Here is a 62577-nt window from a genome sequence, read left to right as displayed (position 1 = left end):
CATGATGCTACTGAAAATTATATGAGAGAGGAACATATGCTTTTACATATCTCACTAATATCTAGTTTCCTCCCTATGTGTTCAAAATCTTGAAGTTTTGCTTGTTTGCCTTCCTATACCAGTTGATTCTTGCTCCCATAAATTGTTTGCTCACAAAATACCTATGCACAGGAAGTGGGTTAGGCTTGAATGTGCTAGTAATATGCTTCATGATGCTCCCGTTATATTTCTATTTATTACTTTTATGCGAGCATCATTGAAATCATCATACCTAGCTAAAAGGCATTAAAGAAAAGCGCTTGTTGGGAGACAACCCAATATATTTACCTACTTTTTTTGTGTTCACATGATTAAGCTATTGTATTAATCATGTTTTATATCTATTGTTTCAAAATTTCCAAGTAAATCTTTGGGATAGTGCGGATGATAGTTGACTTGATTATGTGCAAAAACAGAAACTTTTACGCCCAGTGCTGGAATTAATGTGATTCACTAGAAGGTGATAAAAATATGAATTTTTTACATGATTGATATACAAAATTCCTACTTGGTTCTAATTTTCAGAAGTTTTGGAGTAACATAAGTATGGTCATTGTTCATATCATTACAGACTGTTCTGTTTTTGACAAATTCTATTTTCAATGCATACTTTCCTTGTTTTCTAGTTTCTATGGCTTATATTTGTCAATATAAATTATAGAAATGATAGGGTATAGTAGGCATTGTGTGAGAAAAATTATGAATCTTGTCTTGACAGTACCAAAGTGAATGATTTGCTCTTTATCATACTAACCTATCTCACGAAGTTCCGTTAAGTTTTATGTGATTGAAGTTTTCAAGTTTTGGGTGCGATATCGATATCAGGAGAATAAGGAGTGGCAATACTCTAAGCTTGGGGATGCCCAAGGCACCCTAAGGTAATATTCAAGGAAGACCCAAGCGTCCAAGCTTGGAGATGCCCCGGAAGGCATCCCCTCTTTCGTCTTCAACATTATCGGTAACCTCACTTGGAGATATATTTTTATTCATCACATGATATGTGTTTTGCTTGGAGCATCATTTTCCTTCATTAGGATTTGCTTGCTTTTATTTAGAACAATGTTTTGTATCTTTTATTTAAATAAATGTTTTGCAAGTCTATATGTTGTTGTTTGAAAATAGAAAGTTTTCTATCATTGTCTGGATTCTTCAGACAAGTCAGTATGTGATAAAATTTTGTAATTTTTACGCGGTAAGTTGTGATAAACTTTATATAGTGTGGTAATTTTTGGAGTTAATGAAGTATGAATCTTCTTCTATCGTTTACAGACCGTTCTATTTAGACAGATTGTTGTTATGTTTGCTTGTTTAATGATTTTATTTGAGGATAGGAGTATTAAATATGCAGAAGTATTTAGTATGCAATATCAAATAATAATTTTAATGATTCTCTATAGTAGAGAATGATAAGGTGTTGCATTGATTTATACTAACTTATCTCACAAGTTCTTGTTGAGTTTTGTGTGGATGAAGTTCTTAAGATTTAAGGAAACCATGATATGAGAGGAATTAAGGAGACACAAGAGCTCAAGCTTGGGGATGCCCAAGGCATTCCAAGTTAATATTCAAATAAGTCTCAAGCATCTAAGCTTGGGGATGCCTCGGTAGGCATCCCACCTTTCTTCATCAACAATTACCGGTTAGTATCGGTTGAGCCTAAGTTTTTTGCTTCTTCGCATGAGATGTGCTATTCTTGGAATGTCATTTTATTTTTATTTTTTGCTGCTTGAATAAAATATTTAGATCTGAATTTTTTTTAATGAGAGAGAGTCCTGATATAGCTACTTAATTATCTAACTACTCATTTGATCTTCACTTATATCTTTTTAGAGTACTTTGTCATTTACTTTTGTGCTTCCCTTATTTCCTATGAGTAAATTGTTGAATGAGTTGAATATCCTAAAGTTGAAATTACATGTGCTTCATATGCTTGTATCATGCCTAGTAGTTGTTTCACATTGGGTTTAGAAAGCAAAATCTATTGAAGATTGACAATCTCAATATTGGTCATACAAGCAATTCATGAATGATTAGTGTAACGAAGAGAACTTTCACATATAAATATAATAATATATTATCTTGGACATCTTTTATGATTGTGTATACCCATTAATTATTTTCAAACTTGAGCAAATTAGTTGAAGTTGGACAAGGAAGACAACTTAATGAGTTATGTTAGGGTATATTTGTATAGAAATTATATTGTTATGGATCCTCCAACATGTGGTGCTTGCTTAGGATCTTTTGCTAGCCAAAATTTCGTACTAAGTAGAGATACTAGTTGTGGATCCAAAAACCCTTAAACCCAGTTTTTGACATGAGTGTCCACCATATCTACCTATGGATTGAATAAGATCCTTCAAGTAAGTTGTCATGTGTGCAAAAAGCAATAAAAATTGATCCTAAAATATGTATGATCTTTTATTGCAAGGGAAAATAAGTGTTGTATGAACTTATGATGATAAACGAATAAAAGCGATGGACTGCATAATAAAGGTTGTCATGGCAAGGGGCAATATAATGTGACATTACTTTGCATCAAGGGCTTGCACATCCAAAAATAAAAAGCGCATGATAACCTCTACTTCCCTATGTGAAGGGCCTATCTATTAATTTATGTATTTACTTTTATGCAAGAGTCAATAGTATTCCTTCTCATTTCAACCTCAATTATTCTCTAGTTGGCAAGCATCATGTGGTGGGAAAGATTGATATGCCCATTTTGCATCATGATTTCCTACTATTATTTATAGTGTTTTTAATCAATATGACACTTTGTGGAGAAATTCTAATTCCTTTTCTCTCTTAATATGCAAGATTCACATGAAGAGGGAGATTGCCGGTAGCTAGAATTCTGGACCTGGAAAAGCTGCGTCAGAGATACCTATTATGCAAACTCCAAATGAGTTGAAATTTTCTGGAGATTTATTTTGGAAATAAAAATACCGGAGCAAAGAAGTACCAAAGGGGCCACCCAGGTGCCCACAAGGCACCAGGGCACACCCACCCGCCCCCCAAGCGTGCCCTGGTGGCTTGTGGGACCCCTAGCCAGCCTCAGGTGCCCATCTTCTAGTATATAAGCCCATTTACCCTAGAAAAATAAAGAGAGAACTTTCGGGGCAGAGCGCCACCGTCTCGAGGCGGAACTTGGGCAGGAGCACTTTTGCTCTCTGGTGGAGCGATTCCGCTGGGGATATGTAACACCCACTATGCGGCTATATCTCCCACGTGTCGAGGCACGACTTAGAGGCATAACCGCATTGTGGTTTTGTCGCAAGAGGGGTAATCTTCACACAATCGCATGTACTGAATAAGAAAGGGATAAAGAGTTGGCTTACAATCGCCACTTCACACAACACATAAAAAATTCATACATCATCCAAATACACTCAAAGGTCCGACTACGGAACCAAAATAAAAGAAGACAACCCCAAATGCTAGATCCCCGATTGTCCCAACTGGGATCCACTACTGATCATTCAGAAAAGACACAAAACAACGATCAAGATCTTCATCGAGCTCCCACTTGAGCTCGGCTGCGTCACCTGCACTGGTATCATCGGCCTTGGCATTCTCCGGTGGAGGTGTTTGTTCATTTAACAGAGGAAAATAGCGGCAGCAGCAGGCATCGCAGGAGCCAACGGGCGCGGTCGCCTACGGACGACGGGGACGGTCGAAGATGCAGCAGCAGAAGCAAAACAGCAGCAACAACGAAGAAGCCGGCGACGGCGGGAGCAGATCGGGCGTCGTGGTGCTGCGCTTCATGGAGAGCACAGGCGAGGCAGAGGGAATCCAGGGGTCATCGGCGTCGACCGGTGCTCCGGGAAGGTCAAGGAGGCAGGGGCTCATAGACGGGGCCTTGCTGGAGGACGACCGGTGACGAAGGTTAGCCGGGGTGGTCGCCAGCGGCGTCGGCGCGGTGGCGAGCTGGCGCAACGGCGGAGGAGCCGGCAGCGAGGCGCGCATGTGAGGGAGCTGCTCGGCGGCGCTCGATTCCGACGGGATCGAGGGAGGAGCGGGCGGCGGCCTCCAGGGCACGCGGCTGCGCAGGCTCCAAGCGGAGGAGGAGAGGTCGGGTCGAGGCGCAGGGGTCCTCGACGAGGAGAAGCAGGAGGAGAGGCGCCGCGGGAGGAACTGGCGCGGGGAGCTCCTCTCCTGTGCGCAAGCGAGGAGAGGGAGAGAGATGGGGAACGGACGCGGCTCTCTCTTGCGTGCGTTGGTGGTGGCGCCTATCGGGAGGGAGATGGGGATCGAGGAGAACGAGGGATCGGGCGTCGCTAGGGTTAGAGCTGGTGGGGGTCGGCTGGGCCTATGGGCCAGCGCGGGAGGCCCGGTCCAGTGGCTGTAGTTGGGCTTAAATGGGTTTCCCCCTCCGTTCTCTACTAAATTTTCTTTAATATATTCTCCAAGGAGAAAAAAATAGCAAGAAAAGCCCAGGGAGATATGAGAGGAGTATGAGAGATATGAAAATATCACCATGACCCTGGAATTATGCAGGACTTTAATAAATTGACTTGGCAATTTTAATCGATAGAAAAATAATAATTCAAGTTTGGATTTAATTCAAACTTGAACCATTTTTGAACCCAACCAAATCAACTAAGAAAAGATGAGATTAGGCTGAGAGGTAAGTGGCATGGTCCAAAAATTATAGGAAAAGAATGAACATTAAATTGGTGCAGGAAATAGAATACCACAATTTAAATGGATTAACGAAGAAGGAGAAGAAGATGATCAAGCACGGTTGTGGGTGTAGAAGAAGATGAAGTTGAGAAATAGACAATGCAGGGGTTGATGCACTGTGCAAAGAGACTCCAGTTTAGGCAAGAGGAAAAATGAAGAACAAGGTTGGTCTCCGAACGGTCAGCAAAAGCAAGGGGGGACGCGGCAGCTACGAGCGGATGCAAGTTTTAAAAACAATGACGGCAATGAGTGCTGATGCAATGCAAATGATGACATGATGAATGCAAACAAAAAAATAAATAACACAACTGACACGCAAGATATGGAAGGCATCTGGAGCATCGGCCTCGGGGCGTTACAGGATACTTCCCTCCGGGAGGGGGAAATCGAAGCCATCGTCATCACCAACCACCCTCTCATCATGGGAGGATCAATCTTCATCAACATCTTCACCAACACCATCTCATCTCAAACCCTAGTTCATCTCTTGTATTCAATCTTTGTATCAAAACCATAGATTGGTACCTCTGGGTTGCTAGTAGTGTTGATTACATCTTGTAGTTGATGCTAGTTGGTTTATTTGGTGGAAGATTATATGTTCAGATCCATTATGCTATTCAATACCCCTCTGATCTTGAACATGAATATGATTTGTGAGTTGTTGCTTTTGTTCTTGAGGACATGGGAGAAGTCTTGTCATAAGTAATCATGTGAATTTGGTATTCGTTCGATATTTTGACGATGTGTATGTTGTGATTTCCTTAGTTGTGTTATGTGAACGTAGACTACATGTCACTTCACCATCTTTGGGCGTAAGGGAATGCATTGTGGAGTGATATAAGCTTAAACCCTAGTTTTTACCTTTGAGGTTTCGCTATTATCGGATTGAATACTTGTTGGATTTGTGAACACTAGATGTATGTCTTGCATATGAATACCTGTGGTGACAATGGGGTATTATATTGCTTCACTTGATGTATGTTTTGGCACTCAACTTGTGGATTCCCGAGGTTACATTGGGGTAATCTATGCATAGGGGTTGATGCGGGTTTTGTCCTTCTTTCTCCGGTGGAAAAATTGGGGCACTATTTGAAGTTCTTTGTGTTGGATTGAATATTATGAATCTGAAGTTGTTTGATGCATATCGATTAATCAACTCACAGATACCTGTGGTGACATTGGAGTATTTGGGTGACATTAGAGTTGGTTGATGTGTGTCATATGGTGTTATTTTAGTATGAACTAGGGTTGTTTGTGGCACTTATAGGGATGACTCAATAGATTGATCGAAAAAGATAACTTTGAGGTGGTTTCGTACCCTACAACAATTTCATCTTATGTTCTCCGCTAGATAAGAACTTTGGAGTGATTTTTTGTCGCATGTTGGGGGATTGTTATATGATTCAACTATGTTAGCACTATTGAGAGATTGCACTAGTGAGAGTATGAACCCTAGGCCTTGTCTTCAAGTATTGCAATATCGTTTGTGCTCCGTTTTATCACTTGCTACCTTGCTATTTTTTATTTTCATATTACAAAAGCCTATATCTACTATCCATACTACACTTGTATCACCATCTCTTCACCAAACTAGTGTACCTATCCAATTTGCCATTATATTGGGTGTGTTGGGGACACAAGAAATTTCTTGTATTTGGTTGCAGGGTTGTTTGAGAGAGACCATCTTCATCCTACGCCTCCCACAGATTGATAAACCTTAGGTCATCCACTTGAGGGAAAATTGCTACTGTCCTACAAAACTCTGCGCTTGGAGGCCCAACACGAGTCAATAAGAATAAAGTTGCGTAGTAGACATCACGCACCTTGCCGGCAAAGCCGCGCTCCCTGTATTTGAGCTCAACACATACAATACAATCAAAGCAGGAGTAGTGTTTTACGCTTCATAGCGGCCTAAACCTGGGTAAAACCTCGTGCGTTCTGCTAGTTCTGCTCTTTGTGCTTGTTGATCTCCCCAGTCGAACCGCAAAGGGGTCTTTGCCGGCCACATAGATTGTCGTACGCACGACAACCCGAACCTCGGTAAACACCGTGTCTCTTGTTGGTCCTGTTACCATGAAGCCAAGATCCACAACACGAGACCCCCTACCCAATATCCATTGGATTCAACCCCGACAACAGGGATCAACATCGAGGGTCTGGCCTCGTCCTCCTGCTTTACCGTCTCCTTCTTCAGCTCAGCCTCACGCTTCTAGTAGTACTTCAGCTCGTTCTGGGCACACTGTAGATTCTCCCACGTGAACCTCACCATCGTCGCTTCATCACTATTGCCGGGAACAATGAGAATCCCTGGCTTCTTCCTTTTCTCTTGGATCAGTCATATGGCGAGATTCTCGGCCCGACGAACTCCGCCTGCTCCCGTTTCGATCTCTGGGAAGTTCATCTCGTGCCTCAGCCGGCCAAAACGCCACACTGCGACGTCATTTGCACGTGCGGCCTCGTCGGCGGTCTCGAAGGTGTCGAGCCAGTAGCGATGACCGTCGCACTAGAACTCGACAATGAAGTTGTCGGAGGGTCGCGCCCACTCCCCTTTGACTTGCTCTTCGACGACACGACAGTTGCATGGGTGCGGCATCGACATGGGCAACGGTGTCGGCGAGAGATGACCGGAAGAGGTGCAATAGGGTGTTGCGGAGGCCGTGCGATAGCGGAGTCGGGCGGTGCTGCTTCCGAATAGGGCGACACAGCGGCGGTGGCAATGGAGGAGCAACGTTGAGGAGGTCGATTCGGCCGATTTGAGGTCGTGCAACGACGAGAAATTGGCAGATCCGCGACGGGGATGGGATGGACGGATCCGGCGGCGGCGGAGTATGCTGGGTGACTTTCGACAGCGGCGGCGTGCGAGGTGTAGCCCGACAGTCGTCGGGGGTGGGAGAATGAAGTTTCAGGAGGCAGTTGGTTGTTTGCGCAGCCGGCTGCGGTTTTACTCGAAAGCGTCTGGGATGCGAATTTGCATAACCAAGTGTCCTATTTTACATCTATATCAAACATGAGTATTTTTTTATATCTATATCATGTGTTGGAACACCGTTTTTTGGCCCAAGTGAAGTAAAATTCAATTATCTATATGTCTACATCATATGAGTTATGTTCTGACTTGTCTCTTTTTACCAACCCGTCCTAATTACGCACCCCCTAAATTCAACGTGGTATCCTGGCGGACAACACATAAAATTTTTATAACTCATCCGTAAATAGAGTGGATTTTCTCCCGGGAGGTCCCCTGTATAGATCACTTTGGATGGCCCCTTGCATGTAGCTATTTGCAGCTTTTGGCCGCCCTACCCATCCCATCTCCCACCCCTTTTCCTCTGGCATTCAATTTTCAATCTTCTATATATTTTGAACAACAAGTTTAAATTATTTTCTCTTTTCAGGTTCATGTTGCTTGTGACGAGGGCTTTCAAATAAGATCTATTTTGAATATGTCTGACAAGTTCTTAAACCCATTAAGTTTCAACTGCTGAAACTTGGTATGCGAAATCGACAAAATCGCAAGTTTCACAAATTGAAACATAAAACTTGGTGTGCCCTTGTGCGAAATTCAGCGACTTTGCGGATCCCGAGGTAAATCAGATGGTCGAGCAAATTTCAACTACTAAAATTTGATAGAAACAATTATAAGTTAACAAGTTTCAAAAGTAAAACTTAAACCCTAAATACTAAACACTAAACCCGTAAGCTCCAAGCCCAAAACAATAAAACTCTAAAAGCATATAAAAATTGGTAAAAATTAATGATACAACTATCAAGTTTCAATATTTCAAACTTAGTTTTTTAAAAAGTTCTCAAAATGTATTCAAAACTCATCACGACGAACATAAATATGCAAATGAACTTAATTTGAATTTTAGGTTTAAAAGATATACTCCATCCGTCCCAAAATGTAACTACATTTGGGACGGAGGGAGTAGTAAATTAAAATTAGGAAATAAAATGAAAAAGACATGAGAGATGGAATAGATGTCGCATCGAACTCAATGGCAAAAGCATGCATGTATGGAGCCATTTCTTTGTTGCGCGAAAAAAAATGCATGAAGCCATTTAAAATTAACTAACGGCTAAACAACCAAAGAAAAAAAGCATGTAGGCATGTGGATTTTCAATGGAATGGACGGCTGAGAGATGCACGGAGAATCTCTTTTCTCCGTAAATATAGGATTACTCTTTAGCTATTTCCTGAGTTGCCTTGCCCGTTGAGGAGCGGTGCAGGCAGCTCTTCTCCTCGGCCCTCCTTCCCATCGCAGGAAAAAACGACCATACAAAACTCCGCCTCCTTCAGCCTTCTCCGTTCAAACCGCCCATCACCGGAAAACGCATTTTCTAGATCCTAACCCTCGATCGCTATGCGATCGCGGTCGCGGTCGTGCTCGGAGATGTCCATATCGCTATCGGCATCACCGTCGCCGGCGGAGCGGGAGGCGCTGCGCTTGCCGCGTTCACCGCCGGCGGCCGCGCCGCCGCCGCTGGTTGGGGCTCTTATTGAGTCGCTGTCATTCCGGAGCTGTGGGTTCGGCCGCGCCGCGTCCTCGGCGTTCGAGAAGGAGGACCTCCGCCTCCGGGTCGCGCTTCCGCAGCGCCTCCGCGACGCTCTGCACGCCGCGCTGAAGGCGAGGGACCCGTCGGCAGGCGCCTTCGCGTTGGAGGAAGCCCCGGGGGTCGGCACCGCGGCCAACCCCTGGTTCGCCCTTGCGCCCGAGGACGCTCCCGAGAACCCCCTGGTCGCGTTCGTCAACCCGCGTAGCGGCGGTCGCCTCGGCCCCGTCCTCAAGTCTCGCCTCCAGGAGCTCATTGGCGAAGACCAGGTCAAACCTCTGTCCCTCTCTCAGATGCTGCAGTAGTGTATGACTGTTTCGTGTTGCGTGGCGCTGCCTGTGAGAGGGCCATTTTATTTTATTTTAGGGATATGGAAACATGCGCACCACTACGTGTTGAGATGTTGGTCGTCCGGTGCTACGTGGAGCTGCGGTCGCGGTGCCGCGAATCCAGGCAGGCATGGTCACGTCAGGTCTGCTTCGGCGTAGCGTGGAACTCCACGACCACAACGTAACGTACTCAGGGCATGTACAATTATGTACAGTCAGCCGTCTGTAACTCTGACCACGTAGAAAAATAGATGACGTGGGGAAGAGAGAAACACAAAACTGATAAGGTCTGTCTGCAAAAATAACGACGGTCTTTTCTCATGCTAATCGCTGCTTATAGACGGCATATTTCCCATTGTACCGAGGCCGTCGCATATCGTGCGCCCGGATAGATCTCCTGCTCTAGGAATACAACTTTTCCCCCTTCCCGTGATTTTCCTTCTTCCTCGAACGAGCAGATTGAGCACGCTTTCTTCTCCATGACTTGTCAGTCCTCCAATTCTCTTTCTCCATCACGCCTCTCAATCGAACCAGGATGTGTTCGGCCTGTCTCCTGGTGCCATAGTGTGTCCTTTTTCAGCTCTTGAGATTGGGGCGCCAATTGACGCGAGTCTCTACGCCGTCAGTCGCCGGAGCCTCAGCAATCACCACGGCCGAGCACGCGGCCGCCGTTCCCCACACCACGCGGTCGTTTCATTGACTCAAGATCTCCTGACGCACAAGAAGCCATGGAACTATGCGGCTGCTGCCTCCGAATATGTTTAATTAGGCAAGTCTGATCAGGTCTGATGCAAACACATGGCAGCCCACAAGGAGATCATCTCAGTTGATTAGCTTTGATTTACAGGCCGTCAGTCGCCCTGTTGTACGTGCTGTCTACAATGTGGTGTATTAGGTGACATGGACAGACGGTACAGACGCTGGCCGACTGAACCAATGTACATCCGGGTGCTCCAGTCCGGGGCTTGGGAGGCTGCTCTTGGGTTCGGGATCCCGCTCTACGCCCATCTCTTCTCCTCCCCAGTCTCCCACCCCGAACAACTCTCTCCTCAACTCGTTCCCTTCTCCCCCGGTGCGCGTCGCCTCGCGCTTGCCGTCCACGCCCACGCCCACACTGTCAGGCTCGGACTCACGGAATTCCTCCTCGTGAACAACTCGCTCATCCGCGTCCACGCGGGTCTGCTCGGCCGCCTATCCGACGTGCACCTTCTTCTGCACTCCTCGGGTACTGGGGATCACGCTCATTACCTCGCACGCGAGGGCGGGGCGAGTCGCCGGTGCTCAGTCACTGTTCGACGGAATGCCTGCAAGGAATGTTGTGTGCCCTGGTGAATGGGTACGTGCAGGCGGGTGACGGGAGGGAGGCGCTGGGGTGTTCTCTCAAATGCAGGCCAAAGGTCCATAGAGATAAATCTTTGGCCTGGAGCAATTTTAGATGAGTTGCCCCGGAAGTTGATTTTTTTTTTTTGGAGAAGGAGGATCACCCCCGGCTTCTGAGCGTATCATCAATTTTAGAGAGTTTGTCTTTATCCAGCAGCAATTTTAGATGAGTTGCCCCGGAAGTTGATGCATGGGCGTATCATCAACATCATATTGCAGGACAGCAAGGGGAATATTTGGGTCGAGGGGTGGTGAAGTAGCCCATCTTGATGAGCTTGCAGGATTAGGCGTTGGAGGATGTCCGCTACCAGGATAAAAACATAGGGGCAGAGGGGGTCTCCCTGGCGGAGCCCATTTTTGCAGCTGATCCAATTGCCCGGCACCCCATTGGGCATGATAGCTGTTTTTCCTGAGGATAGTAGCGAGTTAATCCTAGCAACCCATTTGGGTGGGAAGCCCATGTGGATTAAGAGTTGTAGGAGGGGTTTCCCAAGCGATGGAATTGAAAGCTTTGCGGAAATCAAGTTTGAAGATCATCGTCGTGGCTATACGAGAATGGCAACAATTGAGCAGGTCAGCCGCATAGATAAAGTTTTCCGCAATGAAGCGGCCATTTATGAACCCTGTTTGGTCGTCCTGAATAAGGAGCGGTATCAGGGGTTCCAGTCTATTTGTGAGGAGCTTGGCAATGGCTTTTGGAGGGCAATTCTAAGGGGGGATGGGCCGGAAATCATTTTGCTGATCTGGCTACACTATCTTTCAGATGGAGGACCATGAAGGCGGTATTGAAACGATCAACACCTGGGTCTAGATTATGGAAAGCGCGGAAGAAAGGAATGATGGTCTGTTTCGTGGAGTGCCAATATTTTTCGGTAGAAGCAAGGGCCGAAACTGTCAGGTCCAGGGCTGGCATTTGGATTCATTTGGAGAAAAGCATCGTAGATTTCCTAATCAGAGAAGGGGTCATCAAGTGCTCGGAGCTGGGCCAGGGCCTCAGGGGTTTGGAGTAGAGATCTGACAAGGAGAAGTTCCAGCCATGAACTATGGTGGTCCGTATCAGATATCGGTAAAAGGAGTTTATAACAGAGGTCTTTTCATTGTGCGACGGTCTGGTGCAGTGCTTGACGGCGCTTGAGCAACGGCAGCTGACCCTGCCCCCACTGCCAGATTCCACCACGGCTGCAGCTGCCAGCCATGACTCCACCTCCGTGTCCCAAGCCCTCCTCCCCAGCGGCGACTCGCCCCTGGTGATTCCCCTCGCCAAAAGCACCTCTGGTGTCCCCTTATCCAGCGAGGGAATCGCCACCATCGCCGCCGGCGGAGCTCCACCCGCCGGGCAGATTGCCCACCCCCATCATCCCCTCACTTTCCTGCCTTCACCGTCTACTTCCCCTCGCAACACAACCCTGTGCAGACAGCTGCCAACCACCATCAGCGGCCAACACCTTTTAGCAACTCCAGCCATCTCCTTGCTCGCCACAGTCAACCCCTAACATCAATCTGGGCCACTTGGCACCCTCACCCTACACCCCAAATCCCGTCCCAATCTGTTCAAAAAAAAAAAAATCCGCCGCAATTTTGCTGCCCACCTACCAGCAACAGCCCTACCAGCAACAGCCCTACCATCAGCAGCAGCAGCAACCGTAGATTTTCGCAGCCACCTCTACCGCCTTCGCGCCTCCACCTGCCAAACGATTTCATATGCCGATTTGACCGCTCCCCCTCCACAACCCATCTAGGATCCACCCCGCCCATCACCTCCCTTCCGCCCCTACCTAACAATCACCTCGGATCAGGTTCTGGTTCAGGCATGCCTTACTTCCACAAGCTCGACTTCCCAACGCATGATGGTTCGCTCGATTCTCTTGGTTGGCTCAATAGGTATGAGCAGTTTTTTCGTGGACATTGCACGGACGAGGCTGACAAAGTCTAGCCTGCAGCCTACCACCTCTCCAGTGACACTTAGGGCATGTACAATGGTGGCATATGGATACATATGCCCCATGACAAGAAGTAATTTGAGGCATCTACATTAATTTTTTTCTCTCCAATGCAAGCTATCACTAGTGGGCCTCATTAAGAAATAGAAAATAAAAACTCTAGTACACATGCATCTCTACTTTTCACTCAACCTTTTTAGCTTTTGTCACCGGACCACATTTTTTCTCTTCAAGCACCCGCCTCCTGGAGAGGATCCCGCTTCCCTATCCGAACCTACTTTACGTCATATCCGATCCTACATGGCATGCGAGGCATCACCTTGAGGCTATGCATTGTACATGCCCTTAATTCTGGTACTTACAGCTCGAGCGGGATTTTGGCATGCCAAAATGGGAGCAATTCAAGGAAGCTTGCCGCGTTCAGTTTGGGCCGTCACTCCACACCAATCCCTTGGGCGAGTAGGCACAACTGCCATTCACTTCCTCGACTAGTGCTCATGTGCCACAACAATGAGCCATTAACACCGTCCCAACAACTGTTTCTGTGCACAGTAGGTCTGCCCTATGGTCTTCGCATTGACATCAAGCTTCAGCTTCCATCTGACCTCCACACCGCCTTCTCCCTCGCCAAGGCCTATGAGCAGCAGCGTTCCCTCCAACAACGTCACCGCACCAGCCTTCTGGTCCTACAGGGCACTTTTGCCCCTCCGATCTTCCTGCGGTCTATACATCTACAATACCTTCCCCACCAGCGCCACTAGCACATGTTTTGTCGTCAACCACTCCGGAGCCAACCCCGCCACGGCAGGTTCGGCGCCTCAATCCAGCAGAGTTTAGCAGAACGTAGTCCCCAAGGCCTTTGCTTTATCTGCGACGAGATTTATGTTTGGGGTCACCGGTGCGCGCGGCTCTTCTACAACCTACAACTTGCGGACAAGCTGTTTTTCAAGGAAGAGAGAGGTGTTATGTGGACCAGCCCATCAAACATGGAGTCTTATCCCTTAATTAGAGTCCTAGTTGATAAAGCATCTTTGTTAGTGAAGTGTCCAGTGGAGTCTTATATCACTTAATTAGAGTCCTAGTTGATTAAGCATCTTTGTTAGGAAAGAGTCCAGTCAGTTTAGAGATTGTATTAGAGTTTGAATAGATTTACGGGCTTGTTTGCCAAGTCTTGTCTATTATCTAAAGGGACCGGCCCCTCAATAAAGCAGAGAAGAATATTGTCGTTTACTTTTATCTACTTTTCAGTAATTAGGCTTAGGTCAGTAGTAGATTCTTCCATATATGCAGCCATGCTGTTATTATCGTCAATAGATGTTCATGTTCATTTCTGATAAAAAATAATATATACTACAGAGGTATATTAACCTTGCGGATATAACAATATTAATCTGCATTAGGGTGATCCAGTGTACAAATATGAACCTTGTTGATGGACTTAGCTGGAAAAGATCCTTGTCCATTGTTACAGTGATACCATGCTTACACGATTATGGCACTGCTAGCAAGTAATGAACTGCGGAAGTTCGGTAGATGTTGAACCATTGTTCAGGGAGCTGCTGGCGCAAGAAGATGGTGAACAAGTATGTAGAGGAAACAACTGAATAGTTGAAACATAAGAGAAATCGGAAACTTAATATGCTTATTCTGGCACAAATTTATCGTTTTCGTTGGGTAAGAGAAACAGTGTACACACACGCGTGCACAATAGGTACATAGAGTACCCCATATATATATGTACCCCATGCACGCACGCACACACACAGTGTTTGCGCATGGGTTACTAAAATATGTCCAAGGTTTTTCTCTGCCGAGGAAAATGGGAAATGTTAGTTCTCACGACTGACACAACTGCATTGATGATTCTGATGACAGATACAGAACACTGCAATAGCCTTTCACTTTACGCTCTGAATTGCATAAAAGCCTTTTCATTTTGTATGAATCTGAATTGGCTTTATTGTGCACAGTAGAGTTTTATTTACTGTGGCTTGACCTCCATCCTTAAGAATCTATTGTTTTCTATTGGGGGGGGGGGGGGGGGGGGGGGGGGGGAAGCAGTGGCGGAGCTACCATAAAAAGGTTGGGCGGGCCAGACACTGCAAAGTGTGCTACCAAACTGCAATGTTATGGGCTGGGCTTCCTATAAAATGTTTTTTCCCTTCAGTCCTGGGCGGGCCATGGCCTATCTGGCCTTGCTGTAGCTCCACCGGTGGGTGCAAGTATCTCAGTATAGTGGCAGGATATAACCTAAATTAGAAAACTCTCACCTTTCTGCTTCCTGTATATGTTCTGCTCTGTTGCTGGAACTTGGATCAGCACTCTTTGTACTTATATTCTGGTTGAGTCTGGGAATATTGATCAACATGCCATATCTTCAATTTTTTTGAACTGCTGCATCTTGAAAGGCAGAAATATACCTTTCCAAAAAGACAGAAATACTAAGCAGTTTTGTTACTGACGCCAGCTTTTATGACTCCAGGTTTTCGATATTACGGTCGTTAAGCCATCTGCATTTGTGGAATATGGATTGGGTTGTTTGGAGCAACTTGCTGATTCTGGGGATCATAGTGCAAGATCAGTTCGCAATAACCTGAGAGTCATGGTAACTTAACAACTAAACACCATTACATCAGTTGTGTGGCATATAACTCGTAGTTTTTTTGTCAGATTTAAGGTCAAATTAGCCTTGATTCAATGGGGCCTTACCTTTTAGGAAGGAAGGAGTATTATACTATTCGATTCTTAAGTATTTTGAGTTGAAAAGAAGAAATAATCTGACTAAAATTATGACGGGAAGTATATTGTTTCACTGTTCCATGCAATGCCGTACACAGTAGTCAGCAATACCCTTCTCATTTTCCCCAATGATTTCTGAATACTTACTGTGCTTAACGTACCTAGGTAGCAGGAGGTGATGGTACAGTAGGTTGGGTGCTGGGATGCTTAGGAGAACTATATGTGCAGAACCGGGGACCGGTTCCTCCAGTTGCTGTCATACCCCTTGGAACAGGAAATGATCTTTCCAGGAGTTTTGGTTGGGTAAAAGATGTCTTTCTTTTGTTCTTACAGTCTTCCTGTGATACTTACTCGGAATTTTCATCACTTAACTGTTATTTTCAGGGTGGTTCATTTCCTTTCTCATGGAAAGCAGCTGCTAAACGATCTCTCTACAAGGCTATTTTGGGCACAGTTTCATGTTTAGACAGGTCACTCTTGTTTATTTAATAGTGAAGTTTTTAAGATCTTCTACATTGGTAGGAACTTGTACCCTACCAGGCCTGGGGCGTAAGCAGTAAGGGAAGGAGGGAGCTGGGTGAGGTAATGAGCGGCCGCGCCGGCGGTTGGGCACCGTCGCGGAAGAGGAGGGAGATGGCGGCGGCGGCTAGGGTTCCGGCTCCTCTGGGAGCCGGGCAATAGAGATAATAATCTTCTTATTGCTTAATTCCAAAAAGAGTCTTACAGCCTATATTTATAACCTAGATAACTTGCAGAAGAATTAACCTAAGATAACTTGCATAAGAATTAACCTAAGATAACTTGTGGGCTAAGATTGCCCGGTGGGCCTAGCTAAACCGGCCATAACACTTCTCCCCGCCTGCACAAACAGCTCGTCCTCGAGCTGTAAGGTGGGGAAGTGCTTGCGGAACTCCTGGAGGTGATCAACCAGCGTCAAACACCTTCTCGACAGCTGGGGCGGCCAGGTCGGCGGCGACGGTGTCCTCCGGAATGTAGTCTGCAACCTCCAGGTAGAAGAGTCGCGGGCAGGCATGGCCGGGCGTGTAGGGCTCGTCGTAGTTGAAGCACAACCCTTGGCGGCGACGCTCGAGTAGCTCGGCTGATGTGAGCCGGCGGAACGGCCGCGCTGCGGTCGCGACGAGGGGTGCCGCAGAAGCCTGCGCAGGCCGACCCTGTGCGGAATCCGGCCCGGGTAGCAACCCAGCGGTCCGGGACGGTGATTCCTGCTAGATGGCCACCGCGGGCGTAGTACATGGCCGACTGGAGATCCTGGGGTCCCCGAAGCTCCACGTCCACGCGGATGTGATCCGGAAGTCCACCGACAAAGAGGTCGGCCCGCTGCTGCGCTGTTACACCCGACGCATGGCATGCCAGGGCCTGGAAACGGTCGGCGTAGTCTTGCACCGTGGAGGTGAAGGGAAGGCGGCCGAGCTCTGCCTGGCGGCTCCCACGAACCGGAGGCCCAAAGCGAAGGAGGCAAAGCTCGCGGAAGCGCTCCCAAGGGGGCATGGCGCCCTCGTCCTGCTCGAGGGCGTAATACCAGGTCTGTGCCGCGCCGCGGAGGTGGTACGAGGCGAGCCAGGTACGCTCCGATGCGAGGATGCGCTGCCCGCGAAAGAACTGGTCGCATTGGTTGAGCCAGTTGAGGGGGTCCTCCGTGCCATCATAGGTGGCGAAGTCGATCTTGGCGAACCGCGGCGGTGTCTGGGTCGGAGCGCCGTGTCGAGCTGGCTCGGAGGTGCGGAGCAGCGAGGCGGGTGGCGCCTAGTCGGAGTACTCCGGGTAGGGACCGGCAGAACCAGATGCCCCCCCGAACTGCGGGAACGGAGTCTGCTGTTCGGGGGCCGTGGTGTAGACTGGCAAAGACGAAGGCCCAGCCACCCACGCTGGAAGTGGCGACGGGGAGGACGGTAACCGGACCTGATGAATCGGGAGGCCGGTCGGCAAGGGTGCCCCTGAGCTAGGCAGGGGCGGTCCCGGTGGTTGTAGCGTCGGTGGCGGGGGATGGGCTGGGGCGTCGGTGGCCGCGGGGGGGGGGGGGGGGGGGGGGGGGGGGGGGGGGGGGGGGGGGGGGGGGGGGGGGGGGGGGGGGTGGCGGCAAGCACCACAGAGGGGCCGCGGCCGGCGTGGTCCCGCTGGGGTGTCCCACCAGGAACGGCAGCAGGGGCTGCCCGGTGCAAGTCGGCGCGGAGAACGGTTGCAGCTGTCCGGTGGCCGCCGCCTGCGGCATCTGCTGGAGCGGCCAAGGGCCCGAAGACGGCGTCGGCGCCAGGGGCCAGAGGGGCGCCGTGGCAGCCGGAGGGCCGCCCGGTGGAGCCGCTTGGAGCGGCAGCATCAGAGGGGCGCCGTACGGGGAGACGCCCTGGGCCGGCCACGGCGTGTGGCCGTAGGCGGCAGCGGCCGCCGTCGGCAGGGGCATGTAGGGCCCGGCCGCGTACTGCTGTTGCTGCAGGTGGAGGCTCTGGACGGCGGTGACGAGGTCCCGCAGGGTGGCCGTGACTTGCTCCGGGGTGAAGACGGCAGACGGCGGTGGCGCAGGAGGAATCGTGGAGGACGGCGTGGCCAGGGTTGCGGTGGAGACGGGGGCCGCCAGCGCGGTTGACCCATAACAAATAAGGACGGGGGCCGCCAGACGGGGGCCACTACCCATAACAAATAAGGACTAACATTGTCCTTGAAATGTACACTTCTCTTTCCAAATGTGTGGGTTTCAGACATGAATACGATCTCCGGTACACAGTTGACCATCACATTTTGATACTTGTATATTAGCAGAAGTTATAAAAATATATAACTGCTTGAAGTACTTTTGACGATAAATCTACTAATTTCACATGAAAAACGAAGTTACAAAATTGTGATTGCATCCATTCCTGAATGACATCTATTTGGGAAATGAGGTAGTTACTGTCATGTGGGGTGCCCACTACTAGTCCTTGGATTATACTCCCTCTGTAAAGAAATATAAGAGTGTTTAGATCACTACTTTAGTGATCTAAACACTTATATTTATTTACGGAGGGAGTACCAATTGTGATACATTGTAAGTGATTAATGTTAGCCTAAACTGCGAGTGCTCAGGGTTGAGCTGCGAGTGCTCGGGACTAGGAAAGGATCGTCGTGTGGACTAGCACGAGAGAGACACTGGATCTTGGTGAGTGAAGCTTGAATGCCATTTTCTTGCTAATGAAGAAGATACATGTCCTTTTATAGGACTAGTTACGTACTGGTTAGCACAAAAGTTTGCTAGTAGTACTTGTGTGAACATGGAATCAAAAATCCTAGCCGCACTACCCTGACTACTATCCTGAGTTGTATCCTATCCTGACGTGCTGCAGGTTATCCTATGCAGCCTATTTTTGACTTTGTTGCTCTTTGTTCACACTAGCTGTGCAGGAGACAGGGTTTAGTCCACAGTTAATCCAAACAGTCTTCATGGAATTTCCCATGTTAGTAAGATCCTAGTGATTTATCCTACGACATGATCATAGCTAACACCCTCTTTAAAAAGAGAGAATCACATCTAGTGACTTTTAGTAGTGGTGAACACTCTAGCCAGATTGATTTCATCCTCTCGAGAAGAAAAGACAGGCGTGCGTGTTTAGACTGTAAGGTGATACATGGAGAGAGTGTTGTCCCTCAGCATAAGCTTGTGGTTGCTGACTTCCGCTTCCGGATTCGTCTCCAGCGGGATAGGCGTGCCAGAGTCACTAGAACGTAGTGGAAGCTCAAGGGGGAGGTAGCTCAGACGTTCAAGGAGAGGGCCATTAAGGAGGGCCCTTGGGAGGAAGGAGGGGATGCGAACAATATGTGGATGAAGATGGCAACTTGCATTCTAAGGTGGCCTCAGAGTAGTTTGGAGTGTCCAGGGGAGGTAGAAGCGAAGCTAAAGATACTTGGTGGTGGAATCATGATGTCCAGAAGGCTATTAAGGAGAAGAAATATTGTTTCAGACGCCTATACCTAGATAGGAGTGCAGACAACATAGAGAACTACAAGATGGCAAAGAAGGCCGCTATGCGAGCTGTGAGTGAAGCAAGGAGTCGGACATATGAGGACCTCTACTAGCGCTTAGGCATGAAGGAAGGCGAAAGGGACATCTATAAGATGGCCAAGATCCGAGAGAGGAAGACGAGGGATGTTGACCAAGTCAAATGCATCAAGGACGGAGCAGACCAGCGCCTGGTGAAGGACGAGGAGATTAAGCATAGATGGCGGGAGTACTTCGACAAGTTGTTCAATGGGGAAAAAATGAAAGCTCTACCATTGAACTGGACGACTCCTTTGATAATACCAACTCTACCATTGAACTGGACGATTCCTTTGATGATACCAGCTCTATCATTGAACTGGACGACTCCTTTGATGATACCAGCAGGCGTTTTGTGCGGCGAATCCAGGAGTCTTGAGGTCAAGTAGGCTTTAAAAAGGATGAAAGGAGGCAAGGCGATGGGTCCTGATTGTATCCCCATTGAGGTGTGGAGAGGCCTTAGGGACATAGCGATAGTATGGCTAACCAAGCTTTTCAACCTCATTTTTCGGGCAGACAAGATGCTGGAATAATGGAGACGGAGAATATTAGTACCAATCTTCAAGGACAAGGGGACGTTCAGAGTTGTACTAATTACCATGGAATTAAGCTGATGAGCCATACAATGAAGCTATGGGAGAGTCACTGACGCTTAAGAAGAATGACAAGTGTGACCAAAAATCAGTTTTGGTTTCATGCCTGGGAGGTCGACCATGGAAGCCATTTTTTTGGTACGACAACTTATGGAGAGATACAGGGAGCAAAAGAAGGACCTGCATATGTGTTCATTGACTTAGAGAAGGCCTATGATAAGATACCGCGGAAGGTCATGTGGTGGGCCTTGGAGAAACACAAAGTCCCAACAAAGTTCATTACCCTCATCAAGGACATGCGTGATAATGTTGTGACAAGTGTTCGAACAAGTGATGGCGACACTGCTGAGTTTCCAATTAAAATAGGACTGCACCAGGGGTTAGCTTTGAGCCCTTATCTTTTTGCTTTGGCGACGGATGAGGTCACAAGGGATATACAAGGAGATATCCCGTGGTGTATGCTCTTTGCGGATGATGTGGTGCTAGTCGATGATAGTTAGACAGGGGTCAATAGGAAGTCTGAGCTTTGAAGACAAACCTTGGAATCGAAAGGTTTTAGACTTAGTAGAACTAAAACCGAGTACATGAGGTGCGGTTTCAGTACTACTAGGCACCAGGAGGAGGAGGTTAGCCTTGATGGGCAGGTGGTGCCTCGGAAGGACACCTTTTGATATTTGGGGTCAATGCTGCAGAAGGATGGGGATATTGATGAAGATGTGAATCATCGAATCAAAACCGGATGGATGAAGTGACGCGAAGCTTCTGGCATTATCTGTGACGAGAGTGCCACACAAGCTAAAAGGCAAGTTCTATAGGATGGTGATTCGGATTGCAGTGTGGGCCAACTAAAAGGCGGCATTTTCAACAATTAAGTGTGGCGGAGATGAGCATGTTGAGATGGATGTGTGGCCACACGAGGAAGGACCGAGTCCGGAATGATTATATACGAGATAGAGTTGGGGTAGCACTGATTGAATAGAAGCTTGTCCAACATCGTCTGAGGTGGTTTGGGTATATTCAGCGCAGGCCTCCAAAAGCTCCAGTGCATAGCGGACGGCTAAAGCGTGCTGATAATGTCAAGAGAGGTTGGGGTAGACCGAACCTGACATGGGAGGAGTCCGTAAAGAGAGATCTGAAGGACTGGAGTATCACCAAAGAACTAGCCATGGACAGGGGTGTGTGGAAACTTGCTATCCAGGTGCGAGAACCATCAGTTGGTCAAGATCTTATGGGTTTCACCTCAAGCCTACCCCAACTTGTTTGGGACTAAAGGCTTTGTTGTTGTTGTTGTTAGTAAGATCCTGGTGATTTGTCAAGTCTGTATTCGATGGTCCTGTTTTATGATGCCAACTGCAGCTGCTGATAATACACATTGGCTGTTTTTTGGGGGAGAGGGGGTGTTACTCTAGTTTAACATAGCATGCTGTGATTGAAATGCCAGATAGTCATAGCTATCATGAAAGATTCCATGTACTACCTCTGTAACTTCTTATAAGACGTTTTTTGAGTCTATGACAGTGTCAAAAAACGTCTTATATTAAGTTACAGAGGGAGTACGTATTAATGCCTTAATGGTTTTCTTTATATGAAAGCTTATCGCAGAACTCGCTACATGATGTTTCCTTCTTTAGTAGGTATGGTCTGTACTTCCAGAATTGTTCACTTCCAGTTTCTCAGTAGCATAGTTTCCTTGTGCAGTTGGCACATCGTCGTTTCTATGCCAGAAGAAGGAGAAGAACAAGAACTGGATCTTCCCCACTCCCTTAGGCACCTCGGAGAGTGTACATTTTATGATGTACTGCTTATAGACTATCTTCTAGCAATTCATCAATCCAATGCAGTTTATTTTCGCACACTCCGATCCACATGAATGCAATAATATGTCCTGCAGGATGGCACTGCTGAGGGAGAGTTGGCTGAGACAGTTTGTTGCTTTGACGGCGTCTTCTACAATTACTTCAGCATAGGTACTTTCTTTCTTGACTTGATAACTTCTAGCTGCATTGCTTGTATTTGTCTTCATTATTTAAGAATGTATTTCCTAGTATCCCCTAAATATTATTTTTAGGTTATGCTCTTATTTGGAATAATCTTGGTTATATATCTATTTTTTTCTCAAGAAAATGCAAAAGCCTTGAGTTTCCATGCGGTTGTCTAGACGGAGTGACACGTTTGATGAAACTAGTCCACGAAGGCGTCCCCCCATTGGGGTGGCACGCCGTTGAGCGCAACCCAGAGAGCACCTCGTGCCACACGCACACGATAAGGAGCAGTGTGAGGAGATGAGCCATCGTCTCCTTCGAGTGATCACAGAGTATGCAGCACGCCGCATGTTGCAGGCCCCAGCATGCGCTCTGCTCTCCAGCAGTGACTCTTCGACACTGAGAGTGTTGGGTCCGGAGAGGCTGAAAGATGGACCCTGCGCACCAACCGTCCAGTCTGGATGTACTGCTAAAGGGTTATCACGACTCAAAGCCCTCTGTCTCCGAGATCCATCAGCGGCCGGCTTGGCCTCACTGACGGTCCGCTACCCTGAGACCAAAAAAAAGAAGCTCAGGCGCCGCGCAATCTCTGATATGGTGCGACCATCAAGCAAGCGATTCTTCTAGAATAAGGCAGTAGTTTTCTTGCCAGCCACCATTTTATTGGATGCGGTGAACACCTCACGCTCATCACAGGAGAATTGCAGGTCGAGGCCCCTCCAAGGATGGAGGGGATCGGTGCACGTCCACCACAACCAACGGACCCTTAGGCTTATCGCCGTTCTGCCAAGGTAACACCCAAATCTCCCAAGCGAAGGGGCCTGCATACCTTGAACCAGTTGACGTGGCAATGGTCGCACTGTGTAGCCACCCTGCCCAGCCAAAGGAAGCCTCTCAGGATTTTGTCAATCTGTTTCTTGGTCTTCTTGTTCAAGCCGAGGACCACCATCTGGTGCAAAGGCATGGTAGCCAGAACTGACTTGACCAAGGTGAGACGTCTCCCCTTGGCCATCATGGAGGCCTTTCACGTGGGAAGGCGGTCCGCAATCCTGTCAACCAAGTGTTGGAGTGCCTCGCTCGACAACCTCCTCAACACGAGAGGTATCCTGAGGTGCTTGATCAAGGTGGCACTCCATAACCGATGCTGCCTCTAGGGCGTTGTTGGGGCCCTCGCTGTCAGATCTGGAGGTGCTAGGCGACGGAGCTACTCGAATTCCTTGGCCTTGGCCAGCAACCTGTTGAGAGTCTCAATCATCAACACAAGCAACATCAAGGAAAGCGAGTCACCCTGTCTCAGACCCTTGTTGTGCCAAACCACCAGAACCGGCTTGCCGTTGAGCATCACCCTCATGCTACTCAAGGACAAGATGATGACAATTCACTCGTGGGTTATATATCTTTTAGTGTCTTCTTCTAAGTGAAATAATCTTGTTTGCTAAAAGAAACGCGTTTGATATCCACCTTCATATATTTATTCATATGTATTAACAAATCTGTTGCAAATCATTCTAAGGTTGAGGAAACTTTTTTTTAACATGTCACGGCGGGTGGTGGTGGGGATCCCCACCTGAATATGATCTCTATTCAAAGAAAATGATCCATTTTATGAGGGAAACCAGGTCAAAAACCGTGATCCGGTTTACGAGGAAGACCGGATCGAAAACCTTGATCCAGTTTATAAGGAAAACCGGACCCAAAAAACATACAGCCCCCAGCTCACTTAAACCCCACATGTCAGTGGCAGCGAAAAGGGGCCTCTTAGCCAGGATCCGCAAACAAAGGGGGTTATCGTCAATTCCCCCCATGCGAGAAAGAGGAGATTACCGGGTTGCCGAGAATGAAAAACATCAACTGAGGAGAGCTGGAGGTGAGTCGGCATGGAATTGCCGAGTCAGCAAGCTGACCACCGAGATGTAGAAGGCAGGAGAACGCCACCAAGGTGGACGCGGCGTCTGCAGACGTCGTCGTTGTCCGCCGGCAAGGATTGCTCCGGCCTCCACATCAACCAAACGACTCAACCCCACCGAGCAACGCGCAGAGAAGCAGCACCAGTGGACGGATCAGGAGCAGAGCATTTGGCAAATTTGGATCCGAGGGATGATGCCGTTGGTGGACACGAGCCATCCAGAGAGGGCGGTGGGGGTCGACGTGGGCATGCTGGGCGGCACCGTGGTAATGAAGAGGAGAGGTGGATGGGTGCTCGAGGCTGCACGATGGAGAGGTGGGGGCGCAGCCAACCCGCAAAGCATCAGGCGCCGAGAGGCGCATAAAGTGCAGGCTACGCGAAGAGGGCGGCCAGCTCCAATGAGCAGGCCCGGGGGCGCAACCACCAGCGCGAGCGCCGCACGGGGGCGCCAGGAAGCGGAGGTGGTCGAGACTGGACGCACACGGGCGCGCGATGGAGGCGTAGTGAGTGGGCGAGCGGGAGGTGGAGAGCAGCGAGCAGAGCTGGAGCGGAAGAAGCGGAGGTGGACGACGCTGGACGCGCACGGGGGCGCTTCGAGACCGGAGGGAGAGGGGCGAGCATGAAGTGGAGCGCCGCACGGGGACGCGTCGAGGTTGGGGCTGTGGATCTGGATCTGGCTGATTGGAGCTGAGAGAGGGAGAAAAAGAGCACGGACCCGAGCCGCGAGCGTCCTCGCCGCGTCCGTCCGCCTTGGGGCTTTGCCCTTGGCTCATTATCTTCTAAAATAGTCGATCATATATATTTATATTGTTCTTGCGTGATACGTTTGTACATGTTTATGCTGTTTCATAATAAGTGAAAGTAATAACACAATTTTTAGTACTATCCTCGAAATAATGAGATGAATAATCTTCTTGTGTTATACATACGTGGAGCTTGTTTTGTTGTTACCATATGATGTTTGTTGTATCTAATTTGTCTATGGCGTAGGAATCTTTCAGAACGAAAACATGCATTCACTGTGCACTTTATTTGAAAACGCAGGGATGGATGCTCAAGTGGCTTACGGATTTCACCAACTACGTGATGAAAAGCCATTCCTTGCCAGTGGTCCTTTATCTAATAAGGTATGCAACTTAGTGAAGCCCCTGCCTTCACTAAATAATGGGAATTCCACAGCTCCTCGGCCTAAACTTTCTGATATAACATTGCATGTTCAAGTTTTATGTCCTTTTAGGTTCTATATATACGGGAAAGTATCCGGTGCTCCCAGCCTTGGAGTACTCCCGGTACTCCAATGTCAATAAACATTTTTTTTAATATTTCAAAAAATTCCGAAAAAAATTATGAATGTTCATAATGAATGTGACTACAAGCCCTAAAAGTTTCAGGTCCAAACTCGGATCACACATTGAGAAACAAAAATGTGAAATCTAGGATGAATAGTGTAAAGAAGAGACAAAAGCAACATTGATACTATTCAGATCTGTATTTTTCTTTTTTGTTTCTCAATGTGCATTTCGATGTTGGACCTAAATATTTTATGGGATGTAGTGACATTCCTTGTGAACATTCTCATTTTTTTCCGGAATTTTTTGAAACATTTAAAAATGCTTTTTGACATTGGAGCACTGGGAGTACCCCAAGGCTGGGAGCACTGGATACTTTCCCATCCATGATAGTGTTTGTTTCATGTGATATCCAGTATTGGCAGTGTAGTTTTCCAGTGCGAACCAAAGAGTCTAGTCTAGGTCTTCAGGAAGAAATATAACAACTGTAACTCGGAAGGCATATGCTGAAAAGCAATAGTCTGATCCTGCACACTGGAGTGCTCGAAGGAAGCATCAACACCAATATGATTTGGTGAGCTCATGCTTCATATGGCCACACGCAATACTGATAGCACATCCACTGTCTGACAAGAGAGTAGTTGTAGTGACAGAAACACCAAAATCCACAAGCAGACATAATAACAGTCATCTCTGCTGTTAAAAGAGCCATAGCTCACAACTCGGGATTTGAAATCGAACGAGAAACTGCAGTATGTTTCTTCTGTCTTCAAGGCAATGAGAGAACCACTAAGAAAAACACAGTTAGCAGAAAGGGACCGACGATCTGAATGATTGCTAGCCCGAGTGGCATGTGAATAGGCCTGAAACTGGAACGAACTGAAGCATGGGAAGAAGAGATGGCGAGAGATAGTCCCATGATGATATCATAGAAGACGAAGGAGGTGACAGTAGTTGGCTGAAGTGGGAGCATAAATGAACCGACTCAGAATGTAAACGAGATAGGAAAGGTTTAGACGAGTGACAACTAGATAGACAGGACTCCCAACAAGTTGACAGTAGCGTGTCGGATCATACAAAGACTGACCGTCAGAAGCCCAAAGGTGGACATTGTGCTCCATCTGAGTCTCAACAGTGTGTTGTGTGCTCATCAGTAAGGGCAACACGAGCAAGAAGATCATGGATATAATTCTTTTGGGAAATAAAGAAGTCATCAGAGATAGAAGAAACCTCAATCCCAAGAAAATAGCAAAGAGGACCAAGATCATACAGAAGAAAATGCTCACTAAGACATGCCTTCACAAAGGCAATGCACTCAGAGTCGTCGCCAGTGATGATCATGCCATCAACATACAGAAAAAGAGTTCGGCCATGAGTTGAAAGGTGGACAAAAAGCGCAGGATCATGAGCACTCGCTGAAAAACCAGCCGCAGTCACCACTGAGTAGAAATGCTCAAACCAGGCATGAGGGACTTGCTTAGAACCATATAGAGAGCAACGAAGATGACATGTCATACCACTAGGAACATAATACCTAGGTGGCGGCTGCATGTATACCTCCTTACGTAACTCACCATTAAGAAATGCATTCTTGCCATCAAGCTAAGAGACAAGACCAGTGACAAACATAAGCCGTAACGAGAAGTGTGCGAACAGTGGTCATGCAGGCCATGTGAGCAGATGTCTCATCGTATTCATGACCATGCCTTTTCTCACAGACCACAATGCGAGCTTTCTAGAGCTCAAGAGAACCATCAGAATGAGTCTTATCCCTATAGACCCACTTACATGTGATGGCACGAACACAGGATGGGAGATGAGATCCCCAAGAGCAGCAATATCCTCTGCTATCGCATGCTACCATTCGGGATGAACAACAACGTCACGATATGCTCAAGAAGAGTTGTGCCAGAAAAACCACAACAATCAATAGGTGAAAGCGGGCGAGTGTAGAAAACATAAGTAGGTTGAGCTGGAGGTGGTGCGTCGCCAGCAGAAAGAGACAGTGTAGTTGAGGGAGATGGCTCATCAGAAGAGGATGGCACATTAGAAGAATCCACAAGACGTGGACGACGAGCATACTCCCTCCGTTCTGAATTACTCGTCGCAGAAATGGATGTATCTAGAACTCTAGATACATCCATTTCTGCGACGAGTAATTCGGAACGGAGGGAGTAGTAAAGAAGAGGACGAGGATCACTGGGGAAGCCTTAAGGGGCGAGTGAGACGAGGTAGCCTCAGGTAACAAACGAGGTGGGGAAGTTGCAAGTGAATACGGCGTGGGGTGTGACGCCCCGGGAACGGCCCTATCCAGAGCACCTCCGCTAGTATCCGCATAGTATCAACCCCAAGATAGCCACGAAACACAATGTACACGTGCCAACGTGCACACTATGTGGGTGGAACGGTCAGTATCACAACACAATTGTTCAACAGGTCTGCAACAGTATACAACAGCTACAATGAGGCAAAATTAACAAATGCAAATGGAGTCGTTCTTCACCAAAGAGATCCCATGGCACTCACATGGGCGTCCATATCTGATTTGCAGCATGGGAATGCAAATGAAACCATCCTTCACCAAAGATATCCCAATTTTGTGATTTTAGCAAATGCCTTAAGAAGGCTAAAGAAAAGCTAATGGCGTCCATATCCTGTCATCCCACTGTCTGAGGAGTAACCATATCTAACGCTGTCCTTCACCAAAGGGACTGCTTGCTCCTAATGTTGCCATCTGATTTGTAGCATCCGAATCAAAAGAATTAATATAGCAAGGTGAGTACTAAACTGTACCCGCAAGACTTACATCAGATCTATACTAAGTATGCAACATTCTCAAGGAAAGGGGTATATGTGGTTTGAGTGGCAAAAAGCACTAGCATTCTGTAGAGGTACGCTACAACTTGCATCTACCAAAGATAAGGAAAGAGAGCGCAATCACACACGAGGAAGCAATCCCAAGGCACTCACACGGTTGACAAGTTTTATTCATTATTAATTGAAGTTTTATTCACATGGTTAGCCGCAGTGACTGACGGGTGGGGCCATGGGCATGGGGAAGAGGTTGGAGGGAGGAGAGTTACCTGGCAGTGGCAAAAGGGAGGAAGAAGGGTTAGGGTTTGGGAGCGCGGAGTGGCTTTATGGGTTGAGGAGGTGCAGCGGGGTGGCTGGTGGCTTACGTCCTCGAGGGGGCTCATGCGAACAGGGTCCAATTAACAAGTTTGGTGGGGTGGGCAGGGCTACGCCTTGGGCTGAGGAAGAGGGAAAAGGTTGTGTCGTGACTATTGGTTAGCTGCGCACATGGGCGATGGCTAGCTCCGCAGTGCCCAGTTGGGTTGTGCCAGAGTGAAAATGGTTGGGTTTAATACAGAAAATAAGAAAGTTGTTCTTTGGAAAATAGTTAGGGGGTCTCAAATGAATTCTAAATGGTCTAAAAATTCAAATGTGGTCTCTTTGGTACTCCCTCCGTCCTAAATTACTTGTCGCAGAAATGGATGTATCTAGATGTATTTATAGTTCTAGATACATCCATTCTTATCCATTTATGTGACAAGTAATTCGGGACGGAGAGAGTATTTATCAAGGCCACACAAAAATAACCAGGGTATTTAGGCAAGGTCTAATTTTTGTTTTGAAAATAGAAGGCAGAATAATACATTTGGAGGTTTGAACTATAGTTAGGTGATAGACTTGGGGTAAAATCATGTAATAATTAGGGTAGCTCCCAAATAATATATGAAGCCTAGGTGCAAAGTTTCAGAGTGAGTCTTGGGGTAAAACATGCAAAGGGGAATGGGTTTAGTTATCCGCCATTTAATAAAATGGAAAAATAATCTAGGGTTTAGGTTTTAATTCAGTATCCAAATTAAATATTTTTAAACCTTAAATTTTTGTGAGGGACAACATTATAAAATGGGACTCTATCCAAATTGTCTAGGGTTTGAGAAGGCATTTTTGACATTTGACAAAATTTAAGGTTTTAGCCTTTTAGGAAAAACCTTGAGGGTTGAATTAATCCTCATCTGAAGTTAAATTAAATTAAAATGATACTCATGAGATGCTAATGAGATGATCATGATGCAAAACCAATTTCTAAAGAAAGTGTTGCTCCTGGACTGTTACATGAGTCTACAGCAGTAGTACATGGGTGATAGGTGTGTGGTAAAAGTGATAAAACAAATGTCCTCAATGGAGGAGGCCGAAGAAGAGGATAGACGTGGATAGAAAAGACGAGACTCATCAAAATTCACATTCCGAGAAATGCTCATCCTATAGCAGACAGGAAGCAACACCGATAGCCCTTGTGCTCATCACTGTAACCTAAGAAAACACACACAACTTATTTAGCAGCCAGTTTGGTGTGTTAATGGGGGGGGGGGAGAAGAATGTAATGGGAGGGGGGGAGGAGAATGTAACAAATGCAACCAAACAAATGAAGCGATGAGTACTCAGGAGAAAGACCCAAAAGGTGCTTAAGAGAAAAATGCCACCATGCAGAGCAAAGGAAGGTTGATCCTGTCTCTAGAAGTTGATGGAGAAGACAAGGTCACAGACACAAACGTAGTCGATGGACTACCGATGAAAGTCGCGAGAGGAGTTGTTGTAGAGCGGCCACCACGATCTGCGGATGTAGAGCAACCATCATTGTCCGTGGAGATCGCTAGAGGTGTTGCTATAGAGCAGGCAACGTCACATGTGGATGAGCTCCAAGTACCGAAGAAAGATGCATGCACGTGACGGCATTAGTGTAGAAACACCGGCAAAAAGGTAGTGGACAGCGAGGATGAGGCGTACCCGAGGACATGGACATTGCACATTTTTTTTACAACAGATTGAATTAGCCTGTGGCTGCCCGAAAATGCACTTAGCTGGAAAACAAAAGTAGCAGCAGGAGAGCCACAGCGTAAGGGCATCTCCAACTCCGTGCATCAAAATGCCGTGAAACATTCGGACAACACGGTCTAGACAATTTGTGCCATCCAATGTCCGCGGATCGGTCTACACGTCCGAATTCCGCCAAACCGCAACCAAAGTTGGGGGAGATTTGGGGGAGTCCGGACGCCCTCCACACCAGACTCCGACACACCCCCCCCCCCCCCCCCCCCCCCCCCCCCCCCCCCCCCCCCCCCCCTCAGAGCCCTTTTTCCCCACTCCGTCCTTGCCCTCTTGCTTTATATCTGTACCCACCAAGACCGCCGCCGCCTTTACACCCCTCTGGCAGCCGCTGAGTTCTTGCCAGACCACTGCTGCTCCACCGAGGCGCCCTCTACTTTGTTTCCGTTGCACTGTCGGATCTGTCTGTAACCTAGGTATCGTCTGCCTCTGCCGTGCCATCCATGGCAGACACCATGCTCGGCAAGTGTTCGGCCTAATGTCAGTGAGAATATTTTTGACCTTCTTAACATGAAGCAAGCACGATAGTGGGGTACTCGGTGACACCATAAACTCTTGCAGTCGATGAGGAAACGTTAATAAAACTACATTTCAGGATGCGTTGTTGGCCACAAAGCGTGGGTTGTAGGCATGAACCAAAAGGTCATGATATTTTGGCAACATGTGTATTCTTGGTTTCATGAGAGCAGTACGTGCGGGTGTAGCCGCCTAGAAGTACGTCTGTGAACCATGCTTTGGCCGGCTACAGATCGGATCGATTGATCTCGGTGACTTGTGCCCTGACCTCTAGTTAGAAAAACATGTCAAAACTGCAGCGGTAACTTGGGCGGCCTGATCCAAGCGGCTAGGAAGCAGTGGCTGGAGGCTGGAGGGTGTGCGGGCGTGCAGACTGAGGAGAGCTGCAGCGGCGGCTGACAGAGGTGGACGGCGGAGACGGGGCTGGATCCTTTTGGCAGGCAGTGATGTCCTGGGATGAGGAGATGGTGAGGCGACATCGAGAGAAAAAAAATATCAATGACAAGTTGCGACGTCTAGGAATAAGAGGTAAACCTTGAGCTCTAATACCATGTTAGGAAATAACAACTCGTATTTCAAAATGATCATAGACTAGTATATATGCGCGTGCATGTGCACAAAGTCTCTTATACAACGGGGAAATACAAAGGGTACACCGTAATTTTATTTTGGTTGAATAGGTTGATGGATACTTTCTACTAGCGTATAGTTCTCCTTTTGTGTAGTTTCAACTTTGTAAATTTTAATTATAGCATTTGTGGCTTTCAACAAATAATCTTACCTATAGTTCCTATAATAAGCTTTTGGAGTGACATCTGATAATTAAATTACTGATTGGCTGATTTTATGACAGTTAATTTACGCAGGATACACCTGCAAGCAAGGGTGGTTCTTTACGCAGTGTATTAGTGACCCTGAACTACGGTATGATATTTCCTTTTTAAAGATTAACATGAGTACTTTTACAATAGGATAGTGATTGCTTTCCTTTGGAAGGCTGAACTTGCTTACCGAAGCGCCTGTTATAGAATCATGTTTGATCATGTGATGTCAGTCCTGAATAGAAAGAAGTGTATATAACCCCTAGACTTTCACGTTTCGGCTACATCACCCCCTCAACTCTAGAACCGGCTACATAATCCTCTCAGCTTTCCAAAACCTGACGGAACACTCCCTGACACTCTGGTAAGTGGTTTTAGACAATGGTTTTGCCAACGTGGCAGCGAGGCCAGGTGTTGAAGCCCCGCCACGTCACCCTCGACAAGCTGACATACCCATCCATCACCAGCTCTGCCATTTTATTGAACACTTCAAGTGTGCCATGCACTGTGCGCCCATAGGAGGCCGACACCCGCGTACATATCAATCAGTCACATGATGGTCATGAGCTAGGCCAGTGGAATGTGTGTCCTCATTTGTTGGATCCATGAGACGGAGCCACGGCAGCTAAAGCCATTGTCGTGCTACGCGGAGGTGCTTCGCATCTTGGTACGGATGTTGGCATGCCCAGCTCTGGTTAGGACCGCGTCACACAACACCGGCTGAGATGCTGACATCGCCCTTCTTCTGCGAGGACATGCCTCGACAGGTTTAGAAATCGCAGCACGCCGTGGAATGCGTGGAGCGCGCCAAGCCTGTTAGAGTATATAGGCATCTCTCTGTATTTGGTAGAATAGGATTTGTAATTCATCTCCTGCCTTATCTCTAGGAGAGCTTCTTGCCCAACAAGCCTTGCACTCTATATAAACTACCCGAGAGGCCTAATACAATGTGCACCGCATCATGCCAATTCTCTCCCCTCTAATCCTCTTACAGAGCCGAAGCTCGTCGGCGAGGTCCACATTTCTAAGGTTGGTAGCAACGACCGGCCGTCGAGCGCCAGTGCACACGAGACGCCGACCCACTAGCAGGGGTAGACGCCATGCCCGACACTCATCTTGTCAGAGGACATCGCGGGTCCTCCGCCACGGACGTGCTCCGTGGAAACAACTAAACTTGAGAAGCCTGAGGTCATCGCTGCCCTTGTCCACCTTCTTTGTTGTCGGCTAGCAATTCCCTGGCCGACACCCAACAGAGACGCCACGAGGAGCCTCCTCGGTGACCCCACGGTGCTGCGCATCGACATCAACGTTGACAACCTCTTCGAGCTGACCACCTTCGTGTTGTGCAACACGAACACCACAAAGAAATAGCGCCTCGAGTACCGCTGTGTGCATCGGTAGTTTGTCAACGCCGCGGACAAGTGCGATGACTACGGGGCGGCACCAACGTCGGCTTCTAGGAAGGTGTTGCGATCGTGGGTGATGCGGAACGAGCCCGGGGAGCCTGGAGCAGAACATGGGTTGTGTGTGTTGTGGCATCGCACTCGACATCGGCTTCTACTACGAGCGGGAGGGGCTGCCAGGTCCTTGCGTGAACGACGACCTGGAGGACGAGAGGGACATGGCGGTAGAGGATGTGATGTGTGTGGCAGAGCAGTATCATGCCACAGGCTGGTGTTCGATTCGTCAGAGGATGCCGCAGCCACCTACCACTTGGATGAGGCCTACCCAAGCGTGCAAGCGGTGTCGCAAGTCGTGATGGTGCGCCTTGAGGAGTAATTCCGCCAGCTGCTGATTCACGGGACGATGACGCTCACCGTGGACGACCTACACGCATGCCTCATCTGTCATCTACAAGCAAGACGCTACCGCAGTCGAACAACGACTGATGTTGCTGCTCGTACGAGGCCAATGCGAGCGAGGGAGAGATGGTCGGGAGAGAAAATAGTTGGTTACGTTACACCGACATATGGGTCCCAGGATGAGCTGCCAATATAAGTCGAGCACTGAACATGGTCAACATGCCACATGGGTGAAGCCACCTTCAAAACCAGCGTTGGGGGTGTTTTGTCTGGTTTTGAAAGGTTGAGGGGGTTATGTACCCTTTTTAGAGTTGAGTGATGTGGTCGAAACGTGAAAGTTTTTTTTTGGGGGGGGGGGGGATGCACTTCTTTCGTCCTAAATACTGTGTGTAGATCCTTTTGATCCTATTGGGACTGGTTGTATAGTTCGTTTACCTCTGTGGCTACCATTTTGCGGCCGAACTCCTACCATAGTTCCTTTCACAGGGGGGATATGCACTTCTTTCATCCTAAATACTGTCTGTAGATCCTTCTGATCCTATTGGAATGGTTGTATAGTTTGTTTACCTTTGTGGCTACCATTTTGCGGCCAAACTCCTACCATAGTTCCTTTCACTTTTGTGCCAACGCTTGGTACTTTGTTATTCCGTTATTGGAATGATAATGGAATATGTCCAGGAGGTCATTGAAAAAAACAAAATCTAGAAATTTGGAGTCACCGTTGATTAAGTGATTATTTTCGTACTTCTACTGTCCTTCTAGAAAATTAAACAATGAGTTGTCCAAAGAGCAACATGTTGAAATAGTTACATATGTGATTTGGGTTCATGGCTTCGAAAAGTTTGCTAGTTTACACAAAGTGCAAGTAGCCAAGAGAGCACCTCGCGCCAAATGTCCCTGGTAAATGGGCAGTCAACAAGAAGGTGTTGCATGGTCTCCGAGGTTTGGCCACTAGACATGCAAGAGGGATTGTGTGGCAGCTCTCTGTGAGCTAGGCACTGCACCTGCGAAACACCGATCTAGACTGGCAGAAGAGAAACTTGAACTTTCGCGGAGCCCATGCCTTCCAAGTTTCCATGCGTTGCATTTGATATAACTATGGAAGGTCGCCCTATAGCATTGAATAGACAACGTATACCCCGGACTTCGTCCATCTCCAAACAAGGCAATCTAGCTTATTCGAAAGGTTGGCTGCTTAGCTAGAGGACACATGCAAGTATGCGAAAGAGTAAAGCTCGGAAGCAAAATTTGCAAAGTAAAGAGTTCAAGAGTTAGAGAGAGAGAGAGAGAGAGAGATCACAAATGCTGATTTTTCCTGAGGTTTGAGTAGTTCATATCCTACTCATTGGTGAAGGTTCGAACCACAAAGATTCGAAGACCACAAATGACTCAGCAAGATCGCCCACAAATAGCCCGCAAAATGCATATCAACCAATGCCACGATGGCTTATCGACTGGAAAGGCCAAGCCTCACTTGGGGTAGATCTTCACGAATTAAGCGATCTCCAAGCCCTCACAAACATCTTGGCTCCTTCATACCATGAATGAAAGGAGGCACGCACCCTCAAAAAGTAACAAGATAAGATAATCTCCTCTACACTCAAACTGTCATAGGGTCGATCTTTGTATTGGGGGAGATTGGGTGTTTGAATGATCAGCTTGAAATCAAGGGAGGACAGACTGAATCAAAGGTATGGCGTGAATGTTGGTGAAGAATGCCCTTTGAACTCATCAGAAAACTATGGAGGTTTGAGTAGAATGGTGGGATGGGTGGAGGTATATATAGGTTGGATCGGAAATGTGACCGTTGCACACTTATGCACACACCTCGGAAACATCGCAGAGGCACCGACTGAACTGTCGCTTTTGAATAGCTCAAACAGTTCGGCCTGAATTCATTCAGAGGCTCTGATCAGCATTGTCACTGGCGCACTCGCTTCTGGATATCGTTCAAAATATCTGACCAAGGGGAGTTTGAAGGTTTTGACCTATAGTTAGAGGCTTGCACAAAATGATTGGTGGCTCCGACTCGAAATGCGCTAGAGGCTCCTAATGACACTTGGTTACAACTAAGGGTGGATATTGCTATAGTTGTAAACACCAAAGTCCTAAAATAACCACCGTAACCAAGTTATCTCCGCTTAGTTACAACTAAGGCATATCTCGTAACCAACTACCTTTTGAGGAATGAATTATGTCTCGGGGTATTGCTCAAGTTCGGAATGGGTACAATTGGAATTGTATCGGCATACAAATCTAACACCTTCATTTTGACAATTTTACCCTTGCTTACTCCATATTTCATTGAACTTCTTGCTTCTGGGATGCTTTTGAAAATACTTTTTTCCAAGATTTACTTCGGTAAAGCATTTTCTTGCTCAAGTGTAACTTGGCTACGAGGAGAGTTAGGAGAATCAATAGAAACATGCACATTTGAGGACGTGACATGAAAGGGTGTAGCAATAGGTGCAATCACAATGGATAAGGATGCAGATGCATAGTTTGAACCATAAGAAGTCTACTAAGTCGACACATATGGTGTGTATTGAGAAGCTATGAGTTGCTTAACAATATGAGATGTAGTCTTACGTCGAAGATCGTCACTGAGGCAAGGATGACCCACTTCAATTCGTTCAGTTTAGCCAAGCCAGAGCACGTGCAGGATCCATTGGAGGCTAGAGGGGGAGGGGGGGTGAATATACTATTGAAACAAGGGGTCTATGCAAAAACAAGCGTGGAAGCAAAATTCGCAACGAAGGTAAAAAGTTTGGGAGAGAGGTCACAAGCATTGATTTCTCCTGAGGTTGAGATAGTTGGCGCTATCCTACTCCTTGTTGGTGGAGGTGCGAAGCACAAAGGTCTTGGTAGTGTCGCCCACAAAAGGCCAACAAAACGCATGCCCCACCTATACCACCATGGCTAGTCGACCACAAAGGTCAAGCCTCACTCGCGGTAGATCTTCACGAGGTAGGTGATCTCCAAGGCCTCACAGACTTCTTGGCTCTTTCACACCTTGAAGGCTTCCAAGCACACCTAGCTGATCTAGGCGGCACACACCCTCCAAAAGTAACAAGATAAGGTTGCTTGGTGATGAATACCTTTGCTTGTGCTTTGAAAGATAATTTCCTCCACACTCAAACTCTCATAGGACAGATCTTTGGATTTGGAGAGGTCGGGTGTTTGAATGGTAGACTTGAAATCACGTGAGGGGAGAAGATATCAAAGGTATGGCATGAATGTTTGAAGATTGCCCTTTGAACTCAGCACAGACTATGGAGGTGGAGTGGAATTGTAGGATTGGTGGTGGTATATATAGGCTGAACCCACTGAATGATCAGCTCAGACGCACAGAGTGAACTACAGAGTGGTTTCTTTTGAATAGCTCGGAGGGTTCAACCTAAATTCACCAGAAGGCTCCAATCAGCACCGGCACTGGTGCACTCACTTTTGGATACCGTTAGGAATATTTGACCAGGGGAGGGGGGGGGGTCGGAGGTCCTCCCAGCAGTTAGAGGTTGACAACACCAATGTGTTGGAGGCTCCGGATGGCACTTGGTTACGATGGCTATCTCTCTCGAAGGAGTTGGAGGCTTCGAATGGATATGCCTTTGTGGCTGTGAACAATGTCAAAATGTGAGAGATAGTAGGGAAGTAGTTGAGGTGTTTGACTGGTTCTGGAGTTTGATCTCTAAGCACTTAGCAAGAAAAAGTATCAGCACACAAACATGGTCCCCTTTCGATAGTATCAACGTACCTATGGAGTCAATGTGATCTTGTATCACTAAAAGCTACTCCCTCTAAACAAATATATGACGTTTTAGATCACTAGTGACCTAAATCGTCTTATATTTGTTTACAGAGGGAGTATAAAGGATGTCCTTTGTTGAAGTGTATATGTGGATTGCCTAGCCCTTTTCATCAGTTTAGGCTTTTGGTTGCGTTGGCTAGCGAATGAAGCTTAACATGGTATCAGAGCATCTCCAGCCGTTCAGCCCCCCAGGCCGCTGAAAAAGAGCGCCCTGGGGGCGAACCGGCGCTAGATCGGCCCCTGGGGGCGACCTAGCTCCCAGCCACGCCCCCAGGCGCCCCCAACCCACAGCAAATTCAAACGTAGTATTCCCGCTCACAAAATAGACGCCACAAATCAGCCGATCATGCGGCCACAGTTCGGCAATCGAATAAAAAGTTTGGCGTTCAAAAAGAAAGGAGGCGTGTGCAACGCATCAGACGACGAGGTCGGTCTCCGGCGTAGGCGGAGTCGGCGTGCACGGGCTTGGCGGGATCGGAGCTTCTTCTGCGCCGGGCGGCGTCGGCGTGGCTTCTGTGCTGGACGGCATCGGCGTGGCTTCTGTGCCGCGGGGAGTCGTGGAGGCATCATCGCTCGGGCTTGGCCGCGTCGGCGTCGGCGTTGGAGCTGGCGGCGCCGTCGACGGCAGCTAGTTCAGGATGAGACCATGCTCCGCCAAGTACCACGTCTTGACCGCCTCGTCGTTGCTCTGGAGCATGTCCACCCCGCCCAACAGGAAAGCCAGGTCGGTGTTCCTCTTCTTCGCGGCGACGTTGGTCCGGAGTAGGTCGAGCTTGACGGCGCTGCTCGTCATCAACGCCGACCACCGCGCCTTGGTCTTCTCTTCACGCAGGACGGCCCGGGCCTGTGCGTCGGCGAGGCAATGCTCGATGGACTCCTACATACGCGCGGTAGCCGCGTCGACGTGTTCCGCCTTCTTGGCCCCTTTGTTACCATCCGGTCGGCCCTCTGATGCGTCCGGGGTCGGCGCGTTCGGCTTGTAGGTCTCCTTGGCCTTATCGAGGGTACGCCAGACTTCCGTCCACTTCTTGCACTTGTCAATGCGCTTGTAAACGTGGAGGTACTTGAACTCTTGGTCGCGGTTGCCTAGGCGATACAAGGCGAACATGTGCACCAGCTGCGCGGAGGAACAAACAGTTGGCGGGCGCGAACGGCGAATAGAAGTGGGAGACCGGCGTGCCGTACCTGATCCTCGACGTTGGCGCCGCTCTCCGGGTGAGCCGTGATCTCCTCGACGATCCCATGCCATTTGTTGCACGCCGCCTGGATGAGCCCCCAATGGTTCGCCATTGCCTTCGCCCCTCGCTGCATGTAGACACCTTTAAAGTAGGGGTCGACGAGCTTGCGCTCGTCGAACTCGGCCTTGATGCGCTCCCAGTACGTCTCGATGCTCTGGTTCGTGCCGGTGGTCGGGTTGAGGCAGACGACTTTCCATGCTTCGGCGAGGCATTCCTGTTCCTTGGACGTCCACTTAATGCGCGGCTCGCCGGTCCTGGTCGCCCCCTTCTTCTTGTGCCTCCTCGCCGGGACAGTCGCTGGCTCCTCCTCCTCGTGCTCCTCCTCGCCGTACTCGAGCTCGCCGTCCATGCCGCCGGTGAGGTCCACCGTGTCGTCCTAGGTAGTGAACCCGGAGGACGCGGCGGCCGCGGCCGAGCCTGCCGCGATGATGTCGTCCATGTCGGCGTCGGTCTCGTCGGTGTCGCCGAGGTGCGACGTGGAAGCTTGTGAGAAGGGCAGCGCACCACGGCGGAGAGGGGGCGTCGGGGAGCACGCGTAAGCCGGCGGCAAGTAGTTGTATGGAGGGTACTGCACGCCGGCGAAGGCGGGCGAGGGCGTACGCTGGGTTGGGTGTCCATGGGGGAAGGTGACGTTGGGGTTGAACCCACCGTGCGCATCCCCGTCGGCGTAGCCCGGCGACGGCGTGCATCCCCATGGTTGCGGTGACGACGAGAAGCCGGACGGAGAGCCGACGCTTTGCTGGCTCCAGGGTACATACTGGGTGTGGCCGCCTGGTGGATTCATCATCCCCAAGCGAGTCGCCTCGGCCTTGGCTTGGTCCGCCGCAGCCGCCGCGGCACGCGCCGCGTTGTCATGGGCCTTCTTGGCGATCGCCCTGTTCCGCCTGTCGGCGGTGACGGCCTCCCGTCGCTGAACTTCCGCCCTCCACTCGGCGCTTGTCATGCCCGGTGGCTTGGACAGCGGCGCCCTCGGCTTCCTCTGCTTCGGCTGGGCGATGGAGGCGGTCGCAGTGGTCGCAGAGCGGGGGATCACGTACTTCTTCGGCGGCATGGCGGCGGCTGGGAGGCGAGCGGGAGGGAGATTGGCGGGAGGAAAGGAGGGAAGTGGGGGGCGAGGGCGGGAAGAAACGGCGGGAAGAGGCTCTCGTCTCGCCGACGGAGCGGCCCCACGCCCCTTTTCGCTTGTGCCGGCGCCCCCAGGTGTGCCCCAGCGCGCCGGGTTCGGCCTGGGTCCGCCGGCACCAGTTTCGGCCCGAGCCGGCGAAGAACGGGCTATTGGGGGCGCGACTGGGCCGAATTATGGGCGCCGGCGTGGCAAAAACGCCTGGGGAGGGCCTGTTGGGGCCGCGGCTGGAGATGCTCTCAGAGCACAAGGTCTTGAGTTCAGATCCTGGCTTTGAGTCTATCCACATGTCGTGCAGGTGAGAGGGGGTGCTGAAGTGTATATGTGGATTGCCTAGCCCTTTCCATCAGTTCGGACTTTTGTTTGCATTGGCTAGTGCGTGAAGTTTAACATCCTTAACCTTGCCAACACTTGATCTTGAAATTTTTTGGGGTCAACAACTATCTTCCAACTTGCATCTTTTGAGACTATCATGAAAAACAGGTGTAAACAATAGGCCCTTTAATCAAGTTGTCATATATCATTTTTTTTACTATTTACTGTAGATCAACAGCCCTACATTCTTTTATTCCAGAAATTTTTGCCCAGACCTGTTTAAATCCACTCTCACTGGGAGCGGGTTTAAACAGGTCTGGGCAAAGGATGCAATTTCAAAAAGCCAACGAGGATTTTGTCGATCCAGGCTCCGTTCTCAAGCCCCTGGACCACAGTGCGGACTTTGCATCGATGCTTAGGGACCTGGCGAGGATGTCAGATGTGATCTCAGCCACATCACAACCGCTGAGCCAACAGTTAGACCAAAACCGGCACGACTGGGCCAAGTTCTGTTGAAGTGGAGGCTTGAAATAGGACAAGCTCAAAGGTTGAGGCTTCGATGTCGCGCCCAAACCAGCAGTAACTGATCGGTTGAGTTTAGAGTTTAGATGCCCAGAACCATAGGTTTATCAGTTCCCACTGCTCTGATTTTGTGTACTGTTATTATTGAGTTTGATATGTCTATGTTACTCATTCTTAACTACGAAATTTTCTCTAAGCTAGAATATAGAAGTAAATAGGGGTCCATATAATTAATGCTCAGACTAGAGAAATACTGTGCGGGAGGCCTCTCATTCTGTATGTTCTTTGTTATATCAGGGGACTGACAAACATTATCCGTTTATCAATAAAGAAGATGGACAGTTCTGAGTGGGAGCACATCCCTGTACCATCAAGGCAAGTTGGCAAATTCTTGGTATTAGTGGAATAGTTCTGATCTGCACATTTGAAATTGACGTAGCATTTAGTTATTGGAAGCATTGGGTCCATCACATCAAAAGATAACATAAGTTCCTCTTCTCCTTTTTTTTTAAACATGATTGTGTCATGAATTGATGTGGGATATCTGAGACTACTATGGACACATACTAAATAATGCAGTGTCAGGGTAGCTAGATATCACTCTCCGCACAAATATACATCATGTAATTACTAAACAGAAAAATGCTGTGATGCAGTGTAAGGGCTATTGTTGCGTTAAACCTTCACAACTATGCGAGTGGAAGGAACCCATGGGGAAATTTGAAGCCTGAATACTTGGAAAAGGTGCTATGAATACATTGATGTGATTATTTATTGTTTTTCCTGTTTACAAACATTTCATCCCAAGGAAGCTGGAGCACTGTCTATTCATTGAGAATAATATAATTATTCTTTATATATTTGTTTATGTCTAGAAAGGATTTGTCGAAGCCCAATCAGATGATGGCCTTCTTGAAATATTTGGGTTGAAGCAAGGGTGGCATGCATCCCTTGTGATGGTTGAACTTATATCTGCCAAACACATAGCACAGGTATTTGTGTACACAATAATTAGGTTGGGTAGTCATATGAAATGAAGAATATCTATTGTGGTAGCTGTTTACTACCTTTTGTTAATCGCCATAGAAGAATACAGTTTTATGGCATGTATATTACTTAGTGGGACAGTTGAGGAAAAAATAACCTTTAGGTGTATTGGTGACAGGTTAATGCATGGAACATAACTATAAAACTTGCGCACCGACCTTTCATACTCTCTCCAGTCCAAATTAGAGGTTTTTCCCAAGTCAAAGAAGTTTGACCAACTCTATAGAAAAATATGTGTGTTGAAATATTTTCTTATAAACTTGGTCAATGTATATATTTCTAGACTTGGTCAAACTTCAACAAGTTTGACAAAGATAAACCTCGAACTTCAATTAATTTGGAATGGAGTGAGTAAGGTATATTTTTCTATAGACTTGGTCATCAAACTAAAAGGAGTTTGATCTAGGACAAACCTTAAACTTCAATTAGTTTGGAATGGAGGAAGTAATTCATTGCAACATAGAACCCTCATGCCTCTCCCTATGCTCCAATGTGGTGTCGCCTCTCAGTACTCCATATCATATTTTTGTCTCTGTGGCATAGAATTAATGAGGTAAGAGTAGGAAACCGCCTTATATTCTAGATACCATCTTTAACGCAATCCAACAAAGAAATCGTTAAAACTTGAACTCATCATCCAATTTGACGGATCGCCCCCGCGTCGCTCCACACGGGTGACTCGGGCGGTACTGAAACCTTGCCGTCCGGCGGCTCTCTCTTCCCTCTTTCTCTCCCTCGTTGCCTCTGGAGGGGGCCGCCGGCTCATCGTGCAGCCGCCGGTGAAGGGGGCGGCAAGGCCTTCGGCTGCTCCCCTGCCTCGGGCGAGGGCCTGGATATGAGGCGGTGGCTTCGACTGGTGTGGGTGGTGTCCGTCCGCCGGCGGTGGGCGTTCGTCAGCGCAGTTGGCCGGACTTCCTTGACTGCTTGGGTAGCGGGGTCCCGGTGGACGTCCTGGCGTGAGGTGGTTCCCCGTGCCCCTCTCGTCAGATCTGGGGCAGACCATCCTAGCGAGCGGCTCTCCCTATCAGCTGGTCCAGATCTCCGGCATTTGTGCTCGGAGGTGTTGGTGGCGGGCTTGGTGGGTGCCGGGATGGGAGCTTCTCCGGGGGAAACCTCTGGCCGACGGCGGCGGCCACGTCGTCGATGGCGCTCATGTGTCATTCGCCTCCTTGGTGGCGATAGCAAGGTCAACTCCCCTGCTCCCTTCTCCCTCTATGTCGGGTGAAAACCCTAGTTCCTCGTGAATGGGCGGCGGCGGCGCCATGGCGTCGTCACCTCCTTGGTGGCGTTGTCTTGGGCATTTAGATGGAGGGTGTGTGCGGCGAGCGCGGATGGTTCCTGGTGTCGGAGGTGGTGGCGGTGTGGCATTTACCGCGTCGGCGATGGCGGGTCTCGGCGGCATGGCGCAGCGGGGTCTCAGCGATGGACGTGCGCAGGGTGGTGGCATTGTCTGGCTCATGGGGGCGTCGACGGCAGTTGGGGGCGTCGACGGTAGTTGGGCCTGGCAAGGTCAATGCATGGATCTCTCCTGAAGTTGGAACAGCGGAAGATGGCGGTGGCGGATTCTGGAGCGTGCACATGCGATTCGTGTTGAGGATCTGCTAGACCGGCCGGGGATCTCGGCTCGCCGGCGGGCGGCTTAGTGAGGCCACCGGATTAGATGGTGTGCGTTGATGCGTGGTCAGGGCACTTCATCGACCTAGTAGGTGTAGCGACATAGATCGCCAGGAAGGAGGCTTTGGGTTGATCCATGTATTTGATTTTGTCAGATTCTATTGAATAATATAATAAAAATGGTTGTGCGCATCGCTCGATGCAGAGGCCGGGGGTTATCCTCCTTTTTGAAAAAAAACATCCAATTTGACTTACATTGTCTTAATAAGAGTGTGGACCATTGCATTAAATACTTGGTATATTTAAGATACAACCAATTGGATTGGTGGGTATCTAAGTGAGATGGCATACTTATAAGAGACGACCAATGGGACTGACCACAAAACAGATAATATAAAATGGTTAACTTTGAAGGACAAATCAATTCCAAGTCCATTAACTGGAAATATGAGATCACGTTGGTGTGCTACTCTGGTAAGCAAATGAGGAAAATAAAAAGAAAGGGAAGAAAAGATTAAATAAATATTCTGTAAAACTGAAGCAAGAAACGTAAGGTGTCAATGTCAACATTGTAGTGTCCACGTCATGTTATAACTGTTCCAGTTGTTTCAGGCAGCAGCAATCCGGCTAGAGATCAAAGGTGGCCAATGGAGGGATGCATATATGCAAATGGATGGGGAGCCATGGAAGCAACCACTGAGCACCGAGTATTCGACATTCGTTGATATCAAGAGGGTGCCTTACCCATCAATGATCATCAGCGGTGCAGATCGCTAAGAGAGCCGACGATTTTATGCGCTCGCCTAGCTGGACCTGCAAAGAGCAGTTTTCAGCTTCCAGCCCGATGAATTACAAGCTCAATCCTGATCATCCTTGTGCAAAGCCGTAACAATATATGAAGCTGTGGATACATAGAATTTGTATAGCAACGACAGAATGTAGTCATGCCACCGCTTTGATCTGAGTTATGAACTTAATATCATGCGTACTGGATGAAGTTGCTCTTGCAAATTGTTTAGTAATTCGAGGGTGATACCGACAATTTTGTTGTAGTAAAAGTGAGGCTTGAGACAAACTAATTTTTTTGCTAAGTAGGAAACTTTATGGAAACTATTAGGCGATGTGATATATATAACCAACATTACTACGAGGAAGCTCATTTTCGACAAAGGGTGGATTTTATTCACTCAAAATGAAGCATCCGGGATACAAACACATTGAGCATACACCCAGCCTCTGCATAACCAGGATGCACACAGTCAACATCAACATACACACAAAAAACACCAACAAAGAATAAAGTCATACACACAAAAAACGCCAACAAAGAATAAAGTCATACTCAAGCTATGCCTAAGTGAGGGAAAAGAAAGAAAAAAAACTCTGAAACGATCAAAACAACGGTCGATAAACTACATCAACGACCATATCCGCACCAACCATCTCTTGACAGAACAAGCGCATCAAGAAAGTTTCTTCAACAGCAACGCCTTCCTTCAGGAAGGAAACAACGCTTAAACGTCGCCGTCACTGGACCCGATCAACAAAGGACAGACTCTAGGTTTTCACCCTGAAGAACAAGTCCGAGCACATCCGAGCAATGCTTCATCAAAAACATCGCCATCGTCAGGTATAACCAATTCAAGCCAGACCTAGGGTTTTCACTCCGAAATTCGAGACCGGGTACTCGAGAAGCACCATCAAATCGAAGTCATCATGTTGCCGCCATCACTTTCCACGATCTCAGCAGCTACGAGGAAGCTCATATCCTCGTGCATACTCATGCACTAGACTAGAGATCTCATGTTGGTACGTTTTGTTCACTATTTTTGTGGAGTTACTAAAAGTTACTACGTTTGTAACTAAATAGTTAGTTATAGAGGTAGTACTAAACTATATATGTGAGTCATTAGTTACACGACATGAAAACTTGGTTGAAAACGTTTCAGTATTTTTTTTTGGGTCGAAAGTTATCATTTGATACCATAAGAGTTACCCACGTTGTTCATATGTTGTCTGTAACATCATGTGGATTGTCGGACTACTCCTGTGGGTAGTCCATTAAAAAGCAGATTTTGTTGCAAGTGAGGCGGTAGTCACGTGAGGAATTGGTGAAAAAATCTGGCTGTCACTTGTATCATGACTTTTTTCATTGAAGGCCAAAAGAACGTCAACCAAGTGCGCCGCCGGCCTGCCAAGGACAATTTTTTGATTTTCTATCATAATATACAGTCATAGAAGTAATTCAGCGACGCATCCATGACATAGAAATGTACATACTATGACCGAGTTTTATTTTGTTTTACTCAAAATGCCATGGGTGTTTTTTAGGTAATATCACCGGAAGTCACAAAACTTGCGCTCGATATTCAGTTTGATGCTAGACTTTGAAAATAAGGATTTTCAGTCACCTAACTTTGACTCAAGGTGCGCATATGGTCACAAAATGTATATGTAGACGCATTCATGTGTATGACCCCATTTGTTAGTGAGTAATGGTACCCAACCGAAGATATCTTTGCGGAAAACGCCCTTGTATTTTTCTATTCATGAAAAACTCAACCAACGCAATTTTTTTATTTTACAGAAAAGCAAATCAATGTACTTCCAAAATTTCGCCCTTGTATTTTTCTATTCATAAAAAAGCAACCAACACAATTTTTTTATTTTGCAGAAAAGCATACCAATGTACTGCCAAAATTAATACCAAAAACATGTAATGCCCTGGATCTCGATCGGGGAATTGGGTGAGGAAGAGAGAACCAGAGTAGGTGAGGAGGAGAGACTTGGAGGAAGGGAAAGGAAATAATCATTCATCACTCGCTGCCCTGATCTGATCGGTGTCTTGTACATAAGTAGTTGACCCCTCATGGGCTACCCTTACATGGCCTCCGACCCACACACGCACACACTGGCCCAAGGCCGAATCACACTCCATTGCAGTTTAGTTAGCTGAATAATTGAACTGCACTTTTTCAATCCGATGCTGGTGTTGTATCAGCATCAGCAGGCGCGACATTGCCCTTCCCTTGAGATGGAGCTCCTTCCCAGATGCAGGCTGATGGGTAGCGCTGGCGAAGGACGTCGTAGTCTTCCCAAGTGGTGGCTAATGGCGGCATGTTGGCCCATTGAACACGCAGTTGCACGACAGGTGCATCTCCTTTCTTCATCATCCTCCGCTCCAGGATGGCCATGGGTTCCGTTTCTCTACCAGTGAGGTCAGGCACTCGAGGCAACTCTGCGAAGACTGGAGTGTAATCCTGGGTGAAAGGCTTGAGCTGGGAGACATGGAATACCGGGTGGATGCGGCTATCTGGAGGCACCTATAGGCGATAAGACAGTGATCCGATCCGCTCCGTCACTTCGAAAGGGCCGAAGAACTTGTAGGAGAGCTTGCGGCACGGGCGATTGGCGACGGACGATTGCGCGTACGGCTGTAGCTTGAGGAGAACTTGTTCGCCGATGTCGAAGGCACGTTCGGCGCGGTGACGGTCGGCTTGCTTCTTGAAGCGGGCTTGGGCGCGCATGAGCTGGGCGCGCAACATCTCTGTGTGCGCGGTCTAGTCTAGCTCTGGCTGTAACACCCACGATGCGGCTATATCTCCCACGTGTCGGAGCACGACTTAGAGGCATAACCGCATAGTAGGCATGTCGCAAGAGGGGTAATCTTTACACATCCCATGTACTGAATAAGATAGAGATAAAAAGTTGGCTTACAATCGCCACTTCACACAATACATAAAGATAGCATTACATCATCCAGAATACAATTAAGGTCCGACTACGGAACCAAAATAAAGACAACCCCAAATGCATAAGATCCCCGGTCGCCCCAACTGGGCTCCAGTACTGATCGTCTGGAAAGGAAACATAGTAACGTCCTGAATCCTCGTCGAACTCCCACTTGAGTTCGATTGCATCCCCTGGACTGGCATCATCGGCACCTGCATCTGGTTTTGGAAGTAATCTGTGAGTCACGGGGACTCAGCAATCTAACACCCTCGCGATCAAGACTATTTAATCTATAGGTAGGAAGAGGTAGTGAGGTGGAGCTGCAGCAAGCACTAGCATATATGGTGGCTATCTTACGCAAATGAGAGCGAGAAGAGAAGCAAGGCACGGTCGATAAGCTATCATGATCAAGAAGTGATCCTGAACTACTAACGTTCATGCATAACACCAAAACCGTGTTCACTTCCCGGACTCCGCCGGAAAGAGACCGTCATGGCTACACATGCTGTTGATTCATTTTAATTAAGTTAAGTGTCAGGTTTTCTACAACCGGATATTAACAAATTCCCATCTGCCCATAACCGCGGTCACGGCTTTCAAAAGTTCAAAACCTTGCAGGGGTGTCCCAACTTAGCCCATCACAAGCTCTCACGGTCAACGAAGGATATTCCTTCTCCCAGGACGACCCGATCAGACTCGGAATCCCGGTTACAAGACATTTCGACAAAGGTAAAACAAGACCAGCAAAGCCGCCCGATGTGCCGACAAATCCCGATAGGAGTTGCACGTATCTCGTTCTCAGGGCACACCGGATAGGTCAAGCTATGAGTCAAACCAACCCTCTAGTTGCTCCGAGGTGGCCCCACAGGCTGCCCGTTTCGGACCAACACTCAGAGGAGCACTCGCCCAGGGGGGGAGGGGGGTTTAAAATAAAGATGACCCTCGGGCTCGCGAAAACCCAAGGGAAGGTTATAGGTTGTTAGGCAAATGTAAAACCAAGGTTGGGCCTTGCTAGAGGAGTTTTATTCAAGGCGAACTGTCAAGGGGTTCCCATTATAACCCAACCGCGTAAGGAACGCAAAATCAAGGAACATAACACCGGTATGACGGAAACTAGGGCGGCAAGAGTGGAACAAAACACCAGGCATAAGGCTGAGCCTAGATGCATTAAGGTAAACAAGATATAATAATGATATCCCAACAATAAACATGTTCCAACAAGGAACAAATTCCATCTTCACCTGCAACTAGCAATGCTATAAGAGGGGCTGAGCAAAGCGGTAACATAGCCAAACAACGGTTTGCTAGGACAAGGTGGGTTAGAGGCTTGACATGGCAACATGGGAGGCATGATATATCAAGTGGTAGGTATCGCGGCATAACAATAGAGCGAGCAACTAGCAAGCAAAGATAGAAGTGATTTCGGGGGTATGGTCATCTTGCCTGCAAAGTTCTCCAAGTTGACGTAAGCTTGATCCTCGTAAGCGTACTCAATGGGTTCCTTGATCACGTACTCGTCTCCCGGCTCTACCCAAGGCAAGATCACAAGCAAAAGAAACCACAATCAACCACGGTGCAATGCGCAAGCAACATGATGCAAAACATGGCATGATATGCGGGATGTGCTATGCAATGCAAATGCGTGCTCCGGAAGGAAAAGATTGAACCGGGCCTCAACTTGGAAAACCAAGTGCGCTACTGGAAAGATGAGTTGATTTCGGTCGAAATCGATATAAAGATCACCGGAACCGGATGCACGGTTTGCAAATGGCAAGCAAAACAATATGACACTATTCTGCGATTAACAGCACGATGCCATCTAAAATGCCACAAGAAACTAAGATACTGCACTCTAACATAGCAACAAAGCACATGGCAGTGATCTACTCAAGATGCTTGACAAAATATGAACACTGAGCTATGGCTAAATCACACAATAGCAGGTTCAAACAAGCATGGCAAAAGTGCAAAAGATATCAGCTTCACAGACTTAGTGAAAAGACTAACATGTCAGGAATTAATATCAGGAAGCAAAGTTTAGAGCAAGATAACAACATGCTACAGGAACAGGACATAGCAAAGCAAGGCATGGCATGAATCTACTCAAAGCATATAACAAAAGTCCCTTACTGACCATAAGCCAAAAAGGATCAGAAGATATGATAGCACCCATGTAAACATAGCAAGTTTCGCTAACAGATTCAGACTTGGCAGAAAACTGGACATGGCAAAAACAAAGTTACGTAGGCATGTTTGCGAGCTCGATGCACTCAACACAAGGCATTTCATGACAAGCTAAGCATACTCCCAGCAAGAAGACATGATCATGAAGCCAAGCAAAGCAAGAACAAGTTCATAGCATGCATGAATCAACTACAACAACCTTGGCAAAATTGATTAACACGTAAACAATCTGTCAGGAACATTTTATAGCAAAAGTAGAGCAAGATTGAGTCATGCTAGGGCACTTCATAAATTCAAACAAGGGCATGGATGGATAGAGCATAACCATATGTCAAAATCATCCTTACTGAATATATTCAAAAGAAGCATGGATCACTCTGTAGCAACATGAATACATGACATAAAAATGACAACAGGGAAATGACTTAGTGAAATTCTAAGTCCCTGAAATCAGCAACATCACGAGAGCTACTTTGCATGCATGTGCTAGTCACCACATTGATCACAAAAATCCATGGAATAGACCCCTGTAAAGATGGCATGGCATAGCCCAAAACACATGTAGAGCTCAAGTTCATATACAACACACAATAATCATGGCAAAAATGACAAATGCTCAAGATCTAATAAGAATCAGGAACTAACATTTTATAGCACTTTTGCAACAGACATTTGGGCATCAAGATGGACTCAAACAAACATGGTGCAATGGAACAAAATGAAGAGGACATCCTAACGAACATTTTGATATATTGCATGCTCAAAACGGAGCAACAGATGCGGAGTTATGGCATGATGAAATGTGCTCCAGGATGTAAACATAAAAGACTTAGTGGAAAAAGGAAGTCAACCCTAGGGTTTGCACAGATCCAAATCTGGCGCATGTAACGAGGATGGCCGGGGTCTTCTGCGGTGGCCGGAGCTTTGGGAGAAGGCGGCGGTCGCCGGAGTGGATCCGGCGAGGATCCGGCCGGAGAAGTCGCCGGATCCGGCCGGAGACGGGGTTGGCGGCGAGGCGGCGGTCGGGCGCGGTGGTGGTGGCCCGCCGGTGGGCGGGGACGCGGCGGCGCCGCTCGGGTGGCGCGGAGGAGCGCGCGGGGCGACGGCGGCTGGGCCCGCGGGGGCCGGCTGCGGGCTCGCGGGCCGCGCGGTGGCGGAGCAGGCGCGGTGCCACGTGGCGTCGTCTCACTGGTGCGGTGCGGCGGCGGGTTTCGTCCAGCGGCGCGCGGACATGTCCGCCGGGCGAGAGGGGGAGAAGACTAGGGTTTCACCCGAAAATTTCGGAGGGGTGCATATATTTATAGGTAGAGGGAGCTAGGAGTGTCCAAATGAGGTGCGGTTTTCAGCCACGCGATCGTGATCGAACGACCGAGAGGATGGAGGGGGTTTGGATGGGTTCTAGGCCACTTTGGAGGAGTGTTGGGCTGCAACACACACGAGGCCTTTACGGTTCTCCGGTTAATCGTTGGAGTATCAAACAGACTCCAAATGGCACGAAACTTGACAGGCGGTCTACCGGTGGTGTACCAAGGCCGCTTGGCAAATCTTGGTCCAATCTGAGAACATTTAACACCTGCACACGAAAAGAGGCAAAAGGGGCGCCGGAGGACATAGGAGTGTCGGATCGCAAAACGGACAACGAAGAAAATGCTCGGATGCATGAGATGAACACGTATGCAAAATGCGATGCACATGATGACATGATATGAGATGTACGACATGGAAAAATGTAAAATGAAGACAAAACCCAACCACGAGGAAATATCATAACTTAGAGCCGAAAATGGCAATAGTTGGAGTACAAATATGGCAAGTCACATACTGGGCGTTACACTGGCGGTGTCGCGTTGTCTTGCAGGGAGGAGCTCAGCTGCGGTAGGCCACCCAGATTTGGTTCCTTGCCGTATAATGCCTTGAACAGGGAGCAGTTGAGCGAAGAGTGGTGGGCGGAGTTGTACCAGAACTCTACCGCGGGAAGCCACTTGCGCCATTGTAGCGGCGTGTCGTGCACCGCGCACCTCAGGTACATCTCGAGGCACTGGTTGACGCACTCCTGATACGTCTCCAATGTATCTATAATTTTTTATTGTTCCATGATGTTAAATTATCAATCTTGGATGTTTTATTGTAGCGACCCGACCTCAAACGGTCAAGTCTCTGTGCTTCAGTGTCATCCCTGGATCGGTAATGCTGACACACACAGTACTCGAGGATTTATAACAGAGTAGCAATCACACACTTATTACATCGAATGTCTCCAAAGAGAACTTATTACAATAAATATGGCTTAAGGCCATCTAATACGATAACAGCGGAAGGCTTGGAAGATAAAGTGAGTCCATCAACTCCAACGGCATAGCTAAGCTGCACGGCAACGACCTAACGAACCTTACTCCTCGTCTGAAAAGTCTGCAACATAATACGTTGCAGCCCGAAACGGGTCAGCACATGGAATATGCTGGCAAAATAACACAGTAGAGCAAGAACAGAATAATGCTATCACTACATGCATATTTGGCTGGCGGAAAGCTCTATGGTTATAGTTTTTGCGAAAAGCCAATTTTTCCCTACAACAAAGGAATATAATTTATTTTAACTATCATGGTAGTTGAAACATCATTGAGAAGGTTCCTCCAACTCAATCCCAATTAATGTAATTATCAACCCAACATTATTAATTTAGAGTGATGAGATACATAAGATACTCCAAGTACTAGATACTCAAGATTTGTCCATAACCGGGGACACGGCTAACCATGATTAGTTTTTACACTCTGCAGAGGTTTGCACACTTTTCCCCACAAGACTCGATCTCCTTCATTGCATTTCTCGCACTACATGGTGTTTGAGAAACGAATGACCGAGACAGAGTCTTTCCGAAACATTAACTCTCTACTCCGGGCAGACCATACCAAACCTACAATCCCACTACCTGTTGATCCACCTCTTCAAGAGCTTCACGTAACTTACTCAACTATGCTAGAGCCCATAATAGCTTGTGGCTGCACACGGAAGTTTCTAGCATGAATAATCTCAGTTCCCTTTGAGCCTGGGTGGCGGTCCATAGGAAGATCACACGGGTACTCTGGGATTTCCAAAAATACAAGCAACACTGGGTACTCCAGGTGCCTCAATCCATCCAGATGTTTATTTAAGTTGCCACCTTAAGTTGAACCATTAATTAACAATCTCACATCTGTCATGGATTTCACTCACCCAAACCACGTCTACGAGCATAGCATAGCAATATAAGCAACGCCTAGAAGTAACTCCCAAGGGTTTGAATATAACAGGGTAATAGGTTCTATCTCATCAACTACTTCCCAACCCACACGTTAATGACATCCTAACCATGCAATGTTTGAGGATTGGAACTAATGCATAAAAACTGGGTGATAAAGGGGTATGATCAAAGTGTTACTTGCATTGTTGACGATCCGCGTAACCTAGAGTCTCCAAATAACACGCTTCGCACTCCGGGAATTCTATCGCAAACAAACAATAGCATACATAAGAAATCAAGCTAAGAAACACGGGTAAAACTCAAATAAAAGGATTTAATCAGAAAGTTCAACTTAAGAACTCTGGTTTGCAAAAAGAATCAAATCGAACGGAGCAACGAAACTCAAACGGCGAAAGAAACAAGATCCGTTTACTAATCTGGACCTAGGTGAAATTTTTACAGTAGAAAAAACTTGTGCAAGTTGGTGAAGCGGAAAGAGGGCATTGAGACGAAGATCTAGGCGTTTGAATCGCCTGGTTCCGACTAACGAGCGAAAAAATAAACTAGAACGAAAATCCTATCAGAAATCGCGATCAGAAATAATCGCGGATTAATCCGATAAAAGAAAACTGACGAACAGGCTAACGAACGAGCGTTCGTTGTCTGTAACTAACGAGCGAAAACCGTTCATTAAAACGAACATACGGACGAACGTCCGCTAAAAAGAAAAACCGGCAAACCGAAGAAAAAAAACAAACTAGGGTTTTCTTAAAGAAAAACAGGATCAGTTTTCTTTTATTAAAAAAACCGGCGGCTACCTCATCGGTCCGGCGAGACGCGGCGGCGATGGCCGGGCGAGGCAGCGGCGAAGGCGCGGTGGCGACAGGGCGCGGGGAGGTGGGCCGGCGCTTGGGGGAAGGGCAAGGCGGCGGCGGAGGAGTCCGGCTCGGACTCATGTCCGAGTCGGCGGCGGCGGCGGCGCGGTCTCCGTGCGGGAAAAGGCGGCGGGGAGTGGGCCGGCGGCTGGGCTTCGGCCCAGCTAGGCCTTGGCGTGTTTTTTTAAATAATTCCGCCGAAACTCAGAAAAATCCTATAAAATAAAATAAAATTCTAAAAATGCCAAAACAAAATTTCCCTGTCTAAATAAAATATTTAGAACGAGATGAGCATTTTCTTGGCCCTAAAATGCAATTTTGAAAAAACGTGCAATTTTTCTAATGCAAACAAAATTGCAATAAAATCCAAATAAAAGCAAAAATTGATTTTCATATTTTTCCTCCAATATTTCATTTATTTTGGAGAATTCATATTATCTCCTCTCATATATTTTAATATGAAATATTTTTGGAGAGAAAAATAATTAAAACCAAAATCCTCGATTTCAAAATTTGATAAAATCAAATTTGAAAACCTGGGAAATCCCCAACTCTCTCCGAGGGTCCTTGAGTTGCTTAGGATTTTGAGGATCATGAGACGAAATGCAATAAAATATGATATGCAAGAATGATCGATGTATAACATTCCAAATTGAATCTCGCCCTCGAGATTCGGGTTGGCTAGAAAATAGGTGTGGGTGGTCTTTGCGAAGATATCCTCTCGTTCCCATGTGGCTTCGTCATCGGTATGGTGGCTCCACCGAACCTTGCAAAACTTGATGACCTTGCTGCGGGTGACTCGACTAGCAAACTCCAAAATCTTGACTGGCTTCTCCTCATAAGTCAAGTCATTGTCCAACTGAATCGCCTCCAAGGGTATGGTATCTCTTATTGGTATGTCGGCCATCTCAGCATGGCACTTCTTCAACTGGGAAATGTGAAACACATCGTGAACTCCTGACAGTCCTTCAGGTAACTCCAACTTGTAGGCAACTTCTCCCATCCGTTCCAAAACATGATACTGTCCTACAAATCTCGGGGCTAACTTTCCCTTAACTCCAAAACATTTCACTCCTCGCAAAGGCGATACTCACAGATATGCTCGATCTCCAATTTCATAGGTTACCTCCTTGCGTTTCGAATCTGCATAACTCTTCTGCCTGGACTGAGCTATCTTCAGTCTATCACGAATCAGTTTAACCTTCTCCTTGGACTCTTTGATCAAGTATGGTCCAAACAACTGTCGGTCTACAACTTCATCCCACATCAATGGTGTTCTGCACCTTCGTCCATACAGGGCTTCGAACGGTGCCATCTTCAAACTGGCTTGGTAACTATTATTGTATGAGAACTCTGCGTATGGCAGATTGTCATTCCAACTAGATCCGTAATCTAGCGCACATGCTCTCAACATGTCCTCCAGAATCTGATTGACTCTCTTGGTCTGTCCATCCGTCTGCTGGTGAAATATTGTACTGAACTCCAATCTTGTTCCCAAAGTCTGGTGCAGCTGATGCCAAAACTTTGAAGTAAACTATGTTCCTCTATCCGATACGATGGTCCTCGGAACTCCATGCAGGCATACGATCCTGGTCATATATATCTTGGCCAACTTTGCACTAGTATAAGTTATTTTCACTGGGATAAAGTGTGCCACTTTGGTCAAATGGTCAACTACTACCCATATAGAATCATATCCTGATTTGGTCCTGGGCAATCCGGTGATAAAATCCATGCCAAGTTTATCCCACTTCCATTCGGGTATCGGCATAGGCTGTAACAATCCTGCTGGCTTTTGATGCTTTGCCTTCACTCTCTGACATACATCACATATGGCCACATACTCGGCGATATCCTTCTTCATCCCTGTCCACCAGAAATGTTCCTTCAAATCCAAGTACATCTTGGTGTTTCCGGGGTGTATCGAGTATGGTGAGTCATGTGCCTCCTGAAGTATTAACTTCCTGATCTCTGTGTTATTGGGCACATAAACATGATCCTCAAACCACAGGGTGTCGTGCTCATCCTCACGAAAACCTTTGGCCTTTCCTTCGTTCATTTTCTCCTTTATCTCGACAATCTCTTTGTCATCCTTCTGAGCTTCTCGAATTTTTCCCAACAATGTAGACTGCACCTCCATTGTTGCAACAAAACCTCTAGGAACAATCTCCAATCGAAGTTCCCGGAGATCCTCTTCTAACTCCTTCGGCAATCCCGTGCTTATTAGGGTATTAGCATAGCTCTTTCGGCGCAAAGCGTCGGCTACGACATTGGCCTTTCCTGGATGATAGTGAAGCTTCATGTCATAATCCTTTATAAGCTCCAACCATCTCCTCTGCCTAAGGTTCAGCTCCTTCTGGGTGAAAATGTACTTCAAACTCTTATGATCCGTGTACACATCGCAATGGTTTCCAATAAGGCAATGTCTCCAAGTCTTCAACGCATGCACTACGGCTGCTAACTCCAGATCATGCGTGGCATAATTCAACTTGTGTGGTTTTAGTTGCCGTGAGGCATACGAAACAACTCTTCCGTCCTACATAAGCACACTTCCAAGTCCTAGGCGAGAGGCGTCGCAATACACTTGAAAATCCTTACGTATATCTGGCAGTGTCAGCACTGGGGCTGTAGTCAAACGTTTCTTTAGCTCCTGGAAACTTGCCTCGCAATCTTCCGTCCATTTAAACTTGGTATCCTTCTTCAATAATTCTGTCATGGGCTTTGCAGTCCTTGAAAAATTCTCAATGAATCTACAGTAGTATCCTGCGAGTCCAAGAAAATTGCGGATCTCGCTAACTGAAGTGGGTGCCAACCATTCAGTGACTGACTGAACCTTGGTGGGGTCTACTGTTATACCTTCTCCTAATATAACATGTCCAAGGAATCCGACTTCCTTCAACCAAAACTCGCATTTGCTGAACTTGGCATACAACTGGTGTTCCCTGAGTTTCTCGAGAACTAAACGCAAATGCTCCTTGTGCTCTTCTTCATTCTTCGAGTATACCATTATATCATCAATAAACACCACAACAAACTTATCCAAATATTCCATGAACAGCTTGTTCATCATGCTCATGAAATAGGCAGGGGCGTTAGTCAGTCCAAATGACATGACTATATATTCGTATAGCCCGTACCGTGTGGTGAAGGCTGTCTTTGGTATATCCTTCTCTCGTATCTTCAACTGATGATATCCTGATCGCAGATCGATCTTCGAAAACACCTTAGCTCCTTGCAGCTGGTCAAACAGATCATTGATCATCGGCAATGGGTACTTGTTCTTAATCGTCACTTCATTCGATGCCCGATAGTCAACAACCATTCTTAGGAATTTATCCTTCTTTTCAACCAATAGCACTGGGGCTCCCCATGGTGATGAACTCCGTCGAATGTAACCTTTCTCTAATAACTCCTTGATCTGTGTCTTAATCTCCTCCAGATCATTCGCGGGCATCCTATAGGGTCTCTTGGACATTGGCCCTATGCCTGGCAATAGCTCTATCAAAAACTCAATATCTCGGTCCGGTGGTATGCCTGGTAACTCCTCTGGGAAAACATCCGGGTAATCCTTTACTACAGGCACTTCTTCCTGAACAACTCCCGTGAGGGTATTTACTTGGCTACTTCGTGGCGCATGCCTAGATATATACTTGATCCTTTTTCCCTCCGGGGTGGTGAGATAAATTGACTTACTAACACAGTCAATGTTTCCTCCGTACTTTGACATCTAGTCCATTCCTAATATCACATCCAATCCTTGTGACTCCAAGATAATTAGGTCGGACGGAAAAACATGGCTACCAATGGTTAAGGGTATCTGGTCGCACCATCGACTAGCCATATACTCTGCTCCAGGTGAACTTACTAACAGAGGGGTCCTAAGGGTTTGGGTCGGTAGTTTAAACTTATCCATGACTTCCCTTGATATGTATGAATGCGATGCACCAATATCAAAAGAACAAGAGCGGTAAATGACTTAACCAAAAACTTACCTATAACCGCGTCTGGCTGCTCTTCAACCTCCTCCACGTTAACGTGGTTCACTTGTCCTTTGTTGAATGGATTGGGCTTCTTCCCAGCGCTCCCGTTTCCGTTACCATTCTTCCCTTCAGGGCACTCCGTGGCATAGTGTCCAGTCTTCCCGCACTTGAAACATGTAATGTGGCTTAGGTCCCTCTTGGTGGGTGTGGCTGGATTTGGGCGGTTCTGATTGTTGCTTGATCCATTCCCATTCCTAGGGCCAGTATGATTATGGTTACTCCCTCCATTATGGGTGTGGCCTCCATGGTTATGAACAAGTCCTCCCGAGTTCGGGGTTAGGCGAAGCTTCTGCTGAGCTCCTGAGTTATACCTCCCTTGTCCATACATCCTCTTACGGCTCTCAATCTGCTGTTGCTTCCCTTCAATCATAAGAGCTTTATCTACCAACTCCTAGTAGTTGGTGAATGTTGCCACCATCAATTGCATACTCATCTCATCATTCAGCCCTTCCATAAACTTCTCCTGCTTTGCGACATCTATGGCCACATCATCAGGGGCATAGCGGGATAACTTGCTAAACTCATTCGCTTACTGAGCCACAGTACGGTTCCCCTGGCGTAAGTTGCGAAACTCACGCTTCTTCAAATTCATGGCTCCAGTTGAGACATGGGTTGTACGGAAGGCTTGCTGAAATTGGTCCCATGTCACTGTGGCTATAGGGTAGGTGACAGTGTAATTCTCCCACCATGATGCTGCTGGTCCATCCAACTGATGTGCGGCAAAATGCACCTTCTCAGCATCAGTACATCCTGCAGTGGTTAACTCCCTTCCAATCCTGCGGAGCCAATCATCTGCGACTATAGGCTCGGTGCTACTGGAAAACACCGGCGGCTGCAACCTCAGAAAACAGGCTAAGTTGTCAACTTGTGGTGGTGGTCGTGGATTGTTGTTGTTGTTGTTGTTGCCTTGGTTCTGAACTAACAACTGCATCAGGGTATTCTGCTGCTGGATCAACCGAGTGAGCTCTGGTGGGAATGCAAATCCGGGGTCACGTCTCATAGGCATCTGATGGGTTTAGAGGGAAGAGATTAGAATAGAATAAGGTCTAATGAGAAAGCACTACCCATATGCACATGAGACAAACACGAACATTTCACTCAATCAATCAAGCAAGGCATATAATCGGTCTAACTGTCGTAAAAGTTCTCGGACTATACTATTTACATGGTGGAATGCTACTACTGATGTGGTGGTCTACTAAAAATATTCCTCGGATGCAGACTCCATGATATCTGCTCTAGCTTCGTCTTCAAAGTCATCATTGCTTAGGTCCGAGTCGGTGCCGTCGATGATGATGTAGTTCTCCGGGCGAATCTCCCTGGGTTCTTCGTCTTCTTCTACTGGTGTGGGGTCTCCCATGAATATTCTGATCTTCTTAATCAGGTCGTCATTCTTCTCCACTAGTACGGTGATTTCCTCTTCATAATCTTCATGTGTAGCCTTGAGTTCTTCCTCCAGTTCCATGATCCTAGTCATTGTCTTCTTCAGATCTATCATGCCTGCGCACATCTGATTCTCCTGGCATCGACTGTGCTGGTTTAGTTCCTGGATGAAAGCTGCAATTGATCTATCCTTCCTGGTGCTGATCATCTCCCATTGCTCATCTCGGCGCCCACAGATCTGGTAGATAGTGTCTTTAAGCTCCTTTTGATAAACTTCTCCAATGCGTCCCATGGTGATGTGAGCTGCCATACTCTTTCCTAGACTCCAGGTTGGTGCATCGAAGGAAAACTCTATGGGTTTAGTGACTGGCGCGAAGGTCCTTCCTGGAACATGAACTTGAATCATCCATCGCTCCTCTTCTGGTAAAGTGGCATTGTAAGTCCCAGTGAAGCTTGGTATTCCTATGTTCAGGTACCTAGTGACTTCCTTCAGGTGTCGTCCAAAAGGTGATTCTTCCTTCGGTTGTGCAAACTTGTTCCTTGCATCCGCCATCCTAAAGAGTAGAAAATGGAGAGGGGTCAGAAATGAGAAGAGAATAGTAATCTATGGCTGTAGCTTAGTGGTCATGTCCTACACTCAGTGTGTGCTCTGATACCATCTTGTAGCGACCCGACCTCAAACGTTCAAGTCTCTCTGCTTCAGTGTCATCCCTGGATCGGTAATGCTGACACACACAGTACTCGAGGATTTATAACAGAGTAGCAATCACACACTTATTACATCAAATGTCTCCAAAGAAAACTTATTACAATAAATATGGCTTAAGGCCATCTAATACGATAACAGCAGAAGGCTTGGAAGATAAAGTGAGTCCATCAACTCCAACGGCATAACTGAGCTGCACGACAACGACCTAATGAACCTTACTCCTCGTCTAAAAAGTCTGCAACATAATACGTTGCAGCCCGAAACGGGTCAGCACATGGAATATGCTGGCAAAATAACGGGTCAGCACATGGAATATGCTGGCAAAATAACACAGTAGAGCAAGAACAGAATAATGCTATCACTACATGCATATTTGGCTGGTGGAAAGCTCTATGGTTATAGTTTTTGCGAAAAGCCAATTTTTCCCTACAACAAAGGAATAGATATTTATTTTAACTATCATGGTAGTTGAAACATCATTGAGAAGGTTCCTCCAACTCAATCCCAATTAAAGTAATTATCAACCCAACAATATTAATTTAGAGTGATGAGATACTTAAGATACTCCAAGTACTAGATACTCAAGATTGTCCATAACCGGGGACACGGCTAACCATGATTAGTTTGTACACTCTGCAGAGGTTTGCACACTTTTCCCCACAAGACTCGATCTCCTCCGTTGGATTTCTCGCACTACATGGTGTTTGAGAAACATATGACCGAGACACAGTCTTTCAGAAACATTAACTCTCTACTCCGGGCAGACCATACCAAACCTACAACCCACTACCTGCTGATCCACCTCTTCAAGAGCTTCACGTAACTTACTCAACTATGCTAGAGCCCATAATAGCTTGTGGCTGCACACGGAAGTTTCTAGCATGAATAATCTCAGTTCCCTTTGAGCCTGGGTGGCGGTCCATAGGAAGATCACACGGGTACTCCGGGATTTCCAAAAATACAGGCAACACTGGGTACTCCAGGTGCCTCAATCCACCCAGATGTGTATTAAGTTGCCACCTTAAGTTGAACCATTAATTAACAATCTCACATCTGTCATGGATTTCACTCACCCAAACCACGTCTACGAGCATAGCATAGCAATATAAGCAACGCGTAGAAGTAACTCCCAAGGGTTTGAATGTAACAGGGTAATAGGTTCTACCTCATCAACTACTTCCCAACCCACATGTTAATGACATCCTAACCATGCAATGTTTGAGGATTGGAACTAATGCATAAAAACTGGGTGATAAAGGGGTATGATCAAAGTGTTACTTGCCTTGCTGACGATCCGCGTAACCTAGAGACTCCAAATAACACGCTTCGCACTCCGGGAATTCTATCGCAAACAAACAATAGCATACATAAGCAATCAAGCAAGAAACACGGGTAAAACTCAAATAAGAAGATCTAACCAGAAAGTTCAACTTAAGAACTCCGGTTTGCAAAAAGAATCAAATCGAACGAGGCAACGAAACTCAAACGGCGAAAGAAACAAGATCCGTTTACTAATCTGGACCTAGGTCAAATTTTACAGTAGCAAAAACTTGTGCAAGTTGGTTAAGCGAAAGAGGGTCTCGAGACGAAGATCTAGGCGCTTGAATCGCCTGATTCCGACTAACGAGCGAAAAGATAAACTAGAACGAAAATCGGATCAGAAATCGCGATCAGAAATAATCGCGGAATAATCCGATAAAAGAAAACTGACGAACAGGCTAACGAACGAGCGTTCGTTATGCTGTAACTAACGAGCGAAAACCGTTCGTTAAAACGAACGTACGGACGAACGTCCGCTAAAAAGAAAAACCGGGAAACCAAGAAAAAAAAACGAACTAGGGTTTTCTTAAAAAAACAGGATCGGTTTTCTTTAAAAAAAAACCGGGCTACCTCGTCGGTCCGGCGAGACGCGGCGGCGATGCGGGCGAGAGCGGCGGGCGGCGCGGGCGGGGCGGGCGGCGGGGGGGGGGGTGGGGGGGGGGGGGGGGGGTATATAAGGGGGGGCCTGGGGGGGGGGGGCAAGGCGGCGGCGGAGGAGTCCGGCTCGGACTCGTGTCCGAGTCGGCGGCGGCGGCGCGGTCTCCGCGCGGGAGACGGCGGCGGGAGGTGGGCCGGCGGCTGGGCTTCGGCCGAGCTAGGCCTTGGCGCGTTTTTTTTAAAATAATTCCGCTGAAACTCAGAAAATCCTAGAAAATAAAATAAAATTCTAAAATGCCAAAACAAAATTTCCCCATCTAAATAAAATATTGAGAACGAGATGAACATTTTCTTGGCCCTGAAATGCAATTTTGAAAAACGTGCAATTTTTCTAATGCAAACAAATTTGCAATAAAATCCAAATAAAAGCAAAAATTGATTTTCATATTTTTCCTCCAATATTTCATTTATTTTGGAGAAGTCATATTATCTCCTCTCATATATTTTAATATGAAATATTTTCGGAGATAAAAATAATTAAAACCAAAACCCTCGTTTTCAAAATTTGAAAAAAAAAATCAAATTTGAAAACTGGGGAAATCCCCAAGTCTCTTCGAGGGTCCTTGAGTTGCTTAGGATTTCGAGGATCACAAGACGAAATGCAATAAAATATGATATGCAAGAATGATCGATGTATACTATTCCAAATTGAAAAGAATGATCGATGTATACTATTCCAAATTGAAAATTTGGGATGTTACATTTACAATCATTTGATAGTCATTTTATATCATTTTTTGATACTAACCTATTGACATAGTGCCAAGTGCCAGTTGCTGTTTTCTGCATGTTTTTATGGACCAGAAAATCAATACCAAACGGAGTCCAAATGCAACAAAACTTTATGAAGATTTTTTATGGACCAGAAGACACCCAGTGGGCCAAGGCAGCGCCTGGAGGGTGCTCCGAGGGGAGCACAACTCATTGATGCCGCTTGAAGCTAAGTTGATATTTCCCCAAAGAGGAAGGGATGATGCAGCACATCGGTGGTAGGTATTTCCCTCAGATATGAAACCAAGATTATCGAACCAGTAGGAGAACCAAGCAACACAACGTAAACAGCCCCTGCACACAGATAACAAATCCTCGCAACCCGACGTGTTAAAGGTGTTGTCGATCCCTTTCGGGTAACGGTGCGAGAAATTGGTGCGTGATAGGAGAAAGTTATAATAGATTGAATAAATACATCGCAAATAAAATAAAGTGCAGCAAAGTATTTTTTGGGTTTTTGGATTAATAGAGCTGAAAATAAAAGCAAATAAAAGTATATCGCAAAGGCAAATAATATGAG

General features: G+C 47.3%; 1 protein-coding gene across 2 annotated transcripts; it reads left to right on the top strand.

Annotated features, from left to right (window-relative positions):
• Window positions 1–8922: 8922 nt before the first annotated feature.
• Window positions 8923–44317, top strand: LOC125519536 (diacylglycerol kinase 4-like). 2 transcript variants are annotated; one of them, XM_048684319.1, is made up of 12 exons: window positions 8927–9545; window positions 15408–15530; window positions 15830–15967; window positions 16049–16134; window positions 21986–22082; window positions 22179–22254; window positions 25220–25302; window positions 31727–31797; window positions 40800–40877; window positions 41159–41246; window positions 41378–41494; window positions 43776–44317. In XM_048684319.1, exons 1-12 carry the CDS (start codon window positions 9087–9089, stop codon window positions 43938–43940), a joined length of 1581 nt encoding a protein of 526 aa, XP_048540276.1. In that variant the 5' UTR covers window positions 8927–9086; the 3' UTR covers window positions 43941–44317. The 2 variants fall into 2 exon arrangements, with proteins under 2 accessions (XP_048540277.1, XP_048540276.1); XM_048684320.1 differs by lacking the exon at window positions 41378–41494 and having other exon boundaries at window positions 8923–9545.
• Window positions 44318–62577: the final 18260 nt, after the last annotated feature.

Source organism: Triticum urartu, chromosome 7 (assembly GCF_003073215.2).
Source record: "Triticum urartu cultivar G1812 chromosome 7, Tu2.1, whole genome shotgun sequence".
In the NCBI taxonomy this organism is placed as follows: Eukaryota; Viridiplantae; Streptophyta; class Magnoliopsida; order Poales; family Poaceae; genus Triticum; species Triticum urartu.
This window is presented reverse-complemented; position numbering and strand designations above follow the sequence as displayed.

Excerpts from the sequence above, each read along its gene's own strand:
- LOC125519536 (XM_048684319.1), top strand. The coding sequence starts at position 9,087 with ATGCGATCGCGGTCGCGGTCGTGCTCGGAGATGTCCATATCGCTATCG. Across the intron at positions 16,135-21,985 it reads ACAGTTTCATGTTTAGACAG|TTGGCACATCGTCGTTTCTA; the intron begins GTCACTCTTGTT and ends TTCCTTGTGCAG. Across the intron at positions 25,303-31,726 it reads GTGGTCCTTTATCTAATAAG|TTAATTTACGCAGGATACAC; the intron begins GTATGCAACTTA and ends ATTTTATGACAG.